General features: G+C 36.5%; 4 protein-coding genes and 1 long non-coding RNA gene across 10 annotated transcripts in view; all 5 read left to right on the plus strand.

Moving 5' to 3' along the window:
- LOC131023137 (uncharacterized) overlaps positions 1-287 on the plus strand; it is a 1164-nt gene extending 877 nt beyond the window's left edge. The window contains exon 1 of the mRNA XM_057952683.1: positions 1-287. This exon is cut by the window's left edge and continues 877 nt beyond it. Coding sequence (XP_057808666.1) covers positions 1-287 — 287 coding nt within the window.
- A 6496-nt stretch (positions 288-6783) lies between these two features.
- Positions 6784-23709, plus strand: LOC131019374 (sterol 3-beta-glucosyltransferase UGT80B1-like). Of its 5 annotated transcripts, none has more exons than XM_057947909.1 (15): positions 6784-6952; positions 7032-7103; positions 9696-9789; positions 9954-10096; positions 11923-11993; positions 13456-13537; positions 13866-13970; positions 14072-14127; positions 14471-14505; positions 16738-16951; positions 17550-17765; positions 20218-20277; positions 20634-20673; positions 22243-22464; positions 23460-23709. In XM_057947909.1, exons 1-15 carry the CDS (start codon positions 6884-6886, stop codon positions 23514-23516), a joined length of 1536 nt encoding a protein of 511 aa, XP_057803892.1. In that variant the 5' UTR covers positions 6784-6883; the 3' UTR covers positions 23517-23709. The 5 variants fall into 5 exon arrangements, with proteins under 5 accessions (XP_057803892.1, XP_057803896.1, XP_057803893.1 ...); XM_057947913.1 differs by having other exon boundaries at positions 16738-16947; positions 17639-17765; XM_057947910.1 differs by having other exon boundaries at positions 13866-13967.
- Positions 23710-27566: 3857 nt separating this feature from the next.
- LOC131019376 (basic blue protein-like) lies at positions 27567-28813 on the plus strand. The gene is made up of 2 exons (XM_057947914.1): positions 27567-27810; positions 28547-28813. Exons 1-2 carry the CDS (start codon positions 27639-27641, stop codon positions 28744-28746), a joined length of 372 nt encoding a protein of 123 aa, XP_057803897.1. The 5' UTR covers positions 27567-27638; the 3' UTR covers positions 28747-28813.
- A 2934-nt stretch (positions 28814-31747) lies between these two features.
- LOC131019377 (uncharacterized) lies at positions 31748-37657 on the plus strand. The gene is made up of 3 exons (XR_009100223.1): positions 31748-32063; positions 32685-32733; positions 35437-37657. It is a non-coding gene; the product is annotated as an uncharacterized LOC131019377 (long non-coding RNA).
- Positions 37658-55164: 17507 nt separating this feature from the next.
- On the plus strand, positions 55165-70642 carry LOC131019378 (separase). 2 transcript variants are annotated; one of them, XM_057947916.1, is made up of 27 exons: positions 55165-55931; positions 56073-56250; positions 56353-56463; positions 57458-57592; positions 57700-58094; positions 58240-58345; positions 58459-58584; positions 59873-60163; positions 60240-60347; positions 60468-60689; positions 60780-60907; positions 60998-61124; positions 61219-61515; positions 61602-61691; positions 62552-62797; positions 62883-63006; positions 63106-63792; positions 64432-64669; positions 64972-65092; positions 66964-67158; positions 68074-68129; positions 68212-68438; positions 68542-68782; positions 69030-69333; positions 69588-69830; positions 69953-70040; positions 70121-70642. In XM_057947916.1, exons 1-27 carry the CDS (start codon positions 55270-55272, stop codon positions 70528-70530), a joined length of 6156 nt encoding a protein of 2051 aa, XP_057803899.1. In that variant the 5' UTR covers positions 55165-55269; the 3' UTR covers positions 70531-70642. The 2 variants fall into 2 exon arrangements, with proteins under 2 accessions (XP_057803899.1, XP_057803898.1); XM_057947915.1 differs by having other exon boundaries at positions 55166-55931; positions 68539-68782.
- The last annotated feature ends 1447 nt before the right edge of the window (positions 70643-72089 follow it).

The following is a 72089-nucleotide window of genomic DNA, read 5'->3' on the forward strand; positions in this document are numbered from 1 at the left end:
AGAGGTATGCTGTTTTGCAGAACCGGGAAATAACCCCTTGGTATTTTCTGGTTACTGAAGTGTTGGATGATTTCGGGATAAAAGAACGTGTGGAGGGATATTTTAAGAACATTGGTTGGGGGAAGATTCTGAAATGGAACGTATTGGCATTCAAGGAGTTCATGAGCACGGTGGAGTTCAAACCAAAGGGAAATTACTCGAATGAAACACCAGGTACCCTGCGTTTCCAATTGCGGGGGAAGATGTTCCCACTTTCCATCAATGACTTGAACATCCACCTGGAGTGATCGAGGACAAGGAGGTGTATGATGATGAGTATAAGCAAGCTGAAATCATGGCTCCACCCGAGTGGCGAAGTCAGGTTGACCTTTACTGGTCTCAACTCTTGACGGGGGCCAAGTATGTGAAAAATATCAGCAAGTCCAACGAACTCCGCGACCCAGCCCTGCAGATATGCCATCGTTGGTTGGCCTACAACATCTACGGCAGGATTGAGGGGTCCAACGTAGTCACGCAGCAAGAGCTCTTCCTGCTCTGGTGCATGGTGGAGAGAAAGAGGGTGAACTTTGGGTTCACCGCGGCAATGCAGTTTCAGTATGGGGTAACTCATACCAACAAGTACCTCTCCCTATGCCCGCTGGTGACCCTCCTGGCGAAGAAGCTTGCAAATTTCAACGATGAGGCCCCAGATGAAGCAGCTGTAGCAGAAACCCGATTCTTTGATATCGGGCGTCTTGTGCGTTGGCGGATTGTCGAGGTGGATGAAAGAAGCGGCTACCGTTTGGTCCAACCGGATGGCAGCTCAGTTAGACCTGAACCGAAAGTTGCAAAGGAACATGGAACTTCTCGTCCAATCAGTGGTGAGATTGTCATGCTGACGGTCGAACTGAAGGAGATCAAGGACGAGCTGCTGATGTTGGGTGCAGAAGTGGCCACTCTGAGGGATACCATGGAGGAAGGATTCAAAGCAATGGAGGCTAGTTTTAAAGAAATCAAGGAGAGGCTGAATGCGGAGGAGAGATCCTCCGACCAAAATGACTAAGTTCTTTTCCCCTGAACTCTTAGATTAGGTTTTATTTTGTCTTTTGATTTTCATGTTTTAGTGTCTTTATAGTCTTTGTTTGAGTCGAGTCTTACTTGCATTGTTTGATGGTGATGAGATTCTGCATGCTGATTTCAGTCTTGGTTTGATTTGGTGGTTGAGTATGATATGCATGATGGTAGTTGTGTTGTTACTGAGAGTACCCCACCAGTGAGATCAGGGCCATATTTTTGAAAAATCGCATGTTTCTGGTAAGAATTTGTTGTGCTAGGGAATCTAGACTTTGTTTGAGGACTTATTTTGCTAGTAATGACTTGTGTGATTTGGGCACGTTTCTTTGATTAGGGCCCCAGATTCTTCTTTGTTGTTTAATGTGAAAAGAATCCCTTGTATGCCAATTTGAGCCGAATTCATTCTTTCTTGAGCCTTTCTATTGCTATATCTAGGAGAAAGAATTTATGAAGTGCATGAAATGGTAAACAAGGAACTAGAGAAAAGAAAGAAAATCTGGGCAAAAAAAAATGATGAATGAAAACTATTGCCAAAAATCAAAGAAAAAATGAACCCCATTGAAAACGGGGGAATAAAGGGTTGGTTGTAGCTTTACTGAACGTGTATACTGAGTAAGGGTGATACTGAATTAGCCACTGAACCATATTTACCCCACCTTAGCTCCGTATACCCCATTACAACCAAACAAAGACCCTCTGACGAGTCATACTAGTGTGTTCCACTTGTAGTTTTCAATCAAACTCTTAGAAGAATTGGCACAGCAAATTAAGAGTGTATACACTTAGCCCGGTACTTGAGCGAAAGAGAGACTACTATCACACTTTATGCATGATCATTACTCTGGTTTGTGGTTTAACTGAACTGAATGATGCATATTAGTATGATCTGATCCTGAAATTTGTGCAAGTTTCGTGTCTCTTAGTTTTATTTCTTTTCTTTCAACCTTTTCGTCCGTGTCTTCTGTGAATCCACCTACATACTTGAGGGCAAGTATGCTTTAAGTGTGTAGGTGTGATGCGTCTTCGACTTTTGGGCCATTTGACCCTATTTTTTCTCTTTATTTGTGTCGGTACAGGTCTGTCCAGGGGAAAAACGAAGTTGTGGAGGAAGGAAGGTCAGTGGAGCGGAAACGGAGAAAATGCGGTCGGAATAGGCATTACCAAGTCCAGATTGCAATGTTATGTTTACCAGCATGGAGCTTCGACCAACAAGTACCTCCCCAGTCTAACTTGGGGCATGGAAACCTGAAGCAACCCACCTGGTATGAATCACACCGAAGAAAGCAATCCGTCTGATCGCTACCATGAAAAACATACAGCCGAAGCCAAGAAAGGAAAGTGAATCTCGGAGATTTTGAGGAAGCAAGCGGAAGAAGTTGGAAGAAGCTGGAAGGATCTGAAGAAGGGGAAAGGTTGACTAAAGCTTGCAGCTGGACACTATCTTCAATCGGATCAATCAAGGATTGAGCTAAAGAAGGAAAGAAGACCCCGGCGAAGATATGAGATTGGCGCAGCTAGGGTTAGACCTCGACCATTCGGCAGTATAAAAACTGATGATGTGCAGCGTGCACAAGCTCTTGGCACTTTTTGAACTCCTGTTTTACTTTAGTTTACTACTTTAATTCGCCGAAGTGTGGCATTCAAAACAATTTACATTCCAGTACTATTTTCCTATTTCCGTGTGTTTTGCATTCGAACAAGATTGAAGGCTCGAAACCTTAGGTATTATTTTATCTATTTAAGCATTTCTTTTTGTTCCATGATGTGTTTAATTCATTTCGTATTTATGAATTCGGCTATGTGTGAGTAATTCCTTAGGTGAGGTTTTAGGGGTGGAAATAATTGTTGTTAACATGTAAATATTCGAGAGGCATTTGTTCTTTCGGTTAAATCTCGTGGTTCCGGAAGAATCTGTTCGAAACCATGGGCAGTAGGGGTCTAACGGGTGATCTCCGTTCGGTAAAACGCTGTCCGTGTCAAGCAAAGGCCAGGGTATACCAGGGCGTGACAACCGGTATACCCAAGACCGAGTAGCTGAGCAGCGTCAACAAAAGGCGTTGTAGATCCGGAAGGTGGGGAAAGGATTGATGGGATACACTGTCCGTCCTCAGTCTTGGGCTTCTCTAGAGATTATCCATCAACTGTGACGAGGCATAAAGCCATGGTTATCAAACGAGGAAAGCAATCTCGGCGCCGTAGCATGTCTATGACTGGTCGGCTGACAAGCCGGAAATGGTTGTGTCCAGGAGGCATGTGTCACTCAAAGTGCGGAGTTGGGGACCTCGGGAGAGAAGGTTGGTGAGGGTCATACTTGGTGAGTAACGGGTATGACTACTATCTAAGGGGAAGTGAAGCACTGCCTTGTGACCGAGGAATGTGTGACCTTCGGACCAAGTGACCACAATGGGATCAACCATCCTAAATGTGAAGTATAACCCCTTGAAACGCCCCAATGTCTTTGGGCCACGCCTTGGGTTTGTATGGATCATGGACGGATTATCAGTATGCCTATGACCGAAATGAATGTTAACAACAGTTATGACCTAACCGAATAACCTCACCTCTTTGTTATTATTGATTTTGTTAATTTCTTGTGCAGAGTATATAGATTGAGAATTGTGACACCTCAGTTTGTCGTTGGAGAACAAAGTGGTTCCTCACTCCTTGCGGGATTCGACCCTATACTTACCACTAAGACTGAGTTCTTGTTGTGGGACGTAGGAGCGTGTATTGTCTATACTGGGCATACACAAGTATTTTGCTCGCACCGCACGACGGGTGTGTGTCAATCTCTGACTGAGATCCCTCTGATTGAGGATTGTTGAAAAATAGCCCATAGGTGTATTCTTCCCCCCCTCATACACCTATTCGAGACCCTCAGGACCTAACACCTTTGATTTTGAGGTACTCGGTTTCGTAGGACTTCCATCCTAATTTCACATTTGTTATCAAAAAGGGATTTGGAATTGTACACCAAATATATTTTGGGACGTCCTACATGTACACCATCAATAATAGTTAGAGCCATTTGCGTTTTAAACGAGAAGTTTGTAAGGATGACCATATTTTTAAGTACAAACTCACAACGTAGAATGGATGCTTGAGATGATGTTTCTTCATTGTCACCTCCCACTTTAGGTCGCCTTCAAAACTAACTAGTGCATTGTCAACAACTTGACGATGTTGGAATGTGGAGTAAGAAAACTCGAATGCTAATTTGTTGTGGACGGATTTCAATTGGATAATTTTGCCTATTAACACAAATATTAATATAAAGGTAAAAAATTACAAACTTGTACATATTGTGGAAAAAAAAAATCTAAAGCAAACCACGTTATTAGCCGTCGAAAAATCGTTAGCTGTCACCGACGGCTAATGACACCAACTAACGATTTTTTGGCGGCTAGTAACATGATTAGCTTTAAAATTTCTTTTCTATTGCACAATATATAATGTTAGATTTTTTTTTCACCTTCGCATTAATGTTTTTATTTAACAAACGTATCCTTATTTTTTAAAAGATTCAAACCTACAGTCTAATAATTGAAGAAAGTGACATGAGCTAAATGCTTCTTTCTCATAGTTTGTACATTTTACAACTAACAATCTTACACAAGTACAATTGTGTAAGAAAAATGTATGATTTTTTATAAAAAACTATGCAAAGCTATCAACATCCAATGATATTCTTGGTACTTCACATTAGTTTGGGTAGATATAGTATGTAAGTTGTAAGGGTGAATATTTTTTATAGAGACTTTATGAAAGTGGGTATTCCACTACATTATCACAATATCTTACATATAAAAAGATCATCTCCCAAAATAATATTACATATAAAAAGATCATCTCTAAAAATAATATTGTTTTACCATTTTCTTCTTAAACATTATATATAATGCTAATTTTCGTTATCAAATAATTTTTAATTATTTAATAACTACAATTATCATTGCATTTTTATACAAAGTTGAAATTTATGTTTGCTTATTGAATAATTGATGTAGATTATTTTATTATATTTTTAAAATAAATTTTGCATTTGCTTGTATTTTGATTCTATTTAATATTTATATTTATTTATTAAAATATTTAATTTAATTTTGATACTCGATGTGCATCGCGTGAACGAACGTATTAGTTTAAGTAGGAATTAAAAGTTTAAAAATTACACTAAATATGTGAATGCACACTCTTTTTTCTCTAATTTAATTCTCTTAAATACCGTGTAAAAAACTTTTGCATCTTAAATAATGTGACGAAGTGCGTGCCGAAAGCTTTTGTGTATTAAATAAAGGGGGATTTTCTTTAATATGCAAGTTTTTAAAAGTGTGTATTATAAATATCCACTTTTTTATTTTGATACACTTCATATCCACCTTGATTTTTTTAGTATTTGTTTGATGAAAAAGATGCATTGATTGTGACATGAGAGACAATTATTGTGATTGAAATAATGATTGGTACTATGATTCTTATTCTTTTGTCATTTAGTATGGCATGTGTATGAGTGTGAGATAGTAATTGCATGCATGTGAATGAAGTTTTCGGCTTTTATTTGTATTGTTTTAAGTCTGCTTCCTTAATTGAAGTTTTCGCCAATTAAACTTTCCACTTCGAGGTTTCATGTTATAATGCGATTAAGCTTTCTGCTTCAAGTAGGGGTATAATCGAACCGAGCCGAATCGAATAGTAGTGTGCTTAAGTTTGGTTTGTTTAGTATCGAGTCGAATCCCGAACTTTGTTTATCGAATACTTTGAGGCTCACGAGCCTATACGAACTTTCTAAATTTATACTTATATTCAAAATATTGATTATTTTCTTTAAAAAATAAATTATTTCATTCATATTAATAAATATATTAATTATTTTATTATAACAAACTGAGTTAATTAGAGATTTAATACAATTATGATTAATTTTAGTAGATAAATATAAGTTGTACTTACTAATATTTTATATTTTTTAAGCTAAGATCACTTAACGAACGTGTTTACGAGCTAACGAGCCGAATACTGTCAAGCATAAGTTTGGTTTGTTTATTTATCAAACTTTTCTAAACGAATTTAAACGAGCTTTTTTCGAGTCGAGCTCAGAATAGTTTGCAAGCGGCTTGGTTTGTTTACAGCCATAGCTTCAAGGATTATGGTTATAATACAAACTTTTCGCCGTTTATTTTAAGTTTCTGTTTTCTCATTTTAAACTTTCCGCTCACTCATTTTATTCCGCTCCATCATTTTAAACTTTTCGCTATTAATTAAGTTTGCGCTCACTATTAATTAATACTCCCTCCATCCCAACTTAAATGGTGCACTTCTTTTCGGCACGGGATTTAAGGAGAATAAGATTGTTGTGTAAAGGTGTGTGAGACCATATTGTTTAAAGTGTAAAATTATTACTAAAAATAAAAACGCATCATTTTAGTTGGAACAGCTCAAAAAGAAATACGCACCATTTAAGTTGGGACGGAGGAAGTACTTCACTGTGGAAACCCTAAGAGAAAGAGCCGCAATTGTATTCAGAAATTTATGGGAATTTATGCTTGTGTTAGTAGGTTGGTGAAATAGATGTTAATGTACAAAATTTGTACTTCAAAATTTTGAACTTACACAAAAATAATATTTTAATATTATTTGGCATATAGTGTAGGAATAAATTAAATTGGCAATGGGGTGTATCAATTCTTATAAGTATTTCCACTTAAATAAATGGGTGGGAGGGACTAATTTTGAGGAAATAAATGAAATGTTTTTAAGTGGCAGCACAATAATAATGAGTAGGATTCACCCACAAACAGAAAAGGTCGGTGCTATGGACTGATGGGAAAGTATGATGAGGACGAACCCAATCGTCGTGTTTATGGCATTTGGTACAAAAGGCGACGTTTATCCCATTGCTGTAACACTCTAATTTCTTCTCCTCTTCCTACCCTTGCTCTAAATATCACCGCCTTCTTTACGATTGTTTCCCTTCTTAGGCTATTGCTGCAGCTTTCGCTTCCGATCAAAAGCAGTATCAGGTCGCATTCGTAACTCATTCCGCGCACCAGGTTGGCCACATTTACTGCTAGTGCTTTTGTTTTGCAGTTAAGTTTGATGAATCTATCGAAATCTGTTGCTTCTGTTTAAACTTGTATAGAAAAAGCATATACACATTTGTTTGGAATTGTTAGTATATAAGGTTTACAATATCAAATCGCCAATTCTAAAAAATTGAAAATACAATGGCCTGTGTTTTTTGAACTAAGAGAATCTGTAACTGACGAATTGATCTTCAAAGCAAGGGATCAAAATGGTATTGTCCTCAGCTGCCAGACTTATCTATGCTGAAATGACATCACTTTGTATGAAATGTGTGTTTCCTAATTATATTTTTATTATTGTAGTAAGTTAGTCTCTCAAACTGTGGTATAGTTGGTGCCTTTTGATCCTGTGATAAGAAGTTGCACTTATAGCCAAGTGATGACTTCCCAATCACCTAGAAAGGCTATTTTAACAAGCCACTAACCACTGAGCTAAGAGTTTGATCCAGAACTAATAGGCTTATAGCTGATTAATCAAATCCAAACTATTGATTTCATCAAAAAAAGAATATAGCCTCATCAACTACAATACTGGACCAGCCAGTATTGGTTTCCCATCTTTTCAGCTGCCAAGGGTGTGTATGCGAGTTTCTTGGCAAACTGAAGGTTTTGAGTGCAACATGCTAAACATTGTGGACCCTGATATATTCATACAAACTAGTTAGCCCTTGTAGTATAGTCAGTTATGCATTCTCCAACTAAGGATCATTTGGAAGCTGTTAACAGAATAATCAGATATCTGAAAGGATCATGTGGAAGGGGATTATTGTTCACCTAAAGGACATATAATTCTATACTGATGCGACTTGGTAGGGTTTGTAACTGACAGGCAGTCCACTTCTGGATATTGTTCTTAACTTCTTATGTATGGGGCAATTTCGTCACATGACAAAGTAAAAGACAGAATATGGTAGGTTGGAGTAGTGCTGAACTTGAATTCCGTCCAATGGTGAATGGAATTTGTAATTGATATGGTAGAGGAAAATATGGTTGAACTTAGACTGCCATTTAAAGGACCTATGACTTGTACAACATGAACAAACTAAACATGTAGAGATAGATCGTAACTTCATCAAGGAAAAACTTGAAGGTGGAGACATATGTACCAACCCCAGCTTGACGAAGGAACACATCAAGCCACACTTTGATTCGTTGATTAGAAAGTCCGCTCTCCATAACTTGTACAACCCAATTTGAGGGGGAGTGTAAGTATTATCATGTCTGTGTATAGTTTAGTTTGTGTCGGAGTATTACAGATTAGGTTTCTTATTTCCTTGGTTACAGGTGGATGTTTTAGGTATATCTTTTCTTGTGCAACAGGTAATCTATGTGTATATATATGGGTTCCTTTACCCTACATTATACACAAATCAGTTTCTACCTACAACACAGGATCAAAGATCGAAGGTCCACTTTGGCATAGTGTGTTTTTATTGGAGATAACATGATTCCATGGAAAAGCATGAAACATAGTGTATTTTCACTTTCAAGCAGAGAGTTGTATATAGAGCTATGAACCAAACATAGTGTGATAACCAAGCTGCCTTTCACATTGCATCTAACTCGGTCAACTATTACTTTGTTTGTGGAAAAATTCAAAAAGGTTTGATTTCTTCAAGACGTATGAGATATCTGGGGATCAATTGGGAAACGTTTTCACAAAGGCAATTAACATAGTTAGTAAGCTAGCCATGAGTAATATCGACGCAGCTTAAGAGGGAGTGTTATAGATTGTATATATTTTAGGTAGTTTACTATGTAATTATGGTTTCTTCCTAGAGTAAATTTGCTGAAATTATACATGTATAATTAGTGGATGCAAAACAAAACTATATTAACTCTTAACTACGAGTCTACATTATTGAAAGCTTTTCAGCAGAAAAACAACTTATGACCATGACATTGAGGAATCAAAGAATGAAAAGTTTGCAATCCTATTCAGTACTAAATCAATAGTAAAAAGAAGAGGCGTCAAATTTCATAACTAAGGATAAAAGCGAATCTTAATTAGAAAAATCAAATTAACAGATAGTTAATGTATTATATTGATAAAGCTGAATTGATGAATTTGTGGTAAAAAAGGAATGAACCAGTTTATGTTCTTGTCAAATGGTGGCTAGGAAGAAGACATGTAATTGACAATAGATTTTTATGCTGTTGTTTAGTTTTATTAGACCCTCTTATTAAGTTTAGGACTTAGGATGATAGCTATGCCAACATTAGGTATTCATGAGTCTAAATTTGTCAGAAAAAATTATTCTTAAGCCTACTCTAGATTGTTGGGTATGGTTAAAACTGTGGGTGGGTAAGGAAGGTATTGTAGATCCCATAGTTCATGAACAGGGAATTCCTTTGGGGATGGGAAGTCCAAAGCCTATTCATGCCAACCATTTGTTGTATACTTAAAAATTGTTCTCCTGAAGTTAAATTAACAGTTTAGTTTAAATATTTTAAAGCATCATTCTCACATCACACTTTTAAGAATTGAATTGAAGTGTTCCATTAGCATTGACAGTTTTGTTTGTTGTTATCATAATTGTTCATTTCTCTGACTTGTAGAACCTGAAAGTTCACTTGGGAGCAAAGCGAATTTCATACTTCCCAATTTCTTCACCACCTGTTTTGTCTTTCCATCAAGACCATGATCCTGGAGGTCTCTTTACCCAGTGTCTTTTTTCTTTGTCGCCACATTCTCCAAAGATATGGCCCTATGTGTTAAAAGGGTGGACATCCATGTTTCACTCTATAAATATGGCAGTCTTCTAAATTGGCGTGCTTTGCTATATGCTCTTGTCTAAAATTTAATCTATTTTACAGGTCCTGTCGATACGTCTTTTCTTCTACAAAAGAAAGAGATTACAAGAAAACACAAACAAGAATGTGTTTCAGTCGTTGAAAGGATATACGGAGAAGACCCAGTAATGGATGGTGATCTTATCGTCATAAATTTCTTTGCCCTGGTAACTTCCGTGAAAAATTCTGAGCATTCTGTATGATATATATATATATATATATATATATATATATATATATAGGTAAAGGATCAAGTGAGAACCACATAATTTCGTGAAAACTAAGAACCATGAATGATAGCGTAAAGGGGGAGGGGGAACCAGAACTGAACGGAAATATTATAAATGATAGAAATTAACGGAAACTCCTCACCGAGGCCTACAGAGTCACCAATAACTGTCCCTAAAAACAATACTATAATCAACATGATCGACTCCAACTATGATACACCTATTAAATAGGGAAAAAGGAAACCCTAACCCTAAAAGTCCATGCAAACGTTACATGCCTTTAGCCCAAACTTCCTGACAAGAAATACTAAGAATAAATAACTGACTCAATTAAAAAAGAAAATAAATACAGAAGTGTCACGGTCTATCAATGAACACACACATAAAATACATGAACATGAGAGTGTCAGATCGTGAACAGTTAAATATAACATGTATAGAAGATCCGACCATCTCTTGTTCATGTATTTTATGTATTATAATTGTTTGCGACTTGACTATCTCTTGTTCATGTATTTTATGAGTTTGTTCATTGGTTCGCAGTTCTCACGAAAAGATGTGGTTCTCACTTGAACCTAACCCTATATATATAGGGATGGGTTATACGGAGAATGCTATCTTTCGTGAAAAATGAGAATGATTGCATAAGCCAGTGTATAGTACTCCCTCCGTCCGCCAAGATTATGTAAAAATTACTATATCGGGCTTCCGCCAAGATTATGTCACTTTCCTTTTAAGGCAATGGTCCCACAATTCTCTTTAATATTTTATCTTTACTAACACTCTTCATTTACAAAAAATCCACCCCAAATTCAATCTCAATCACACATCTCATAAAGTGGTGGGATCCTTTCTCCACTACATCAAAATCATTACCAATTTTATTAAATCTTGTGCCCAAGCAATTTTACATAATCTTGACGGACGGAGGGAGTATTGCATAAGCTGCTGCAGTATAATAGTGCATAAAATTTTTACCCGGGTTTGAATCTTGGAGGGAGCAAAATTTTTATCTAATTGATTAAATTTTGTTATGCAGTCATTATATCTTCTCTCTCTATATATATATGGTGTAGTTCCATTGAGAATTTTATTTTTCGTGAGAAATGAGAATAACGAATAAATCAATATAATTGATGAATAAACGTATCCAGTTAATATGGTGAAAATTGCGCCCCTTCAGGATTTGAACACCAACCAAAATGCCTATTCATAAAAATTATTGATTTTTTCCGCGTGTTCACACGCATTCTCAATTCTCAACACATTTAACATTCTCAACGGTACCTCTGTGTGTGTGTGTGTATCAGGACATCAGTGTTGGGTCTCTTAAGTAAGGAACTTGGTTGTGCTTATGATCGTTTGTGCAAAAAATACACGTAAGAGTTAGGCAAGATCTTAATTTGAAGAAGGCTTCACGTTCTTTAGTTTTGTAATTGTATTATGGCTGATATTCTGATGATTATGCTTTTCCTTAAATTTAGTAATAGAAGTTAATAAGAAGTGAGCAAAATCAATCTAGCTGGCTGAACTTCAAGTTTTGGCAAGCTGTGGACTTGTCAAATCACTAAATTAGTGAGAGGAGATAGTTCTATCAAGTGACTTCTTATAAAACAATAACTATAATGTTGTCAAATGAGTTAGTTCAAGCAAAAGATAAAAAACCAATGTTCAAATTCTTTTTGGTGCTTGAGAATCAATTAGTTGTCTATAGTATGAATGCAGTTATAATTGGAGTTCTCGTATTGTTTGCTTGTTCACAGGAAGGTTGGAGTCTTGCAGAACTTTTTTGTGTCCGATGTGTTGTTGCTGCTCCTTATGTTGTTCCATACAGGTATAATCTTTTTGTCAAAATTTCAACCATTAACTTTTTATGTGCTTGGAGTCAATTAAAGATGTATGTTGGGTTTGAAGGAATATAAAATTCTGTTAGGATTTAAACCTGACATTCGAAATCGTTAGACTATTAAAAATTGTTGTTTGAGCTTCTTAAGGGATGTTATCATCCTAATCAGATATGATAGCCTAATGCAGGTAATCAAGTGTCGTGTAAGAACTGCGGTGACCCAATATACGGTGTCTATTGAGTTATCATTAAGGTTTAAGTTAGGTTCAAGTGTCATGAGAACTGCTATCACCCAAGATACTGCTGTGAACTCTCACCCGTGGTCACCTTATTAAGGTTTGAGTTATGTCGAGTCATCGAGACCTTGGTTCTTCACAACAGTCAGAATAGAAGAACATGTCTCAATTTGATCATTTCAATCGTAAATAGATGTACTAGCATAAACAAGTAACCAAAAATACTTCTTAACCATTTATGCTACAGCCTAAGCCAACAATTCATCCTCAAGTTGTTTCAGCTGCTGTGAAGCAGGTATATATCTCATGAGATTAACCAATCACATGATCTTTTGTGATCTACAACACACCATATGACCTATAACATATTGAGATAAATGGGCTTATGTATGTGAAGTCAGTGTTGTGAAAAGCGCACCACTCAAATTTTACGCTTTTATTGCTAATTTAATAATATACACTTTTTTTGCTTGAGGTGGCGCCTTGAGGCTGTAAGGCGGTAAGGTGGTGCTTGCGGCTGCTATAAGGCGGTGAAGAAAGTCATAGCCGCAATTGTCAAAGCCACTTTATAAAAGTATCTTTTTTTAATTTCAAAAGCCCATGCACACAGCAACAATTTTTATGTTAAAGTGGTCCCATTCAAAATAATTATATTCTAATCCTAACTAACATATTGAAAAAGTTCAAATTTTAAATATTTGACACATTGGAGAATTCGGTATTTTTGAGATATTTCAGCTTTTATTTTAATTATTTTAAGACTTATAAACCCATGATTTATATATTTTTTATTGCTATATGGTGTTATTTATGATTTTTTTTTTGTTCTCGGTGTGAGGCTTACGCCTCAAACCGCCTTAAGCTTTTCACAACATTGTGTGATGGTAAACAATTCAGATATGAGAATAAATTGTCAAATTGAGATCATTGTATATAAGCATAAAAGTTAAAACGTCTTGCTTTCAATATACAAACTCAACACAAAGTGACATACATTTAACCTATGCATAAATGCTTTATTTTTGTATTTTATTTCTTGTTTCTAGAGTCATGCATGTTTCTCTTTTTTGATATATATACACTCGACTCTTCTGCTACTATATAATTGTCTGATGTTAGGTTTCTATATACTTGATTTTTGGCTACTCCTGCATCTTATCAAAGAGAAGAGTTCCAGTAACTTTATGATTGACTTTTCCTTTTATAAACGGCAGTGCACCCACTTCTTTTGAACGCCAGTTTAGGACCGAACTTCCTCTTCTATACAAATATCTTCGAGAAGCTCCGACTGGTAAGGTATGTATCATACTTTTTTCAGCCTCATGGTTTTAGTTTTGTTGTACTGCAATGTGTTTTACAATCTTCACATGTGGATTCCAATTAAAACTAGCTTTTTTAATTTTACAATCTTCATATGTGGATTCCAATTAAAACTAGCTTTTTTAATTTTACCTGAATAATTGATCTTCTGCTCTTATCATTGTCAACTTGGCATAATGTAATCCTTTCACCTTTCAACAGATTATAAGTGGAGCATCGCTACAATTCACCAGAATATGTCTACTTATTTTATTTATTTTATTTTGTGTTTCTTACTTTCTTTTGCCCTACCTTTTTATTGTAGATTGGGTGGGAAGATGTCATGCATTGGATGTGGCCACTTTTCACTGAAGATTGGGGGAAGTGGAGAAGCCTGGATCTGAAGTTAAGCTTCTTGCCTTTTACGGTAGTTAGTAGAGCCATTGAAAACCTCATGTAATAAATGATCTATGTATATGGAATAAGACTAATGTTTTCTAACTAATTTAATTACCATCTGATGTAACCCAGGATCCTGTAACTGACCTACCAACATGGCATGATAGACCTTCATCTCCTCTGCTACTGTAAGAAATTTTGTTCCACCAATGATCTGTGTTGATATGCTCTCAGGGATCATAACACTAACAAATGTTAGATCTTTAGTATTTGATTGCTTTTCTAATTTTCTTTAGTTTTCCAGCTGAGCAGGAATGAGCTCGAGAATATGCTTTTGCAGATATGTCAATGAGAATAAACAGCAACAATTGACTCATTTCGCATTTATTTCTAAATGGGGATGTTTGAAGAGCTGATATGCTCATGTTTCACTATAATTTCTTTGCAAGACTTTGTTATGTTATTTCATAAATACCTATAGTTGGGCTTGGCTCTGGAGATCCCTGACTCTTCCCCATTTTGGATTGACAGGTACGGCTTTAGTCAAGAAGTTGTTGAATGCCCTGGTAATTTTCTAATAAGTTTCTGTTGTTTCATTGTTACAAAAGTAACAGTTTCTCTGCCTTGAAGAATTCTATTGCTGTGTTAGTTTCTGGACATTCTGCTGTGCAAATAACTGTCTTATTAATCATTGATCGCATCTATTATGAAGCACCACCGTGTATGCATTTCCTCCTGTTTAAAAACCACTAAATTGATCGCTTTCATTATAATTATCTTGATGCATGCATTGCCAGCTATCTAGGAGCCATGAGGTAGAAGTCATTAAAAAGTCTTCAAATTCATATGCATGCTTATGATTTCCGCATATATGAATTGACTACATGTGAGAACCTAAATCAATGAAGCTCTACTAGATTATGGTGATGCATGGAATATGACTGATTTGGAGGAAAGAATTCTGGTTAGATCAAACCTGAAACATGCAGTCTGATACGGTCAAGATAGCCAGCAAGACTTCTATTAATGGTTTTGCAGTAGAAGTGATTATTTCCTACTATAACAGTTTCTAACTGCTAAATAGTGACCTTTGTCATGCATTGGAGCAACTAGCAACTAAGCTAAAGAAAATAGAAAACGTTTTTGGACTAATGCATTTTTATAATAAGGAGCGATGCAACATTGTTTCAAGATCCATCTAATCTCTTTAATGAACTGCATAAATAGTGGAGATCAAGGACATTAGGCAGATTTTTTGGCAGACAAATTATTGCATCTCTCTCTCTCAGATTTTCCACGTTCTTCTCTTTGTATCTTATGTTTTCCTAGTTTTCTCTCCAATCTTTCCTTTCCTCTTCAATTTCATTGTATTCGTGTTTTGAGAACGAGCAGACCTTAAAGGGGAATTGGAGCCATCAATTTGCTTCCATCTCTATCGAGCACTTTTCTGGCAATTCTGGACAAAGACACAAAATGATAAAATTAGATTTCTAACTAAAAATTGTGTTTATAGTTTCTTGATTTGTTCCATATCATGTATTAACATATATTATTACATTGTTTAAGAAATTTGTGTTTTATATTTTATGGTGACATTATTGTGTTGTGTCAACTTTGATCACTTTCGTTAACTGATAGAGTAAAGGTGGAGTGAATGTGAACTGAATGGAAATAATAAACGATAGAAACTAATGGAAACTCCTCACCGAGGCCTACAACCATAACTGTCCCTAAAACAATACTATGATCTACATGATCGACTCCAACTATGTTATGCCTATTAAATAGGGAAAAAGGAAACCCTAACCCTAAAAGCGTATGCAAACATACAGGCCTTTAGCCCAAACTACCTGACAAGAAATACTAAGAATAAATAACTGACTCAATTAAAAAAAAGAAAAACAAAAGAAAGCAGAAGCCACGGTCTATCATGTACCAACAGCTCTTACCATGTCAGTTTTTCATCCAGGATTGGGGGTGTAATCCTAGTCGAGTTGAGCCAAGTATTGCAAGCTCAAACTTGTCTCATTTATTGTCGAGTCAAGCTTGAGCTTAATTTACTTAACACATTGGAGGCTCACGAGTTTAACAGAGTTAAAGGGATTTCCAAAATTATTCATTATTTTTCTTTTAAAATAAATTTTCTTCTTAAAAATTTAATTTATTTACTATTATCCTTTATTTTCGTATGTAGAAAAGTTAGTTATATAGTTAATATACTTATCAATAATATAAGTACAAAAATATAAGTTGCATCAAATTAGTAATTTTATGAAGTCAAGCTAGCTTACTTGATGAGCTTGCTTACGAGCTAACGATTTGAGTAATATCAAGCTCAAACTTGACTCATTAAATTAATGAGCTTCACTAAACGAGCTTAAACAATGTTTTGTTGAGTCGAGATCTGAGTAGTTTGATTTATTACGACCCTATCCGGGCTTATGTGTCGTGTTGTTATGATGTCCATATGGAACCATCATGGTCACATGAATTGACTACCCTTCCTCCACCCTGTCGGCCGCCCTCTACACCCCACGCACCCGGCCCCACCCAGTAACAAGATAAGAAATCTGAAGAAATGATCAGGAGAAATTGACAGTAATAATCTTAGTTTAATGACTCAATTTTAGCTTGTATCTTGTTCCCATGTTTTGTCTACTAATTCCAATGTCACATGATATTGTTATTGATCTTACTAAACACTAAGGTGTCCATACTAGACTCCCATTCTAATCTTCCATCTTTATTTTTATTTGTTATTCTTGTTATTGGAGTGACATATTCTTGCACCATCATAGGTTACTGGCCATCTGCAGTTCGGGTTTGTGGCTTTTGGACTCTCCCTGCTGAATGGCAGTTCTCTTGTGCCAGATGTGCAGAAATCTCATCTTTGATTTCCTGTAGGCAATTGAATGATGGAGAAAATTGGTGTCCGAGTCATGCAAAATTAAAGTCTTTCCTGGATTCTTCAGTAGGGCATCTTATTTTCATAAGTCTTAGTTCTGTTGGTAGGTGAGTCTGTAACTTAGATGCTAATTTGTTCATTTCTCGATTATCTATTGGTGGCATTAAGTTACAAATCCCATGCATAGTTCAATCTCTTCTTTATATATCTAGCTGTATCTGTTAGCACTATTAAGTTAGAGAGAAAAGGTTTACATGTTATGTTTAAAAGAAATGATGTATCTCAACTGACATAAAGTTAGGGAGTTATAATTCAGGTACTTATAATGATTTTTGTGGTAAAATCCATGAGCTTGATGTTAATTGTTTATTTAGAATTAAGAAACCGTGTCTTCTGGATTTTTTAGTAACCACTTGACTTATGGTTTGTTTTATCAAGAGTTATAGCTGCTAACTTTTGGAAATAAGAGATGCCTCATCAGTAGAACAACCACACTTGAAATTTATTCCATCATAGGTCTAAACTGCTAAATTCATAACTTGTGAGGTTGAAGGTGTAATCTGACCTTAAGATAATGATTAGTTTTTTTTTTATCATTGAGAGAGGTACTTGGAATGCATTGTACACGCTATTGACTAAGTTGATAGTACACATCTATCATACATTTGGCGATTTATTTCATTCTACGGAGTTTCTTTCCTGCAGCATGGGTTACTTCCGAAGTCCTCAAATTTTCTTACGGGTCCTTAGGAATCTTCTATGTATTTCAAGTCATAGAATCATTTTGTTCTCAGCTGGCTATGGACCTTTAGATATTGCAATCAAATTACTTGCTCAGACACCACCATCAGCCTCAGAGCAAATGCAATCTAGTGAAATCCAGATCAGCCTATTTGACGGCCGACTATTTTGCTTTTCCGGGTGAGTACTCATCAATGCCTCGAAATGACATTCTTGCTTGCCAGAATATTTTTTGTTTTTGTTGCACTTTATAATTCTACTAGCTGAATGGTACAAGTTATTAATTTAATGGTATATATATCATCTCTCTCAAAAATAGATAAAGTTGGCATAATGTTAAGAAATTTTAGGTTTTATCAGTTTATGTCATGTTCCCAAGTCATGATGAAATGGATGGCAGTTTGGACAAATTTTATAGTGAATACACGAATTACTGAATATATTGAAATTGAATATACACCTCACATAAAGTTCCCAAGAAATAATCCGGCCACAGCCAAACTGCTATTCATTAAAAACGATCAACAATAATAATGAAACCCTAACTTACTGAAATCTAATTTAAATAAGCAATAAACTCCTATGGTCCACAGGAAAGCGTATTCCTAATCCTAATCCTAATCCTAATCACTAATAAAAATATCAACTTATAGAATAGCAACTCAAGAAAACTAATCATTCTAATCTTAATCCCACTCTAATTCTTGCTTGTTTCTGTCAGCTACTTGCGCCGAGTATACACCTGCGAAGGTTTACTCAGTTCTCCTCTATCATCATAACATGAAAATAATTAAACTAGCACGCTGCATGCTGCTGCTCTTGCTCTTTGCACGTCCGCAATAAACCCGAACGTTTGGTTATCAATAGTGTTGTCAAATTTCCGTCATGGCGGGGAAATGGCGGATGGCGGTGGCGGTTTCCAAGCAAATAGCCATGAAAATGTTATGACATGGCAGTTTTGCCATGGCGGGTTATGGCGGCCGCCATATCCATGGCGCCATGGCGGTTATGGCGGAATTTTGACCCATGACCTGTTTTATGGGTGGGTCAACCCGTTGACCCGACCCTTTGACCCTTTGACTGAGTTAAATTAGGTTAAAAAATTAGGGTTTCTAACTTAGAAGTAGAAAATATTGCAGCAGCCTCTCAAACCGTGCGCCTCCTCTGAAATTCGCCATAGCACCGGCGACCCACTGCACCGGCGACGTCCGGCAACCTCCGAAGGAGAAGAGGAAGAAGGGTTTGCTCCTTTGAATGATGATGAAGAAGTTGACTATGTGGATGTTGATGAGGAAGACTAACATTTTATTTCTTATTAGTTATTAGACATTATTATCTATCTATGTCTTATGCTTGAAGTTGGCCTTGAACTTATTATTGCATTTTGTTATGTTTGAACTTTGAACTTAGGAATTTGTGTTATGTTTGAACCTAGGATATCAAGTTTTCTACGATATTATGCATTTTGCATCTTTTAATTTCATAATTTGCAAATATATAATTATATATATTATTAATTTATTAATCCACCATGCGTCTGCCATAACCCGCCATGGCACCCGCCATATCCTTATAGCGGTTTTGAGGCCTGACCGCCATGGACCGCCATCCGCCTTCAATAACATTGGTTATCATAAAAGTTCATTAAAAGAATGACAAAATATTCTAAATATACTTGCCTTCTTTAAGTTGTTTGAGACTCTTCTTTTATTTCATATTCTTTTTTATCAAATGCTATCAAGAGCTGTTGAGCTGTAGCCATGTGATGAGGGACTGTTGCCCTTGCAAGGTCTAAACCTTCTTTGAGAATTTCACTGCAGGGGCCGTGACCATCGTCTCTCTTTGCTACTGTGTCTGTGACTATGGTTTTCATCCTTCATTCAACAATGCCTCAACTAGATTAAGACCTATAAAACATGAAAACCATATAAATTTGCTTAGGATCCATCCACACGAAAATTGTAAAGAAAAGTTATATAGGTAGTATGAAATCATATCACCAGTTACTTTGAATTGTGATGGAAATGCAGAGAAGAATGTTACATTTCAGATGGAGTGATAGTGATATCCTTCATGGGATGTCTCCTTCAGACTATCATAATCTCTATAAGAATATATATACTAGATTCTTATATCAACTTGGTTTAATCATTTTCACAAAGCAAGGGAAAATGTTAAAGTCATTGCGAGCAAAGTCTATGGCATGAGAGCCTTGCTTCTCACTCCTAGTCTTTGGCATGACACACGTGAACAGTTTGGGATGCTTGGAATACTTTTCACGTCTTGAATATTTTGTTGACTATAAATCTAGATCAATGTAAGTTCGGATGCTTGACAAAATGTTACATCTAAAATTTTAGCATTATGAAATAATAAGTTTTGCTCTGAGGATAATAATGGACTTGTAGTTTAGATGAAGGAATTCTGTGTTAGGAGTTTGTTTGACTTCTAGACGTCAAATCTGTGTGAGTTTTTGGATTCATAGATTGGTATTGTTGATCTCTTATATCTTTGTTCAGAGAGCTTTATTACGCGACTCTTATACTGCAGACTTTCTTGCTTTCCTTTTTATTCTTTCCTTGGGCTATTTAAATGCTTTATTAAGCTGATGACCATTACTTCTTATGAACAGTGAAATACCATACAACTTGCTATTTCCCAAATGTGCTGCTGTTATCCATCATGGTGGAAGGTGATATTTCTTTGTTGATTTTGCTTCTCTTCCAAGATTATTACTATTGTGCAAATATTGAGGGGGTGTTTAATTTTTATTATTGATAAGATACATGATTTAGTATTTTTTATCCTCATTACTAGGATTTCTCCAATCCTACCCTTTCAATGGGATATTGATCATATGAATCAAGCAAAATTAGCTCAAATGATAGAAACTATCAAGGGTCTTGAGATATTCCAAAGTTTCAATCTATCTTAGTGAACACTGGATTAGCCTATACTATTTTTATCTATCTAGGCTAATCCTCAAAAGTAAATACTTCCTGAGAGTATAATTTGTTTCTAATCTTTTATTGTGACCACTTATGTCAGTGGGACAACCGCTGCTGCTCTGCATGCTGGAGTTCCTCAGGTTTGTGTTTTACAATTGATCTTGGCTTTGTTTTACTTCTTCTTTTATTCTTTGCTTTTATGGTTTTGTAATGCACAGCCTCACTAACATTACTAAATTATAAAAGTCCTTTTAAGTTGATAAATTTCAAATCAACACAATAGTAAGTCATGACTTCTTTCAAAATACAATAAATATACTTGGCCTGGACCTGCAAGTAATGTAACTCCTGATAATGATACAAAATTAATAAAGCACCAAGTTAAGCACCACTAGTTTTTTTACTTCATAAATGTAAAAGCAGCTTAAACTTAATTAATATTTCACTTTATTTAATTGGATAACTTAATATACTATATCCATTATACTCCCTCCGTCCTTGAAAATAGTCCTAATTTTCCTTTTTGGGACGTCCATTAAAATAGTCATATTCCGTTTATGTATATCACCCTCAATTTTTTCTTATTCACTTATTCTACCACATGGTGGACCCTTTTTTTCCTCACAATACCATTAATATCATTGTTACCACCCTTAAGGTAACCACCCTTAAGGTAAGACCCTTTCTCCACTTTCAATATACTCAATCTGTTTTATTAAAACCCATGTCACTCTCTCCTAGGACTATTTTAATCAAATCACACTACATACAATTCTAATCATAACCTTTGTGCTAACAGTTTCAAATATATCTTATTATGTGCTGTGGGACATTCACAAGGGTAACTTTTATGGCTATGGTTGGACCTTTTCATGGTCCAAGACAAAATCATTGTGCACATAATAACTTTTTAAGGCCCCTTTCTATTTATGATCATGGGCATACTTCTACTTTCAAATCAGCAATCGATCACTATTTCAAATCACACAAAAAGCATAAAAAAGAATAGATTTAAATAGCTAGAGTTTGCCATTAATAACACTTTTAACTTTATTTGTTTTTGCTATACTGTAAACTGCAGGAACTTACAGAATGACTTCTTTATGCTGAGCAAGTAGTAATGACAGAATGACTTTTAGAATTTGCTCAAATAATTACTGTAATTAAGTTGCTAACTCCATTAAATATTTTAGCCATGGAGTTTGCTTCGAGTTGCTTATTTCAGAGAGCTCGGACAGCTTATAATACTTAATGTCTTGAGAAGTTATAAGTTGTCAAAGTGAGAGGATTGCGAGTTAGAGAGAGGAAGTCCATGTTAGAGAGAGGAAATTGAAGAAAGATGAAACTGAAAGGGCATTTGTTGAAAATAACAAATTCTAGGACGGTTATTTTTTTAAAGTTTCTTATAAGATTATGAACTTATTTTCTTTGGAGCTTTCACAGCTTATAAGTTGTTTAGAAGCTTATTTTGCCAAGTACTTCTATAGAGCTTATAAGCTCAGAAAAACACCCTCTAAGCTGATCTTATTGTTGTATTTATACATTGTTGATCGTTCTAAGAGGCCTCTGTAGGTAGGTCTTTGTTTTCTGCTGAAGTCTTTTGGTTCTTCATATGCAATGCTTAATCTTCACATATTTGTTGAGTTTAGCTGCTTTGCTCCACAGAAAATCACCTTCTTTTCTGAAAACTCATTGATGTGTTGTAACAGGTTATCTGCCCGTTTATTCTAGATCAATTTTATTGGGCGGAGAGAATGTTTTGGCTTGGTGTTGCCTCGGAGCCCCTGAACGCTACTTGCGTGCTCCCGGATAAAGACGATGATAACTGCATATTAGGAGCTGCGAATGTGCTCGTTCAGGCAATGAACAATGCATTGTCTCCTCAAGTCAAATCGCGCGCAAAAGAGATTGCTGATAGAATTTCCACTGAGGTAATGTGCATTATTTAGCCTACTAGAGCATACTCCCTTCCGTCCCCAAATAAGTGTCCCTTCCAGTAAAAAGCCTTATACTAAGAAAGTGGGTAAATTTACTCTTCATTATCCTCAATGATTGCATGAAAAATTAAACCAACTAAAGAATTTGCATTGAGTACAAGGGTAAAACAGAAAATTTTGACATCATTTTTTTTATTCTAAAATAGGACATCATAAATGATGCGATAAGTTTGTTTGTTGCGGGGGGGAGGGGGGTGAATAGGACACTTATTCGGGGACCAAGAGAGCATGTTGGTTGGTGCAATAGCAAGTGGGGTTGCGGGCATAAACCGATAACGTTCATTGTTTAGCCTCATGCAATGAAGTTTCCCTCATCCACAAAGTGTCATGTGTGGGTCTACCAATCTCTTTCCTTTGCTATATTAATTTGAACATGATTCACTGATAATCTTCACAAAAATCAGATAAATGGTGGAAATTTTGATATTTGTCCCTATAGTATGAGTTACTCTCTCAAGTAAATGGTGGAAATATAGATATCAACCTCATATATCTCTCTATATATATAGTACTCTCTCCGTCCCACGAATCTTGACACATTTTTCTTTTTGGGCCGTCCCACGAATCTTAACACATTTTCAAATAAGGTAACTTCTCTCTCCTACTTTATCACTTTTATTATTTTCTCTCTCCTACTTTATCACTTTTATCACCTTCTCTCCCTACTTTATCACTTTTATACTTTATTAACTACACACTTAAAACACTAATCTACAATTCCTTAATTCTCGTGCCGAAACCAAACGTGTCATGATTCGTGGGACGGAGGGAGTATATTATTTCGCCAAAAATTGTCGAATTTAACTCCCCTTTATTGTCGGGAGTTTTTAATTTTTGCTCTTCTTAAACTATTTTCCTGCGTCTGATCCTGCCTGCAAAAAATTGTGGAAGGATGAGAATTGACTTATTCGATTATTTCAACTACTCAGGATGGTGTTTCGACAGCTTTGCGAATAATTAAAGAAGAAATTATCGGTGCAAAATGATGCCGCCTTTAGTTTTGTAGCTTAATTTCTGTAGATTAAGGTGGGTTTCTGCATATATTGTATGTGACCATATTATAGTGATATGCCGTGTAACTCAATTTCGTTTTAATGTTTTATTTTTGTATTCATGAACCTAACAAAAAAGTTACAAACAGGATGATAATTTATCATGAGACATTTTGGTGGTTGCCTATACTTTTTAGGATGGAAAATAAGTTTAACACACTAATCATACCTCTTATGCTAATGTTATTATATCAATATTTCACAATAATATTAATACAATTGAAGTGAAAGGAAGGGAGAAGGCTTGCCTTAGAAAAAAAAAACCATTGTGATAAAGGAAAAGTGTGTAGTGTATATAATATGTAAAAAAGGCAAAAAAGAGTGAAAGATAATTACTTTTTCGTGAAAGAGAAGACACCTTAATAAAGATGGTTGGTGCTAAAGTTTAATTATGTTTTAGCATGAATTTAAGACTAAATGTTTGGGTAAAAAAGCACGTAGTAGGCAAAAGTCTAGTCTCTCACCGAAAGAGTCAAAAACGCATCCTCACAAGTCCAAAGCTAGTGAAGAAAATGATTAATGTCCTCACTTACCACTCGTAGTGGGTTGGTTCCAAAAATTTATTGCATAATTAAATTACGAAGACACATGGTGGGCAAACTGTACGGTATGTCAGTTCTGGAAAAATATTGACTATAAAACCATGTCACATGGTGCAATTACTTCTAGTTTTCTTGTGATATAAATGGTTGGTTTGCTGCTGGTGACAAGAGTTTATGATATATTTATGATGGTTTAATACTATTATTTTTTTATAAAGCAATATAAGACAATATAGTATACTCCTTTTATCACAAAAAAATTGAGGTTTTATTACTATATCGATATGTTTCTGAATTTCTTATTTGAAAATGGCCATCAAACTTTCCTACTCACTACTTATAACTAAGCGTGAGACTAATCTCCACTCAAAATATAATTATATATTTTTTCTTAAAATTTGTATTATTTCTTTTAGACCATAATTTGTAGGGACAGAGGGAGGGAGTGCTTATTTTGTTTATTTGGAAACACACTGCGCAAGTCCTTTTAGAAGGAACATATAATTCAAAATATATTACTACTATTTTATGAATAGACTAAATCGGTGAGTCTGTTGTGATGAAGAAGCTGAGGCCTCAAACATGGTGGAGCAAATTCATTTGGAACCATCCCACTCCCACCTAAGTTGTCTACGAGCACAAAGGACACGCTCGTCTCTTCTCTCATTGTTCAATTTCCCTTCATAAGTTGGGGGAGGGGGGTTTACTCACAAATTCCTGTCTTAAAATCCCTCCTTGGCTCTTACAGCTATCTTCCCTAGAGTTGTCTTCCTTCGTTCATAAAAAAAAAATTTAGAAGAAAATAATACTACGAGTTTTAAGAAAAAAATTGTTGAATGTATTGGGAGTGAAAAAAATTGTTGATTGTATTGAGAATGGTAAAAATGTGTTTTAATTAGTATTATGAGTGGTGAAAATGTGAAAAGTAAGGATAAACTAGATATTTATAAGTGGTGGGGTATAGCCCAATAATAGGTAGAAATTCTTTTGTGGACGTTCCAAAAAAGAAAAGTATAAAGTTCTTTTCTGGACGAGGTAGTATATCCTTATATTTTCGATCTCTTTCACATTCAATATTTACAAAAAAACTTATCTTACAAAATATTTACTCCCTCCGTCCCATTAAAGATGGTTCGTTTTTTTATTTTGGGTTATTCTACTAAAGATGACTCATTTCTCCCTAAAAAAAAAAGATGACTCATTTCCATAAAAGTCAATATTTTACTCTTGAAATTGTGTGAGCCATACAACTTTACCTAATTTACACATTCTCCTTAATTTTCGTGCCGGAAAAAAGTGGCACGTCTTCAATGGGACGGAGGAAGTATTAATTGTCTAAAAATCAACTTTAGTTAAGGATGAGCAAAATAATCGAAATTCAATAACCGAACCGATTCAAACCGAAATATTGAAATATGATTCAGTTTTTTGGATTTTTCGGTTTGGTTCGATTTTATTTTTCAAAAGAATTGATTTTTCGATTCGATTTGGTTTGGCTCTATAAAAATCAAACAAATCTGAGACTGAATTATATTATATAATATATATATATAACATGTATATATATACATATATATGTATATTTAATATTAAAATATATATATATATATGTATATATATTTAATATTAAATATACATATATATATATGTGTGTATATATATTTAATATTAAATATATATATATATATGTGTGTATATATATATATATAAAACATGTTTTAATTTTGATATTAAAACATGTATATATATATATATATGTATATAATTTTAATATTAAATACAATTTAATTTTTTTTACTTAATATTCAATTTTTTTTTTCAATTTTTTTTCAGTTTTTTCAATTTTTTTCGATTTGGTTCAATTTTAATTCTAAAAATTTTAGTTTATTCGATTCTGTTTATTCAGTTTGATTTGATTTGGTTTGGTTTTAACAAACAATCGAAGCAAAAACCGAATGCTCACCCCTTACTTTAGTGGATTTACTTTATATCTATCTTTCAACCATTTATTAAAACCCATACCGTTCAAACCATCCTACAATTTTGATAGATGGATGGAGTATTATGTTTTATTCGTTTTGTGTTATTTCTTTTACCACAAAAAAAAAATCTACCATCATTTCACCATCTTATTATATATTAATAAATTAATCAATCATAATTTCACCCCCTTGCCATAACTTATATATATAGGTAGAAAGGTAAGGTGAGGACGATATTTTTATGTGCGAAGTGTGAGAATATCGCACAACCCATATATTTCATGAATAAAATTTGATCAGAAAAAACAAATAAATATAACTCATGAACAATCTCATTAGTTGATTTTCAATCATATACATTTATTATATTTATTTGTTCATTTTTATCATCTCTTGTTCATAAATTTTATATGTTTGGTGCACGTACGTGTTCTTTGTTCTCACCAAAGGTACTAAATCTCATTTTTATACTCCATCCGTCCCATGAAGCATGATCCAGTTCTTTTCGACACGAGAATTAAGAAATTGGTATTTTGTATGTTAAGTGTGGTAGGTGAAAAAGTGAAAAGGTGAATAAAGGGTAAATTTTTTGTCATTTTTAGAAACAGGTCAAGCTTTGTGGGACAAACCAAAAAGAAAACTGGGTCATGCTTCGTGGAATGAAAGAAGTACAATATTTGTAAATACCTTGTACGATAGAAGACATTTCAATTAAATATATCATAGCTCTCAAACAAAGATGTGAAGTCTCAATATTTCTAAAAATATTAAGTATTGCTCCCTCCTTTTCATAATGTAAGTTTCTTTTGGACTTTCTCACACCTATTAATAAAAAAATTTATACCCAAATTAATCCTAATTAATAAAAATATAGATGACACAATTATTATTTAGTGGAAAACATAAAAAAAGCCTCATATAGTGATGAAATATAATGAGGACAGCTTTGTTATTATATACCAATACGTCACTTGAAATATAAATAACTAAAAAATGACAAAAACAACTTACATTATGAAAATAAAAAGTAAAAGGAGTAATATATATGATGTTTATATTTATTGATGACACAAAGTTTATATATCATTATGAATAAAAGATGTGAAGTCTCAATATTTCTAACAATGTAATATTACAACTTACATTATGAATAAAAGGAGTAAATAGGGTAAGTTATATTTACATAGGAGTTATTTTTAGTCCTATGTAAGTTATTTTTACATAGGGTAAGTTGTTTCCTTAGACACCAAAGTCAAAGGAGTAATATATTTGATGTTTATATTTATGGATGACACAAAGTTTAAGACTGGGATATGATTTAAAGCAGAAGAAATTAAGTGCGGTATTTACTTAGACTGATTTTATTTTCTTCTCTTTTATCTTTAGAAAAGAAAACGTGGGCCCTCCCTCATCAAAGCGCCAATACCATCATTTCCCTTGTCTATAAATACAAACAATTGGCAGTTTGATTAATGCCACCACACAATTAGTTCACACATCATATATAGCTAGTGAGTAAGAGAGAGAAGAAGATGGCTAAGGGAAGAGGCAGTGCGATAGTTGTTGCTATGGTGATAATGGGTATGCTTATGCTGCCTCATGTGGCGGAAGCCGCCACGTATGTGGTGGGCGGCGCCGGCGGCTGGACCTTCAACGTCGATGCTTGGCCCAAAGGCAAGCGCTTTAAGGCCGGTGATACCCTTGGTACGCGAAACCAACAATATATACACATAATAGTTTCTTGTTAACGTTGAATATTTTGTTACACTATGGTAATTAAAGTTATTCTATCTGCCACACGTCGATTTGATCATGATCCTGCGCTTTCAGTATGTAAATTTGGAGTATCCTTTTCACTTATAAGACCTTTTAAGAAAAGATGCGACTAATTATATAATATGGTACTTGCACGTGAGGCCGTGTTACAACCACTCTATCTGTCTCACATGGACTTAGGTTGAGCTCAATTCTAGTATTCCAATTTTAAGACCTTTTAAAAAAAGATGCGACTAATTCTAATATGATATCAATTTAGTAATGACTTGTCTTTTATATATGAAGAGCCTAAATCTAATGGTCCCCTGATGAGGCCTTTTAAATGTAAGAAATGACCAATATATTTAAAAGAGAATATATTACCAATTTTAATATGATATCAGAATATGCTAAAATTTAATGATGATTTATTCATTTATGTAATAGTTGTCGATGAGTTATACCGACCTACACGTGTGGGGCGTGTTAAAGCTACTCCGTTTGTTTCACATCAACTTAATAATGATCACATCTTTAATACATAAGATGAGTCTAATTCTAAGACGCCACTAACATTCGATTAAACGTTGAATACTTAATTTATACTTAAGTTTTATATTTTTTGGAAGTATTGATGGGAGGGAAAACGTCTTACCAAGTGATGCATGTTTTTGGTTTGTTACAGTATTCAACTACAATTCAGGGATCCACAATATGGTGGCGGTGGACAAGAAGAGTTACGATAGTTGCAGCGCCCCTTCGAGCGCCAAAGTTTATCAGAGTGGGAAGGATCAGATCAAGCTTAAAAAGGGACAGAGTTTCTTCATTTGCAGCATTGCTGGCCACTGCCAATCTGGAATGAAAGTTGCTGTCACTGCTTCCTAATTATACAATTATCCACTACTTGATGCAATAATACTAAATAACTATTAATCGACTTTACTTTTCCTTATGATTTTATGTCGATTCCATGGGATTTGAGGGATAGTTTGCATAATTAGTGGCCACCAAAATCCAAGTAAACCGGAAATATAAAGCAAATCGTGGAATTCGGATTAGTTGGTCAACAAAAAAAGGAAAAGACGATTCGATGATACCATTAAAATAATACTATAAAAATTCGCTTATAGGCATTGGGAATTCCCTATTAGTTTGAAAGAAAATGTGTCTAGTCCCTAGAGGGGCGTTTACACATGATTGATAAGATGTGCATCTTCAATCCCATTATTTCAATAGAATAAAAATCAAATAAAACTAATTTAAATGATAAAAATAATTAAGGATTTTGGGATATTCCAAAATTCAAATCCATCGAAGTAAACATGTAATTAATCTTATTATTTTTATCTATCAAGACTTATCCTGCAAAGTAAACGCCCCCTAAGAATATAATCATAGGAGGCATTCTTCATTGTCTATCTTGTAATAAACAAACGGGGAGTATATGTTATCTATATTGATATTATTGGAATTTTTTTATATTATCTCATGATATTTAGAGAAAAGAATAGTCAAGATATAATTTTGAGTTGTGTGTAGAGATAACAAACATATTAAAGTTAAAATAACTTACTTGTTGCATAGTAAAAAAATCTTGTAGCAAATTCTGCAATTGAATCCACTACTATGATATCCATGCGTATTGCAAATTTGATGCAAGAGCAATTTTTGGTGCACAATTCAATTTTCGAAAGCTTGAAAATCTCTTATTATATTCTATAGTACTCTAAGCATTTTTTTCTCTTGTGTTTCTGTAAATTCACATAACTAACAAAAGAAATATATTCCTATTCTTATAGAAGTAGTAGCCGCCTCTTTACCCTAAGTAAATCAGGCCGTGTCTTTCTTTTGTTTCCCATTAATTAATCCAATAGTCCAACTATTTATTAATTAACTAAAGCCCAAAATAATATTATCAAATATATCCGAATGTAGTCCATATATTTTTAAATTTCCCACTTAGACTAGCATTAGATCAAACATCATGCACTATCTTTGCACCCTTGAGCGGATGAACAATACACATAAAGTGTGACCTTATAGGTCTCCATTAACGACGATAATCTAATTAAACTTTACACAAAATTCTAGACTGCGTTGTGTAGCAAACTCGATATATGAAGAATGTTTATGTGGACTATGTAAACAAAAACATTTATGTGAGGATATAGTAACATACTTTTATTCACAAACCACTCGATTGAGCCTAAAATTTGCCATTGTTTCTTTCCAATAACTCAATCAATTTATTTCATCTTTATTAAATGACCTATATTGATCATGTTCAACTTTTTTAAGTTCAAACATATTAATTGCATTGGCCAGTGACTTAATGGTAAAATGATATAGAGAAAATGAGTGTTCTTCTCGAAATGTCAATCGAGGAATGAATTCTAATCTTAGCACAACTATCATATTCTCTTATATCCTTATATACCCAACACAACTTGTATCTACCCCTTCGGTTGGAGTGCAAGCAGTGTACTTGGTCAAAGTATATCATTTAATAAGTAAGATAAGTATTTTCCTCATGTCAAAGGACTGTCACAATCTCAGCACACCAATAATCATAGACACTAAAATAAATACTCCCTCCGTCCGCCAAGATTATGGCAATTTGCTTGGACACGAGATTTAATAAAATTGGTGATGATTTTGATGTAGTGAAGAAAGGGTCCCACTACTTTATGAGATGAGTGGTTGAGATTGAATTTTGAGTGATTTTTTTGTAAATAAAGAGTGTTAGTAAGGATAAAATATTAAAGAGGATGGTGGGACCATTGCCTTAAAAGGAAAGTGACATAATCTTGGCGGACGCCCGATATAGTAATTGTGACATAATCTTGGCGGGCGGAGGGAGTAATATATTGGTAGGGTATGCCAGAACTCTCTAAAGTATCCATGTATTTATCACGAGTATCAAATATCTCATAGTCATGATAACAACTACATTCTCTAAGAATGTGATACATATCGCTTGCCAATTTATAACATATCATCAATATATCAATCTTGATGATCCTTAGTTGGAGCGCTTCAAGAGTTATACTCTATTGCTAACCTCTCACTAAATTAGCAATAATATTAACTCATGGAAACATTTAAGTGAATGAAAACAAACAATCAAAGTAATCAATCAAATAAATGCATAATGTCATTACTGAAATCAAATGACTTAAATGTGATCAAGTAATATGTTTCAATACATATTATTTCTAGACATTATACTTTTACTCCTACTAAATAAAGTCAATCTCCAAGATATCCAATGCCCAAACACTCAAAGCGTCTGTTATGATTCACAATACATAACAGCTGATCAAAAGGAATAGTTATATCCTCTTATGTGGGAACTTGCTTTAACATAATCTCTTTTTCTAATATCGCTTAAAAATCTGTCAATGATGCTAAGCACACAAGACACACCCTGCGTAGTGAAAATCATGACATTTACGATCTATGTTGTTGTCATAGCGTAAGGATCATCTTTTGTGCGTTATATCTCATTGTTATTAGAGGAAAAATCTTCCTTGACAAATAGATGTCATATTCCATCGACAAATGTCCATTTCGGACTTCTCCATGGAGTAGCGTCTTACCATATTGTCTATGTAAGTGGATTGTGATAACTTAACAATCCATTAGCTCAAACTCACTAGATCTTAATCCTAAGTATATAATGAGCTTCACTCAAATCCTTCACCATAAAGGAACTTGACTAGTCTTTTACAGATTACATCATGGTTACAATATTTTTATTTTCAATGTCATTCATATATATATATAAAGTTGGTATCAAGTGAGAATTTAGGATTCTGTGACACCTAAGAACAATTATAGACCATTGATTATTGTTAATCCAATAGTTCTCATTAATAGATGATAATTAAAAATTATATTGCCTACCAAAATATAAGTTGTGATATTTATATATAAGGGTTAATAAGTAATTACATTTGTGAATAAAAAATGATAGATCTTAGAGATTTAATGAAATCCCTAAATTACCGCGTTGACTAAAGGGGAAGAATTGTTTGGGTAAATATTGTGTCTTTTCACCACACGTTTACCCTTTCATCTTCTTCTTTTTCCGTCTGCCATTATTGAGGAAGAAGAAGTTGTTCAAGCTCCAAGCTCCGGCGATTCATCCTCAGAGTACCGCTATTCATCTAAATTGGTCCAAGCTCCGACGATTGAACAAGGTTTGAGAAATTTCCGTCACTTTCGTCTGCCATTGCTTTGTTTTTTTTTTTGTTTTTTTTTTCCACAATCTATGTTTGGATGAACAAATGATTTGAACAAAACTTGCAAATCCGGTGATGTGGAGGTAGAATTGTTCATCTGCGTCGATTGTTTTGATTTTTTTTTTCAGTGGATTGTATGGAGATTTGGTAATATGAACATTATATCTCTATTTTTTGAAATCTTCGATGAATATATGTATTTGAAACCTGAGAAAGGGGGGTGATTTTTTGATTTGGTAATATGAACATTATATCTCTATTTTTTAATTTATTTACGGCAAGAAAATTTCATATTTTTTTTAGGATTGCGAAAAGGGTTTTCCAGACGATTTTTTTTCCGAAAATTTTGTGGTTTCCCACGAACTCTGGGATTTTGTTGGGAATGTTGTTGTCGTTACCATTTTAAGTTATACAAGAAGATTCGGCTGACATTTTCATCCTTGCAACTTATAATAATACTTTATAGCTCTTTAAGGGACATTCTATAATGTTGGTGGTCCCATAGGAATTTGTATGATTCAATGTAATGTATCTAGTTTTCAATAATTTTAATACTTTCATGTTTAATTAATTGTGCAGATGAGGATGGTGTCGGGTTTCACCGGGAAGAGAGCAGAAGGCCATTGTCGTAAGCGCAAATCTTGTTCATATGTTTATATTTGTTGTTCATATGTGTTTATGATACCGCTTGTTCATATCTCAATTCAAGTGTTGAATATAAAATAATTTACAAAATAAAAATGAAAACTGAGAACTACGTATATAATTAAGCAGCAAATGACAATGGAATTAACACATAATAATTCGATTACTAACCATCGTTAGACATTGTTCAATTGAGAAGAATATAATTGAAGCTCTACGGATGATTGTTATGCCAAAAACTAGGCGTGGGTTACAGAATGTTAATGGCTTCGGAAATTTTGGCAAACTGATTATTGATGAATAAAAGATAAAATCACAAAGATATGTTTGTTTGACCAAAATCTAAAATACCATAATTATGGGATATTATCTTGCATGAAATAAGGAAAGTAACGGGTTGTGAGAATTGAGGAAATACAACAATGCCCTTTAATGCCAAATTTAGAGGCTGATCGTGTATTCATCTGCCAGCCCCCATTGGATTCACAAAATCAATAGCTAGGATTAGTTTTTAGGTGTCACAAAAATATGACATTCTCACAGGATCCTCTCTCTCTCTCTCTCTCTCTCTATATATATATATATATATATATATATATATATATATATATATATATATATGGAAGGGCTACCGTGAGAGCACCTCTTAAATTAAGAAATAAGAACTAGGAAAAATGTATGAAATTTATGTAGAACATGTATGAATTTGCTGTATAAAGGTATGAATTGCGAAACATAAATTTTTGCTACCTTTAGGATTCGAACTCAGGACCACGAATTCATCCAACATGATGATGAATCAACCGTAGATCTTGATGATCTAAGGGCTAAAAATGATTCTTATTTTATATCTGAAGAAGTGTACTTATTTTAGCCCTCCCCTATATATATATAGGGGTGGACTAAAATAAAAACACATTTTACATCATGGTTACATCAAGGAACTATTTTTAGCCCTTAGGTCATCAACATTTACAGTTGATTCATCACCTTGTTGGATGAATTTATGGTCTCGAATCTCATAGGTAACAAAAAAATTAGTTTTCGCAATTCATATATTTACACATAGCATTCATACGTGTTCTGCACAGAATTCATACACTTTAGGTAGTTCGTATTTTATATGTTAAGAAGTGTTTATACCGTAGCCCTCCCCTATATATATATAACCATTCCCTTAGGTAGTATATAGAACCAAATAAGGACCACACATTTTCTTCATGTGGAGCACTAAGGGAGTGACACGTGGCAAGAAGTTTCCAATGCCTTCTAATGCAAAATCTGCGCAGGGATAAAAACGGATTATAATTTTTGAATAATTAAAAAAAAACTTTATTTTTTATTTTTTATTATATATATATAGTTTAAAAACTAACATATTTTTCATGCATATTATTATATAGAAACATGCATAACTTTACACAAAAAATGGCATTTTTACCGCCCCCACCCCACGAACCACCCCCAACCCTCCCCCCACCCCCCACTAATTTTTTTTTTTTTGAAATTTTTATTTTTTTTGCACGCTTCATTAACACCAAATACATGGTTCTGTTTTATAATATGCATTTTTCAATTTTGAAATATGTAGGGTTTAGTGACACAATATGTATGGCATTTCTTCCCCCCCCAACCCCCCCACCCCTCCCCTCCCCCCCCCCCCCCCCACCCACCACCCATTTTATTAAAAAAATTAATTTTTTTTATTGTCGAAAATTCATTTTTTTGCAGGCTTCATTAACACAAGATGCATGGTTCAGTTTTATGATTTGCATTTTTCTGTTTTGTACTCCCTCCGTCCGCCAAGATTATGTCACAATTACTATATTGGGCGTCCGCCAAGATTATGCCACTTTCCTTTTATGGCAATGGTCCCACCATCCTCTTTAATATTTTATCCTTACTAACACTCTTTATTTACAAAAAAACCACTCAAAATTCAATCTCAACCACTCATCTCATAAAGTGGTGGGACCCTTTCTCTACTACATCAAAATCATCATCAATTTTATTAAATCTCGTGCCCAAGCAAATTGTCATAATCTTGGCGGACGGAGGGAGTAATATGCAAGGTCGTTGATAAAATAAGCATGATATTTTTCACCACCGAACATGCATATTGTAAATCAGAACAATGCGTATTATTAAAACTGAACCATGCATCTCGTGTCAATGAATCCTGCAAAAAAATAAATTTTCGATAAAAAATAAAATAAAAAAGAAATTAAAAAAAATGGTGTGTGGGTGGGGGTGACAAGAAATACCATGCATATTGTATCAGGAAACCATGCACATTGCAAAACAGAACACTGCATCTCATGTTAATGTAGTCTACAAAAAAATAAATTTTTGACAAAAAAAATTTAAAAAATTTAATTTTTTTTTTGGGAGGGCGGTTGAGGGGAGTGGTGCGAGGGGGAGGGGATGGGGGGCTGGGGTGGACGGGGGCAAAAAAATCCGATTTATCACATTTTTGTGTGTAAAATAATGCAAGGATATGTGTAATAATATGTATGAAAATATGTAAGTTTTTTTTTTAAAGTCAAAAATTAAAAAAATACTCCCTCCGTCCCATTAAAGTCGGCTACATTCATTTCGGCACGGAGATTAAGAAATGTATTGTTATGAGTTAATTAAGTGGTCCATATTTTTAAATGACTTTTGTTTATCTTAATGGTTTAATTAGTAAATCTGCCAACAACCACCACAAATCTGCCAGCAACTCGCCGCCGCCGACGACCGGCGACCGGAGCACCACCACCACCGACCGCAAGCACCACCACCACCACAAATCTTCTGACCGGAGCGCAACCACCACCACAAATCTTGCAAAAATCTTGATGATTCTGCCATCCTCCACCATCACTAGCACCACCAAAAATCTTCTGATCGGTGCACCACCAGTGTTAGGTCTGGAGGGTCTCGAATAGGTGTATTGGGGGGGGTGACACGCACCCGTCGTGCGGTGCGGACAAAATACTTGTGTATGCCCGATACAGACAATACACGCTCCTACTTCTCACAACAAGAATCAAGTCTTAGTGGCAAGTGTAGGGTCGAATCCCACAGGGAGTGAGGAACTACTTTGTTCTCCAACGACAAACTGAGGTGTCACAGGTCTCAATCTGTATACTCTGCACAAGAAAATAACAAGATCAATAATAACAAATGGGTGAGGTTATTCGGTTAGGTTATAACTGTTGTCAACATTCGTTTCGGTCATAGGCATACTGATGATCCGTCCATGGTCCATATAAACCCGAGGCGCGGCCCAAAGACATTGGGGCGTTTCAAGGGTCTATACTTCACACTTGGGATGGTTGAGCTCATTGTAGTCACTTGGTCCGAAGATCACACATTTCCCGGTCACAAGGCAGTGCTCCACTCCTCCTTAGATAGTAGTCATACCCGTTACTCACCAAGTATGACCCTCACCAACCTTCTCTCCCGAAGTCCCCAACTCTGCACTTTGAGTGACACATGCCTCCTGGACACAACCATTTCCGGCTTGTTAGCCGACCAGTCATAGACATGCTACGGCGCAGAAGTTGCCTTCCTCGTTTGATAACCATGGCTTGATGCCTCGTCACAGTTGATGGATAGTCTCTAGAGAAGCTCAAGACTGAGGAAAGTCAGTGTATCCCATCAATCCTTTCCCCACCTTCCGGATCTACAACGCCTTTTATTGACGCTGTTCAGCTACTCGGTCTTGGGTATACCGGTTGTCACGCCCTGGTATACCCTGGCCTTTGCTTGACACGGACAGCGTTTTATCGAACGGAGATCACCCGTCAGGCCCCTATTGTCCATGGTTTGGCACAGATCCATCCGGAACCACGAGACTCAACCGAAAGAACAAATGCCTCACGAATATTTACATGTTGACAACAATTATTTCCACCCCTAAAACCTCACCTAGGGAACTACTCACACATAACAGAATTCATAAATGCGAAATGAATAAAACACATCATGTAACAAAAGGAAAATACTTGATTAATAGAAATGATACCTACGGCCTCGAGCCTTGAATCTTGTTCGAATGAAAACACAACGGAAACATGAAACAGTGCTGGAATATAAATTATTTTGGATGCCACACGCGGCGGAATTGGAATAGTAAAACTAAATAAAACAAGAGTTTAAAAGTGCCAAGAAGTTCTTTCACGCTGCACATCCTCCTCCTTTTATACTGTCGAATGGTGAAGGTCTAACCCGCCCTAGCTGCGCCAGCTTCATATCTTCATCAAGATCTTCTTTCCTTCTTTAGCTCAATCCTTGATTGATCCGATTGAAGATAGCTTCCAGCTGCTTGCTGTGGTCAACCTTTCCCTTTCTTCAGATTCTTCTAGCTTCTTCTTCCTTCTTCCATTCGCTTCCTCCAATTCCCGAGATTTACTTTCCTTTCCTGGCTTTGGCTGTCTGCTTCTCATTGTAGTGGTCAGACGAATTGCTTCATTTGGTTTGATTCATACCAGGTGGGTTGCTTCAGGTTCCCATGCCCCAAGTTAGACTGGAGAGGTACTGCAGTCGAAGCTCCATGCTGGTAAACATGACATTGCAATCTGGGCCTGATAATGCCCACTCTACTGGACCTTCCTTCTGTTTCCACTCTACTGGACCTTCCTTCCTCAACAACTTCATTCTCCACTGGACAGACCTGAACTGACACGAATAAAGAGAAAAAAGAGGGCCAAATGGCCTAAAAGTCGAAGACGCATCAGGGGGAAAATACACCTATAGGCTATTTTTAAGAAAACAGAGGGATCTCAAGATAGAGATCAAAACGAAACTTTACACGCAAACTTAGACGCCTGTTTACTGAAAAGAGTTTTGACCAAACAGGGTTGACGACTGATACTGAAATACTCTTCAGTAATGAGTTATCAGTTAAGTTATTAGAACTTAGCTGATGCACGTTAAGGCTTCAGTCGAGTTTGCTGAAATAGAGATGTTACAAGTCTTCCTGACTATCAGAGGATAGATCAGTTAGACTGATAACATACGCATCGGAAATACTTTTGTTTCGTAATAGCCTGTGTTGAGCACGTTGTTAGTCTTAGGTTTCTCTTTGCATTTAATCAGTATTCAGTTTATCAAATGTAAGAACACAAGTAGGAATGTAAAACTAAAAGCTGTAAATAACACAAAGATTTTTACGTGGTTCGGAAAACACTTCCTACATCCATGGTCGATTGATCAGACCAAAAACTTTACTCTGCAAGTGCTTACGGGTGCACTGTAAACCTATCCGTGTGCTTAGCCGGGTGCACACAACCGAATCAACTGAAGATCCAATCTTTAGTACCAACACTTCACTTGCGTTGGATTTCTCACTCCTAGCACGAACTGGCACTAGGATCTCACGGAGTCAGAGTACCTTCCTGAACTCCTTTTCAACTCAAACACTCGATTCTATCGGTCGAATGGAGGTTTGAAATCTTGCCAACTAAACTTCAAAGAACAAGTTCTTTGGAGTTAGTTTTGACCTAGGCTCTGGGTAAACAGAGGTTTGCCTAAGGTCTAAGAGAATGTATGTAATCAGCAGTGACTGATTTTTGGCTTTGGTATTCTCTTCTTCGATTCAAGCTTTGGAGAGGTTAAGCTTTGGCTGAGAAATAATTTTGGCAGAGTTTCAGCTTATGTCGTTGAATCGGTGAAGATTGAAGTGATCCTCGAGCGCTATTTATAGGAGAGGTCTTGAATAGATCCATTGGCGGAGAACGTCTTCAAGATTTCTTCCGTTGGAGAGCTTTTTGAATTTGGGCTGAGGTTTCAATCTTTGAGGTTCCTTGTTTGGTGAGAATGGCTATGTTGAAGAGCAGGAGATGCGATGTCTCTGATAAAGTAGCCACCAAATAGGAATGACCTCTGCAGAGAAAGGAGGATTCTGAGATCTCTGCATTTAATGCGGCTGTACTTTTGGAGTACGTGGCTTCCTTTGAACGTTGGAGGTTCAGTCTGAGAAAGAATGTTTAACTGATACTTGATAGTATCAGTCCGTCCGCTAAATCCACGTGGCACGCATTAAGTAATCAGTTCCAGACTAATTCTTCAACTGATACTTTAGTTGGTAACTTCAGTCTTCAGTCCTTCGTCCTTCAGTTTTCAGTCTTCAGAACTGCAAACTAAACTAGAAAAGAACTCTAACACTTGAGTTCGAACAGTTCTAGTCTATTACAATTAAGGCTTATGGATTTTGGTATCATCAAAACATGGATTAGGATATTCCATTAAGTTCCCAACAACCACCACTACCACCACAAATCTTGCAAAAATCTTCAAGAAATGAAAAGGAGAAGAGGAGATCTAAAACCAGAATCAACGATCGGCGAGCTTCGAACTCGACGATTCCACCATCCTCCGCCTTCTTCCTCACCGTCGGATCGCATACTCGAACAACCACCACCACCATCGACGCCAACAACCACCACCACCACCACCATCGCCAACAACTCGCCGTCGCCGACGACCGGAGAACCACCACCACCATCGACACCAACAACCACCACCCTCAATCTCCAAACCCTAAAAATTCAAAATTTCCCCTCAATCTCCAAATCCGAAGGAAGCGGCGCTGCCTAGAGAGGTAAATCGGCGGCGGTGGCAAAGCCTTAGCCACAAATCGAAGAGGCAGGCGATTGGAGAGGCGGAGCGGCGGAGAGGCAAACCCAGAACGGCCAAACTAGAGCAAACCCGCGCTGCCGACGAGGTGGGCGGCGGAGCCTTCAGAGAGAGGGAGATAGAGATCTGCTTCAGTGAGGGTGTTGTGTTTTTGGAGGGAGAAGAGGTGAGAGACGAGAGACGGAGTTGAAAGGGTGGCCGGCGGTCGTTGCAGATGGCGGTGTTCTCCGCTGGGGAATAAGGGGGCGGCGTCAGTGGTGCTGTTGTGCGCGTGTGTGCGTGCAACGAGAGAGACAGAGGGAGAGAGCGAAGACGAGGGAGAGGGAGGTGAAGGGAAGGGACGGCGGCCGGCCGTCGGTGCTGTTGTCGGCCGTCGGAGAAAAAGAGATAAGGGAGATTTAAAGAGGCGGTGCTGTTGTGTGTGTGTGTGTGTTTTTATTTATTGAGGATTTAGATTTAAGTAGTAGAAGTTTTAATTAAATTAATTAATTGAGCTTAATTAAATTAAATGTTTCTATATTTAGAAAGTGGCCAACTTTAATGGGACAACCAAAATGGAAATGTGGCCAACTTTAATGGGACGGAGGGAGTATATATTTTTTTAATATTCGATTTTTTATTTCCAATTTTACCCATGCACGAATTTTGCATTGGAAGGCCTTGGGCCTTGGGCCTTCTGCCACGTGTCATTCCCTTAGTGCTCCACATGAAAAAAAAAATGTGTGGTCCTTATTTGGATCTATATATATATATATATATATGGAATGGATCATGTAAATACACCCCCTTATAATAGTATATAGTATCTAGCGGATTAGCCATACAATGGGCGCCACGTGGAAGCAACGTCCCAAAACCTTCCAAGGCAAAAAACATGGAGGGGTAAAATAGTATGCTCGGAATTTAATTTTTAATTTTTATTTTTTAAAAATTTTATTATTATTATTATATATTATTTTTACTAAAAAATTATTTTTTTCCTATGACCGTCGTCAAAATTAAGCATGTATTAAACACTAATATGCATAAAGTTAAACACAAATATGCATGACGCTGAATAGAAATATAGATGAGAAAGTATCAGTATATGACCCATCTGAAAAAAGTATGATCCGTCATATGACCAGTAGCGAGAGCTACCTGACGGTGTCGCATAGTACTATGGATATAATTCAACACGAATATGCATATAGAAAAATATAGATATGCATAACGTTACACACAAATATGCATAACATTATTCGACAGTGACACACCAGAGGGTTTGCATACGATACTTTCTCATGCATATTTCTATTCAACCTTATGCATATTTGAGTTTATGTTTATGCATATTGGTGTACAATTATATGCATAATTTTGACGACGCCCGTGAGAAAAAAATGGATTTTCGGTATAATTTTTTTTTAATTTTCAAAATGACTATTTTAACCCTTTGTGTTTTTTGCCTTATAAGACTTTGGATGGTCTTGTGAGGCTGATGCCACGTGGCACACTTCTAGTGCACCACGTGACCTCATTATGTGGTTCAGATTTGGACATATATACTATGAGGGGAGTGGATACAACAAAATTCCACCCCTATATATATGGGTTAATTCACTCTAAATCCTTAAACTATAGTCATCTTCCGTTTTTTCCCTCAATCTTTGAACTTCCCATAAAAAACCCCCAACTTTCAAATTTTCCTAATTTTCTCATGACGGATTTTCTGGCCAAATCCGGAGTCGAAATTTTCCTATGTGGCGCCAACTCTTAATATGTGGCAATACCCTCAGATCTAGACGGCGCCAACATGTTCTATTAATGCCAAATCAGCCTATACCACCACCCAACCACCACCTCCCAACTCATTTGGCGGACATCCCCTCAAATCTAGACGGCGGAGGGCGCTCAGCAAGAGATCCCCTCAGATCCAGATCTAGGGTTTCTATCTCGCCAAGCCGCCATCACTCCAACTCACCGCAGCGTCGTCACGGTGCGTCGCCGTCGCACGAACACCATAGAACTCAGATTGGGTTTTCCACTGCAAATCAGAATTCCCGTCATCCGCCTCCTTTCCTGGCGCACCAAATCCATCCACCACTGAACAAATTCACGCCACCATGATGAGCCTGCTAAATTCACGCCACCGCCCTGGACTCCAAAAGCCGAAGGAGGAGACGTTGTACGACTGCGCTATCTTCGAGCTTTGGTAGAGAGAGAGAACAGATAGACAAATGTGACCATGGTGGCTAACGACCGTCAGCATCACTAGAGAAGCCGCAGCGACGGATTGTGGTGGGGAAAGATGAGAGAGTGACCTTGTAGAGAGAGAAAGAGGGGAAAATATGAGAGAGAATGCTTTGCTTAATTAATGTAATTAGTTGGCGCCACGTATTGCCACGTATAGGGTGATTTGGCATTAATAGAACACGTTGGCGCCACATAGGAAAATTCCGACTCCGGATTTGGCCGGAAAACCCGTCATGGGAAAATTAGGAAAAATTGAAAGTTAGGGATTTTTTGTAGGAAGTTCAAAGATTGAGGGAAAAAATGGAAAATGACTATAGTTTAAGGATTTAGAGTGAATTAACCATATATATATATATATATATATATATATATATATATATATATATATATATATATAGGGGTGCATTCAACAAGAAAAACCCTTAGCTTTAGAATAAAGAAACAATCTAGAGCATTCATTTAATCTCATCCAACGGTTCTGATGTTTTTCGAACCAGAATTTTAGTAATTAAGAATAACTTAGAAAATTAATTTTATACGTGTTAGGGCTACAAGAGTCAATTTCATTTCTTCATGTATATGAGATTCTAATCAAATCCCGATATTCTCTCACATTGTATATGATGATCCACAGCGATTTCTACGAATTTTATCCATAATTTTGTTCAATGGGAATTGTTTTATTATATTTGTTTCATCTTCCAATTTTTGTTCGACAGATATGATCACTATTTTATTAGCAACAAAAATACCGCAACTAACACGGTGTAATCGTAGCACAGAAATAGCAAGCAGAGTATCGTATCCACAGAGACTGTAAAACGAAATTACTTTCTCTATCTCCTAAACAGACTCTCACAGTATGCAGGTAAACGAAAGCAGGAAGGTTTAATTAACTTAAACTAAAACGCAAATAACAATAATTAAAAACACGTAGGAAAATTCGAATATTAAAAGACAACTGATCCTAGGGTAGTAAATTCATTAACTAAATCCACATAATAAATCTATTAATCCTATGTACCAGTTTAATCCAGTTATGATGAGAGATCACTTAATTAATCAATCACTCTCGCTAGAGCAGCAACGATCGTAGATTAGTAAATTATCTATCTCCGTTAGGTCACAAGAAAATCTACTAACTCCCAATAGCTCCTAAGAATAGCTCCCTATGATCCACCTATCTCCGCTAGGTCTCAAGGTTAAAATCATATCATACATTCCTAAATCCGCTAAACAGTTATCTCCGCTAGGTCTCAAACCGAATAGCTAAACATGCAAACTATTGATCAGATAATTCACAAGAAATTAAGCACCAGGAATTATGAATCATAAACTGGAAGGCACAAAGGTATTAACAAATAAATCACATAAATTCAATCAACTATTTACAAACCCTAGAATCAGCTAAAGGGAACTAGCCATACATAGCAAAAGAAAGCATAAACATAATTAAAAAGAAAGCAATAATAAAAACTAAATTGTATAAAAACCGAATGAGAACGATTGTAGCGGCTTGAATCTTCAATCTTGATCCAAGCCTTTAAAACTAGAAAGCAATAAAATTCTAAAAGCTAGAAAACTGAAAAATAAAGTTTGGGAACCCTGAATAGGTGCAAGGAAGACCTATATATAGTACCAGGGTAAACTACAGAGTTTGAGCTCGAAAAGACTTTGAAAAACGAATAAAAAATGCAAAATAACGGACTGACGGCGACCCCGCGGCGGGCAGGCGACGGTCGCCGCCTTCTTCACAATTTTTCCACTGCGCGCGGCGGGCGCCGCCTGATCGCCAGCCACGCCGATTTCTCGGCGGGCTGAGCGGCGGGCGCCGGCTGCTTCCTTAAATTCCTCCATCAGCCGGCGGTCGCCGGCTGGGTCGCCGGTTGATCGCCGGCAGCTCCGTTTCTTCATTTTTCTCGAGCTCTTCAAGCTCGTTTCGTCGATTTTTGCATCCGAAACACTAGTAACTTGATATTTGGATCTTCAACATCCATATGTAGCTTTCAAAACACTCAAACCTAAAGCAAAATAACCAAAACCATACCCAAAAGTAATATCACAAAAGAATATGAAACTTAAACCAAATGATATCACAACCAAGCATAATTCTAGCACTTTAAACTCTTAAACACTCCTAAAAATAATGCAAAATGAGTGTTTATCAACTCCCCCAAACTTACATCATTGTTCATCCTCGAATAATGGAAAGAATAAACTCAATAAACACGAATGGGCAGAAATCTAGCTCATCGATGCCTCCGAATAATAAAGAATGATAGAATTCTCAAATCCTCAATAATTAAGCACAAAATTCACCAATAAACACAACCTATAGCAAAATCAACCTTGACATTCCAAACAATTGAATCTCACAAGGTATGTGTATCACTCAACTCTCAATTTGATGGAATATATAGGACGTGTATGCTCTCATCAAATTCAATGCAATGCAGATCTCTTACCATAGGCTTGCCAATCGTCTACAATCTCCATCGCTAAAAGTGTGCCAGGACTAAGATCAAAAAGGTCTTTTTCTTCGGGTTATAATGTAGGGACATTGGTTAAGGTAGGGAAATATAGTCTAAGTGACTCAAATAAATCAAGAACACCAACCTTATGACTTCACTAATCAAGCATGGAATAAATTCCATCTTCCACCCAACTATATCACCATAAACAACACAACTCAAGGGATTTAATCATCACAATACAGAACTAAACACTCTTTTATGCTCTCAATTTATTTCCAACACACAAAGTCGATTTTCTAACAAATTTCTCAATGTACACTCGACTTCACTTTTTTTTTTCTTTTTCTTTTTTTTTCTCAACAACTTTTTTTTTTATTTCCACAACTTTTCTAGAGCTTATAAGAGTAAATAGTAACACAAATGCATCCCTTCTTTTTCACAACCCACTATGAATATTCACCACACAAAGATCCCCATATACTTCATCACCCCCTATCATCCGGCTAAAGAATAAAAGCTAAATAGGCTCAAAGTGGATAACAAAGGATATTTTTTTTTCAAGGATAGTGTTTGGGAAAAATTGTAGGTAACAAAAGATGGCCTAAAATCATCTCCTAATCCTGGGCACAACAGCAACCTCAACACAGAAACCATGGCAAGTTCTAGAAGATCACCACATGCATGACAAAACTCACAACAAAGAATAAACTGTGTATGACAAACAGTTATGGCTCAAAATCTCACAGGTTTATTCAACGTCCAAAAGTCAAGGTCAAAATCACTCTAGAATTATGCAAATTAGTTCCAATTATGCTCAAATCATCAAAGAAAATCAAATTCCAATTTTTTTTTCCACAGAAATCATCATTGGCATCTCACCAGAAATCTAAAGGAGTAATAATCATCTCAAAAACAAAACAAACACACACCACCAACCAAGCAGGATAAAACAATAAAGCTAACAAAAAGATAAAAGTGATACACATATCTACTCTCACCCCCCTCCCCCAAACTTATTACAGAACATAAGTTCGAAAATAAGTTTGGAGGGATGATGATATGTGTGTCACTACTCACAGAAACACATGCTCCACGGTGGTGATATGAACAAGGCGCGAGTTCCCGCATCTTCCAAGCTCAACACTGCACTAAAACCCCAAAACGAAGAAACAAAGAAACAAAAGAAAACAAAAAGAAACTAAACGAAAGGAAAACAAAATAAAGAAAAACAGTTGGGTTACCTCCCAACAAGTGCTTAATTTAACGTCTAGAGCTCGACGATACCTTACGGTCTCAATGAACATCAAACGCCGCGGGCGTGACAGATTGCCTAACACGAATAGAGACAGAGGACTCATGTGCATCAGCTGCGTGAAAGACGACGCTTCCATTGGGCACATCTATCATAGCCTTCCCCGTAGCTAAGAATGATCGACCAAGAATCAACGACGGATTTGCATCTTCAGGAATATCGAGGACCAAGAAATCCGTAGGGAAGACGAGCTTGTTAACCTTCACAAGGATGTCTTCAAGCTTTCCTCTCGGCTTCACTCTTGATCTATCCGCCATTTGAATCTCCATCGAGGTCGGCTTGAGATCTCCAATTCCCAACTGCTTGAAAACAGAGATGGGCATCACATTGACACTAGCCCCTAAATCGCAAAGAGCCTTGGGAAAGAGCTCTCCTCCAATCTCGCACTCAATGGTGAAGCTACCCGGATCTTTCTTCTTCGAAAGTAGCTTCATTGGCAGCTCAGTGCCCACAGCTGTCGCCTGCGAGATTTTTCTATCCTCATGACCCATCTTCTTGGTGTGAACAATTGTCTTTTCTTCTTTATCCTTGGGATCCTGCAATTGTGAGAGAATTTGAGGATGTGCACGTCGGTCCGATTCTTCAAGTAGTCTCTCTAGTTCATCCACTATACATCTATGCTCTGTCTCCTCGGGATTGACAATTTTTTTCTCATTCTTGCAATAGGAGATCTCCAGCTTGATTTCCTTGGCATCCTTGCTGTCCCGCTGTTCTGGATGATCCTGCTGCTCTGTCCCGCTTCTCAATTGAATTGCGTTACACTTTTTGCTCGGCTTCACAGGACATTGCTCTTCAAGCACCTCCCTCTTCATCAGACTACGGGGGAATGGAGCTTTTGGGATGTACTCCCTAAGTGGAATAGGAGATTTGTATGGTTCCTCACTTGGTTGTTCGTTCTCCTTGCTCATCCTCCTGTCTTTTGGAGACAGAGTGCCATCGAAAATAGTATTGCATTGGCCCTTTGGATTGACAGTAGTGTTGCTCGGGAATTGGCTCGACTTGTGCTGCGCAGCTGCTTGGTTGGCCATCTGACCAACTTGAGTCTCCAACATCTACACTTTCTTGGAGAGTGCTGAAAAATTATTTCCAATATGACCCACTTGAGACTCCAAATTGGTCATCTTTGTATTAACAGTTGTCTTCATACTAGACATCTCTGTTAACATCTGCTGCATCATATCCTCCAGTGATACTTTCTTCGGCTCATTGATAACTCCTCCACTAGACACAGAAAACCCAGGTGGAGGCTGCAAAGCATTGTTTGGGTTGCCATAAGAAAGATTCGGTTGCGGTCGTCCTCCTGGCTGGAACTGCTGCTGGTCCTGCTGATATTGCTGACCTCTGCCATACATTCCTGACTGACCTCGATTCAACTCACTGATCTTAGTAGTCAGCTCTGCCAGCTGCGTAGCCATCGCTGCCTGTTGAGTGACCATTGCTGCCATAGGATCAGAACTGGAAGCAGCTGCCACCCTTTTCAATTGTACTCTTTCTACTGGCCATTGATAGCTTGTAGCAGCCATACTTTCTATGATGTTCCAAGCCTCTGAACTGCCTTTCTGAAGCAAAGAACCTCCTGCAGCTGTGTCCAAATGCATTCTTGTACGCTCTCCACAAGCATTGTAGAACATGATAATGAGCGTGCCTTCATCAAATCCATGGCTCGGACACTTTCTCAACTTCTCTTGATGCCTCTCCCATGTATCTACCAGCTTTTCTCCCTCAAACTGCTGGAACTGCACAATGTCCATCTTTAATTTTAGGGTCAGGCCAGGAGGATGGAACTTGCGTAGGAATGCATGAGCCAAATCCTCCCATACGATATTCTCTCCCAGCTGCAGCGTATGATACCACGACTTCGCCTTATCCCGTAGTGAGAAGGGAAAAAGACGAAGACGGATAATGTCATCTGGGACACCATTCATCTTTACCGTGCTACACAGCTCCAGGAAATGCGCCAGGTGCGCATTAGGGTCTTCATTCGCTTGTCCACCATATTGGCTCTGTTGGACCATCGTGATCAAACCCGTTTTCAGCTCAAAGTTGTTAACGTTCACTCGTGGAGGCTCCAGATACACATACTGCGGAATGAACGCTTCATTGATGGCTGGTTGTTTCTGAGCCTCGCTCGTCTCCTGTTTATCAATCAGCTTGTTCAATTGCTCTTGCAGAGCTCGCATTTGAATTTGGATTTGCTCAGGAGTAGCCATCGTATCTGTCTCAAATAAAAAAAAAACAAATAACTGCAACTAAAAATAAAACCTATAGTACTGTAGAATCCTATCGAAAATATTAAAGCAACTTCTTAACAGTCCCCGGCAACGGCGCCAAAAAGTTGATCACTATTTTATTAGCAACAAAAATACAGCAACTAACACGGTGTAATCGTAGCACAGAAATAGCAAGCAGAGTATCGTATCCACAGAGACTGTAAAACGAAATTACTTTCTCTATCTCCTAAACAGACTCTCACAGTATGCAGGTAAACGAAAGCAGGAAGGTTTAATTAACTTAAACTAAAACGCAAATAACAATAATTAAAAACACGTAGGAAAATTCGAATATTAAAAGACAACTGATCCTAGGGTAGTAAATTCATTAACTAAATCCACATAATAAATCTATTAATCCTATGTACCAGTTTAATCCAGTTATGATGAGAGATCACTTAATTAATCAATCACTCTCGCTAGAGCAGCAACGATCGTAGATTAGTAAATTATCTATCTCCGTTAGGTCTCAAGAAAATCTACTAACTCCCAATAGCTCCTAAGAATAGCTCCCTATGATCCACCTATCTCCGCTAGGTCTCAAGGTTAAAATCATATCATACATTCCTGAATCCGCTAAACAGTTATCTCCGCTAGGTCTCAAACCGAATAGCTAAACATGCAAACTATTGATCAGATAATTCACAAGAAATTAAGCACCAGGAATTATGAATCATAAACTGGAAGGCACAAAGGTATTAACAAATAAATCACATAAATTCAATCAACTATTTACAAACGCTAGAATCAGCTAAAGGGAACTAGCCAGACATAGCAAAAGAAAGCATAAACATAATTAAAAAGAAAGCAATAATAAAAACTAAATTGTATAAAAACCGAATGAGAACGATTGTAGCGGCTTGAATCTTCAATCTTGATCCAAGCCTTTAAAACTAGAAAGCAATAAAATTCTAAAAGCTAGAAAACTGAAAAATAAAGTTTGGGAACCCTGAATAGGTGCAAGGAAGACCTATATATAGTACCAGGGTAAACTACAGAGTTTGAGCTCGAAAAGACTTTGAAAAACGAATAAAAAACGCAAAATAACGGACTGACGGCGAGCCCGCGGCGGGCAGGCGGCGGTCGCCGCCTTCTTCACAATTTTTCCACTGCGCGCGGCGGGCGCCCGGCGGGCGGGCGCCGCCTGATCGCCAGCCACGCCGATTTCTCGGCGGGCTGAGCGGCGGGCGCCGGCTGGGTCGCCGGCTGCTTCCTTAAATTCCTCCATCAGCCGGCGGTCGCCGGCTGGGTCGCCGGCAGCTCCGTTTCTTCCTTTTTCTCGAGCTCTTCAAGCTCGTTTCGTCGATTTTTGCATCCGAAACACTAGTAACTTGATATTTGGATCTTCAACATCCATATGTAGCTTTCAAAACACTCAAACCTAAAGCAAAATAACCAAAACCATACCCAAAAGTAATATGACAAAAGAATATGAAACTTAAACCAAATGATATCACAACCAAGCATAATTCTAGCACTTTAAACTCTTAAACACTCCTAAAAACAATGCAAAATGAGTGTTTATCAAGATATCAAGGTCATGTTCAAAACAAATATAACGCTGAACAAAAACATGTTGTTCAAAACTAATTACAAAAATATGTTGTTCAAAACGTTCAATACGTTCAAAAACATATTGTTCAAAACGTTCAGTACGTTCATAAAAATATGAACTGTTGCATTATGTTCTATATTTATTCATAAAAGATGTAAACTCAATAAATTATCTGATGAATCCATAGCAGCCATACTGTCTTCAATGAGTGCCGGTAGTATGAAGAAACGCATAATCGTAATGTTTATCGGATTAATGCTGAAACGTATCTTACCCAAAACCATTCTATAATTAAGAGGATATCATTGCTATAATTAAGGGATATGATAAATACAAAATTACACTGATAACCTTGATGTGTAATTGATAGCAAATTTTAATAATTAATCACAACCATTCGATGAAGCATTTTAAATGGGTGAGATTCTTTCTCACTTATCTCAGAATATATATATATATATATATATATATATATATATATATATATATATATATATATATAGGGGAGAGCTACGGTATATAAACACTTCTTAACATATAAAATAAGAATTAACTAAAATATATGAATTCTATGGTAGAACACATATTAATTCGCTATGTAAATGTATGAATTGCGAAAAATAAATTTTTGCTACATATGGGATTCGAACTCGGAACCATGAATCCATCTAACAAGGTGATGAATCAACCGTAAATCTTGATGATCTAAGGGCTAAAATAGCTCCACTGATATGGAGACACAGTGACAGAGAGAGCATGAAGGTGCAGGGAAAACAAAATCCAGGTAATATAAACTATTTTGCTGATGTCCTCCACCAATTGTCTTCTTCGTCTACAGGTCCTGAAAGATACTATAGGAATGATAAAAAGTGACAAAACAATTGTGAGTTTTGGTTTGTTGGCTAATAGATAGCAAACTAACAGTAAACTTAGGAGCAAACATGACATCATCAAGAGTGATAGTAGTGGTAGGTTTGATAACATCAATCCCCGTTACCGAAAAATAAGTGTCATCGACAAGATGGACAGATGGTAGAAATGAGGAAGAAAAAGATGTTAAGAGTGACTTAGTACCAGTAATATGGGTAGAAGCACTGAAATCCAACATCCAAGACTTACCCTCGGGGGACAGAGACCATGTCAGTAGCGGACGACAAAGTTTGTGCAAGAGAAGCAGTCTGGCAGTAGAAGTCTTGTTCTTGGTTGCCCATTCTGGTTTGCCAAACTTTGCCCAACACTTTTCAGACACATGATTGGTGCGACCACAATGAGAGCATCTACGAGCATCTATGTCAATATCAGTTCCACGACCACCACCACCACAGCCATGACCACGACCTCGACCATCACCACGACCCCGACCTCGAGCAAACATAGTAGAAGTATTGGAAGAAGTGGTCTCAGTACGGCTTGTGGTGACACGCATAACACGAAAGAAGCATTAGATAACATGAGAATATTATCACTTGCCAATAAGCTGTCGCGAACCGGCCAAAAATTAGCATCGAAATCAGACATGAAGTTTGCAACCATAAATTCTTCCCACCGAGTCGCTCGTGTCACAACATCATAAAATAAGGGATCATAGATGAGGATTTCATCAACAATCCCCTTAAGAGTAGAAAAATAGTCGTTGACAAACTGGCTATCTTGTGTATGAGAAAAGAGTTTCTCATACAACTCGAACACACGAGATACATTCTTATCATTAGAATACATCTCGTTTAAAGTATCAGTGCAAATTCTTACAGGAGATAATGCAAACAAAAAAAAATTGATTCCAAGAATGTCACTGACTCCTGCTGATCTAAGATTGTCATTTAAGTTTGAATGTCGGCAATCCCCCCTGATTGTCTCTTGTGCAATGACGATCAACAAAAGTCAAGGTCAATCGCTTTCTCATGTTGGTTTATTTTTGCCAAGATCAGTTTTTACATATGACCAATTGTATGTTGCAGTATGAAGAGTACGGAGTTGAGGATGACTTAAAATATTGCTTTTTGAGGATGGTAGAAATGATGATACTACTACTACAAATATTATATGTAGGGAAGTTTTTCAAAATGTATGACATTATGTGTGATTCTTTTTTTTGCATTTAATTATAACTTAATTTTATTTATATGAATACAATGCCTTTTTTATATTTATTTATTTGATATATTATTTAAAAATAACGTTCATCGTGCAACGCACGGGTGAGTGTACTAGTAATAGTATAAAAATTATACTCCCTTTGTCCACGAGAAAGAGTCCCATTTGGGGTTCGGCACATGTTTTAAGAAAGTTGCTAAAGTAGGGGTAAGTGAAGGAAAAGTAAATTTATAGGGGTAGTGCTAATATGACTTTTAAAGTTCCTTAATCTTCAATTAACTTTTGATGACAATAATTTTAACTTTAATTATTGAACACTTTAATTTTTGAAATTAATTCAATATACATTTTGAACTTCATTTTAATTAAGAATTCAATTCAGAATTCAAATTCGTTTCCGGTTCAATTTAATGATGGAATTCAGGGTAATTTTAGATTGTAAATTTAACATTGGAATTTAAAGTGTAACTAATTTAAACCTCAAAGTTTAATTCAATTGAATTCAAGACTGTTAGCCAAAAAAAAAAAAAAAACCTCAACCTCTGGACACAAATTTCGAAACTTGTAAGAGACTGAATTTGAAATTCTAAAGTAAATGCACAATGACGGAAAAGGTGAAAATTTCATTTTCCTCTAAAATTTCATATTTCATTTCCCACATTTGGAGCCAAATTCAAATTGTTTTTGCTCCACTTACATCAATAAATACATGAGCATTTAAGGCTAAATGCTCCATTTACATCAAAATCTGAAACTAAGACAAAAGAAAGAGAATATGGCAGACAAAAGAAAAAAAAAAGCCAACTTGTCTGAATTTGAAAGGAACAACATTGCACAGTAGCTACTCTAGAACAACAAGGACTTCAAGCTTCGGTACGATGCGAAGAAAGAGGCAGCAACTCTGTTCAACATCGATGTGAGGACTATTTGGAGACTGTGGACAGCAGCACGCACACAAAAGATGATGGGAAAGCCAGTACAACTCGTGTCAATGAAAAATGGATCAAACCACAGCGATAAAAAGGTACTCGATGTAGAAAAAGTTAAGCAATTATTTGTTATAGAGAGGTGTCAACTATAAGGAAAATGGCAAGCAAGCTTGAAGTGAGCAAAAGCTTGCTTGGAGTGTGGATAAAGGAAAAAAAGGTGAGAGCACATACCAATGCCGTTAAGCCTACTCTAACACTTCAAAATCAGTTAAGTAGACTCACTTGGAGCCTTAGTCAATTAAGTGCAATTAGTGCAAATGGGAAAATCAAATTTCAACCTATGTATAACACAATACACATAGATGCAAAATGATTTTATTTAATCAAAACATTGGATAAGTACTATCTCTTGCCTAATGAGATAGACCCTTATAGAGCATACAAATCTAAAAGATTAATTACGAAAATCATGTTCATGTGCGCGGTTTCAAGACCACAAACTGACCATGAAGGTAAAATCATTTTTTATGGTAAGTTTGAGATATTCCCATTCACTACTGTTGAGCCAGCTATTAGGAACAACAAAAACAGGTTGAAAGGCATTATGAAAACAAGGCCAATTCAAGTAATCACAAAGGAAGTCATCAAGAATTGCATAATCAACCAAGTGAGTTATTAGACTTTCATTTTACCTATCATAATGCATTATATGCTTCATCATTTAGATTAGTTTCATATTCATCATTGAATTTTCAGATTATTCCAACAATTAAGGCCAAGTGGCCTCAGAGTGCAAGCAAGCATATAATGTTACAACAGGACAATGCGAAGCCCCACATTAAAAAATCCAGACCCTGAATTCATAGCAGCTGCCACATCAAATGGATTTAATATCCAACTGATCTGCCAACCATCGAACTCGCTGGGTACCAATGTGAATGATCTAGGATTTTTCAGGGTAATTCAGTCACTACAAGATGACAAGTTGGCTAATGGTGTGGAAGATTTGCTTAAGAACGTTAAAGATGCATTTGAAGAGCTTGGTCCAGTGAAGTTAAACTATGTTTTCCTTACACTACAAGGATGCTATAATGGGAACCATCAAATGCAGGGGCAACAACAACTACAAAATTCCACACATCAATAAGGAAAGACTCTCAAGACTTGGGATTCTCCCAAAATGTTTGGAGGTGAAAAAACAACTTGTAAGAGACTGCTTGGAAGAGTTAAGGCAGCAACAGATTGAACAAGGCTCAATCTACAACCTTGATCCACTAGTTAACGGACTACATCATGCTGTTTTGATGGATTAGCTAGTAATTTAGTTAATTTTTTGTGCTAGAATGTTTACAAACTCAAACACTGCCATAATGTTTGTAATGTAAACTTCTTTTAATGTCTCAGCTTAATGACACACTTGTTTTGTATCATTGACATTAGATTAGACCCTGAATTCAACCTCCTAAACTAGGGAATATCTAGTGGTGTGGCTAGAATTACACGAATCTGTACCCTCAAACACTATGAAATTGTTGACATCACAGGGTAATGTATTTTAGCCAACATATAACCAACATAACAAACAAATTGAACCTCATAAACTAGGGAAACCTAGTGGTGGCTACAACTTGAATTGGGATTAACCCTCAGACACTATGAAATTGTTGACATCACAGGGTAATGTATTTTAGAGCAATTTAGTCACATAAGGCAGACAAGGCATCAAAAGCCACCAAACACCAACAAATAAGGAATGCAAGGCATCACCAACCATCAAACACCAACAGATAAGGATTACAAGGCATCACCAGCCACCACCAACCCATAAGAAAATTAAGAACACAATCACCTTATTAGATTAGGGCTAAGGCACCCGGGCACCAAATGGCAAGCAATTTAAGGTAGTGAATCCTCCTATCGTTGCTGCAGCTATTCCAGTTGTCCGGCCGGCCTTCTTCATCCTCGATGAAGCCATCCACTGCCAAATCTTGGGGTGTTTCCGGCACCAGTGTGTTAGGCACATAAAGAGAAGAACATGCCACCGAAGATTCACCAAGGAGGAATCGGGGAGTCCAACAACGCCTCCATTAGTTGAGTTTCTAGAACCACAGTTTCTGGCTCGGAAGCCCACGGCAGAAAGGATATATCTTTAGTGTGGGTCGCCATCAAAACATCTGAACACGTCGAAAAAGACTCCATCAAAGGCGCTGTATCATCAAAAATCGAAGCGACGAACAACAAACCGGATGATTCATCGGTAGAATCACCGGTGGTGCCGAGATCCATTAGAGATGGCAATGGATCCAGTGATTCTTCAGTAGAATTATCGATTTTACAGAGAGAAGTGAGATATGGTTCAAGATCCATCAATCAGGGGTGAGAGGCGATGCGAAATCGGAGGCAGAAGGGGTAATCGCCGACGAAAGCTTCACCGAGTGAGGCGGCGGGATTTAGGGGTTTCAGAGAGAAATGAAGCGGCGCAATACTCAAAGAGTTATGGTTTTAATTTCAAATGGAATATATATGCTAAGTGGAAGAAGTAATGTGTGGGGGATTTAATTTCAGACATTAAATAGGGTAATTAATTACGCCAATTAATTAGGACAGACACAGTTAATTAAGGAATAGTTAGAGTGTTTAAATTAGAGTCGTGGTAGGCCCAATAAAGGCAACTAAAGTAAATAGTAAAACAAAATAAGGGTAAATTTGTCAAAAAAGTGAAACAGGATTATTTTTCGTGGACAAAAAAAAGAGGAGGGGAATGAGAACTCTTTTTCGTGGATCAGAGCGTAAAATGATATGCGTCTTATTTCGTTGGGTGACACGTTAGTAAAATAATAATAATAATAATAATAATAATAAAAATCGTCCAAAATTCAAACTGGAGAGTATCGACATTCCTGGCAAAATCCAATTTGCGTTCTGTCTGTTTCCCGCCCACGCAAAACATTTCACTCTTCTCTCACACACTTGAGTTGACAATCACACCATCCTTTCTCTCCCCAAACACCACCGCCGCCGACGCCATGGAATCGGACACATCTATCCTCTCCAAACTCCAATCTCCATCGCCAACCGGCATCCACGCCCTCTTCACATCCCATCTCCACCCTTTCACTCCTTTCTTCGCCGCCACCGTCAAAAAGCCGCTCAAATCTTCCAAATCTAAACCCCCAGTTGATCTCCCTGCTATCCGCCCCCTCGCCAAACAGTTCTTATCGTTCATACACAACTCCCTCTCTCTCATCCCCAAGCGTCTCTCCGAGTCTCCTAAAATGCCCCGAACTTCCGCCCTGGAATTGTTCGACAGCTATCGCCTCTGCCTCGACTGCCTCCAAGTCATCGCGCCGGAGCTCTCCGGAAAACCGCATTCGGTTCAAGTTCAGAGGATTCGGTATGTTCATTGCTTGGAGCATTGGGATTTGTTCAAAGAAGCGGAGGCCGAGGGTTTGGTGGTACTGGAGAGGTTAAATGCGAATGCAGGAGGTGGATTGAAAGGTAGGTCGGGGAAATTGAAGGCGCGTTTGGTTCCTGAATTGAGTGGGGAGGGCGCTGATCGAGAACTTGCCGCTATAGTTTTGGAGGTCGTTGTGACCTTAGTAAAATGTGCCTCTAAGAGGAAGAGCAAAGTGGAAGCTGATTACTGGAGAGTAATTTCCTTGGTGAATGAATCCGAGCCGTGTTTCAAGTAAGATTTAAGCATGCATGCATACACGAGGTCTTGCTTATAAAATAACATATCTAATTGCACATTTAGCTCTTAAATGGCTTTAGTTGTATGTTTGCCTCAGTTGGTTTGAAGCTGATTAGATTTGTCTGTGCGATTTAGGATATTGGATGCAAAGGACTACGCGAAATTCCACCATTTCTTGGAGACAAATCTTCATATAATTGCTGTATTTTTAGTAGCAGAAATAAAATCATTCAGTGTGGATTTGATACGTGAGTTCTCCGCAGTCACCGTGAAAGAGTACAAGAAATCATGTGCTCAAGATCAAATATACAAGGTAGGAATTGTCCAGAACATAAGATCATTAAACTCGATGACTTCTGGTTGATCTTGTTCTATTATTAATGCTTTCTTTTGTTTTTGCTTTCTTTCGACGCAGGTTGCACTTAAGATTTGTTCTTCTCTATTCTCTCAGAGAGACGAGCTGTCCGCTGACATCATACTTGATGTGTTAAAACATGTCCTAGATTTTATGGCTGCTGAATGCAAGGTAGTTTGACTGTGACATGCTAGGTGCATTTACATTAAATAAAATACTGTGTGATGGAATAATATTTATGTGCTTTTCCTGGACATGCTTTAAATTAGTTTCTGAAGTATGAGGATTCTGTTTTATTGCTAGTTTATATTATGGTCATGGGGGTTGTCTTCAAACATATCACCAAAAATATTGATGGTACATAAGTGACATCTCTCAATATTGAAAATGCAGAGTCTCTATCTTTGGTACCATGGAAATGGAATATGCGAGATGATACTGACCTTTATGGGTTACAAGTTTTTCTTTTTACTATAAAATCACCAATCTTTGGGCCCCCATTAGTTTAGATTTAGCTCAAATAAATATACATACTTCATTAATCTGACTTGATTGTATCTTTTGCACCTGCAAGGACCAATTTCTTTGTGCTGGACTAAAAGAGGTATACTGTGTGCAGAAATTCTGGCCATATGCATGTTAAAAATAAAAGTGATTTGTGCCACAAACAAATAGGTCAAGCTTTCCAGAGTGAACACTAGTGCTCTGTATAGGCAATTTTGTCAATGTAATCTTCAAAAATAATTGTTATTGACTTGAGCCTTTTTATTTAATACTCCGTGATGAAGTCAAGACACTATCTCACTCTGATTATATAAAAGCGTAGAAGTGTTCAGAGAGATTGAGGGCACGACTGAATTCTGTGTATAATAATTGGTTTAAGTATTGACACTATCTGTGCCCATGAATATACTGCCAGATGTATATATTGAAGGACTTGACTGCCAATTCCGGTAGTCCTCACCCTGAATTTTGTTCTGTGCCTATTACTCTGCTCAATTTTCCTTTTTTCACTGGGGAATAGCATTGCAGTAGAAATCCTTTTGATAAAGTTTGTGACCTTATTCTCTCTTTTGCTTCCCGCACAATTACGGTTAGCCATTTTGGTTATGCGTGATGCTAGTATCAGTATAGTAACTAAATGTTCCAAAGTTTGAATATGCAGGATGGAGCCGAAAAAACAGCTTTGGGTTTTCTGGAACTTGTGTGTTATTGTGCAAATAAATGCCAAAGTGCAACTGTTGTTTTATGTGATCCAGTTGCTCTATATCTGTATAGATTAGCAGAATCTTTTAGTCAGGTACTTACCAGCTCTCAAAAATTTGGTGCTTGTCATTTATTGGCCTGCATCAAATCTCAACTTTGTTCTGCAAAATTTGATAAAAGCAATTTATTCTCTTTCTGAAGGATTTCATCTTCATCAGTTCTATTCTCAATCTGTACGCAAGTGGATTATTAGGAAGCTCATCAAATCAGTTGAAAGAGGAAGACACTGAAAAAGGTGGAACTTCTCTTCAGGTGTTGCTCAATAACACGAGGCTTCAACAAGTGGCTCTTTCTATCAATTGGTTGAACGAGCAGTTTGATAGTGCTGGCAAAGAGAAGAGTTCCTATGAACAAGGAATTTCACATTTACCATACTGGGAAGCACTCAAATTTTTTTGTTTGAAATTAGCAGAGTTTATTTATTTTAATAGGAAGGAAATATTCTCTGAGGCAGAGACTGCTTCCTGTTGGAAAAATTTAAGTGGGATCCATGACGCATTTCGTCAATATTGCCATATCTTCCTTGATCTTCTCAGGTACTTTACTCTATGTTATAGGCTGCATGGCAATGCTTGCCCTTCTACAGACAACACAATTCTTAACTGATGTAGCATTTTTGTGCTTCACTGTATTCTTAACTTTCTGAGATAAATGTAATGACATTTTTCTTTATGGATGCAGTGCTACTGAGAGAGAGAAAGTGACATCTGGGGACAATCACAAAGTGATATCTGTTGTAGTTGTGGCTGCTCTTATGCTCTCATTTGAAATAAACCAAAACATAAAGGTCCTGATTCTATCAAAAAGTTAACAGAGGGTGGTTATTGTCAACACAAGTTTTATGCTAATAATTGTTTTACGGTCAAAATTTTGAACTTTCGCACAATCTGATGTTTGCAGGAGAGTACTCTATCAGTAAAGCATGTTATTTCTGCGCAGTGGATCCCAATTAAGAGGCTTAAGTATCTATATGTTTCTCTTAATAACATAGCAGTGATATTGAAGAGTAAAAAGCGCCTGAAAGAGGTATCTAAGTAGTTTTTTTTTATCACTTCTGACTTCTCATGCTTTTGATTCTTCTACTTTTTTCAAATTTTGTTTCATAGTTTGCTGAGGTAAAGTACTTCATCTATACACTATAAGGAAAATCCTGCCAATTAGTAAATGACTTGAATGATTGCTCTCAGATATCATTCTTTTGAATATTAATTCTTATTTAGTCATTCAACTATTGCTTTGTGAGAGAGTTACCGATTTATGTTTGGATTTCTCAGAATTTGTTTGCAAAATTGATTAAATTTTAAGGTTAATCATGCTGTTCCTTTGAGATCAAATAAATAGGTCATTGTCGTAAAAATCATGATCTTCAGTTGATTTCCCAATCACATGTGGCAATTACAGAACTACATTCAAATTTTGAACTTAAGACATTGACTTCTGGTAATACGAATATACCATGTCCATCAAACTTGCCCAAAATAATTTCGTCTTACTGTGATGAACTTAGCCAAAATAATTTCGCCAAAAGGCAACAACTTTATTTTGCCACACACATCAGCTCCATTTTGCGATAAACTCGATTGATAATTTAAAAATCACATCCGCCATAACCTTATGACTGTTTTCCGGTAAACTGTCATATCCAGCAATAAAATAAGATGAACTGCTACCATTGCAGGTTGGTTGCTAACTTGCTTGCACATGTTTCAATGTGTTAGCTGCATTTTTTTGCCTCCTTATTTTGCGACATGACATTATGTGGTAGAAGAAATTGCTCATCTCTCTCTCGCCCTCCCCACCTTTCTATGATCTTTGACCTGTCTAGGAAGTAGGAATTAGTAAAATTGTTCTCTGGAAGTTACTCTTACATCTCAAAGAATAGTAACAGTGGCATATAAGGTGGAGGTAACCCATTTCAACTAGACATTTGGATAGGGAATTCAATATAAGAAAGAGTGAAATGATTGTGAAGTCTGGCATATCTAGAAGTTCATTTCAGAAGTCAAAAGAGTAGCCTTTAATATTTTTGTTCACACACTCATTGGATGATCACTAGAGTGCATCCATTAATGACTTTACCAATATCAGGAATCTTTTCTTGAAACTCTCCTAGAAAAATTTCTTGCACATCAACATATCACTCTTGTACTTACCAGGACACTAGTTTTGTTTTATTCTTGTCAGGAAAGATATTTATATGGCCTGCTGAATCATATATCACTTATCTTGTGTTATTAGATATAAAGATCTCGGAACATGCAGTTTTCTTATATATCCCACATATTGGCTAACAACATGACATGACCTTTTGCAGGCTTTTAAAGCTTTAAAAATGTGCTGTAAAGCTTTATGGAATTATGTTGTAGATCTTTGTAAAGTAGAGACGACCAAATCACATGTGGCTCAAGATGACATGTCAGAAAAGTCTATTGCAGATTTTGTCATGGAGGCATCTGATAAAGTTGCTTTTCTTATGCAACTTAATCAAGAAGGTGATTTCAAGGTGAATGGGATCATTAGAGAAAGTATTATATGCTGGTCAAATTCAGAGAATTTGATTGCAACACTACCAACTCCTGCGTCTTTGATAAAGGAATGGGTAAAGGTAACATTTTACGGTTATTGCCTGCTTTTGAATTATTTGGAAGACTGCTTGATCTGATTTTTGACATGATTCACAGATACAATATAAAATGTCGGATGACACAGAGCATGAAGTAATGCTGTATTCATTGCTTTCATCTTCTAAAGAAATATCTAAAAGGGCACTTGGAAAAATATTGGAAGAGGTTTCTTTCTACTCTCCTACCTCCAGACTTACATGTCCTAGTTCTTTGTGCACCGTTATCTGTACCTTGAAATCTATCTCTTCTATCCACAATTCCACATCTCTTTTGTGGAATTTATAGGAGCTTTGTGCATACGATGAAAAGAGCTACTTGAATCCAAGATACAGTCTCAGAATGAAAATGAAAGTAATCAATGTCCTATTGGAAGAAATTTATGTCACAAAGGACAGTATTGTGAAGAAATGCAGAGTTCTTATACAAAAGGCAAAGTCACTAAGAGCTCTAGGATTAGAGCGACTGGATGAGTGCATTCAGTGTCTGTCAGATGCAGTTTCAACATTGGTGAGCTATATGCTAGTACAATCTTGTTGTTCATTGTCCATTTGATTCCTTATAATGTTTATTTGTTAACAAGAACTTCTTCAATAACAGAAGTTGATATATGGCTCAAGAAGAAGCTGCAGTTCTCAGACTCATCATCTCCTCGTACATGCTTACCTTTTACGTGCACTTTATACCCAGGAGGCAGCACCGCAATCAATGGTTTTATTACCTGGAAGGCTAGTCTAATTTATCAAAAAAATACCCACTAGTAGTTGATCGGGAAAAGTTGTCCTGTTATTGATTGTTTACTGCCTTTGGTTTGACAGTGGTTTTCTTGATGACATTCGTGATGCATTGAATCTCTGCTTGCACCCAGATCATTGCCATGATGATGAACAATATGAAGACATGCTATACTTATGGTATCGACTCATTGATTTCCTATCGATAAAGGTGAAATTTACTTTATATGCTTATGCGCTCATGTAGATGAGGTTCTTGATCTGTTTGCTGTATTGTGACTCTCTTTTATGTTTTCCTGCTCCAGGGTTATTTGGAAATTCATCCCAGGTTGTATGATGTCGTGATCAAGTTGTTTAACAAGAAGAACATTCACTTTGCAAAAACACTGGCTGAACTCTGGAAAAACAAGAGGCTTAGTCATGCTCTCTGTGCTTCACCTGTAAATCATATGTTTATTGGGACATTCTCTAAGCATGAGAGTCAACTTTGTAACTCTTCCATATTTTGGAGCAAGTGTATGGAGGAGCTGCAGCCTCTTGTTGTTGGTTTCCATCACATCAATAATGAGATTAAACAAGCAGCTTCTGATCTCATTTCCAGTGTAAGCTCCTTTAGTAAATTAATGAGCATCTACTTCACATATGATTTTGAAACATATTTTCCGTTTTTGTCCTTTGATTTCCTTAGGTTCAAATGACCAGTTGTACAAGCTTTCTTTCATCAAATCTATACTACGACTTGTCTGCAAGACTGATATCAAGTGGACAAATGATTGAGGTAACTCAAAATTAAGTTACTTCGTCCATTGTGTGCGTGTGTTGGCCTAGCGGTAGGAGGTTAATGCCCAAGACCTAAGGTCCTGGGTTCGAGTCCTCCGTTGCGCAATCTTTGAATTTTTTTATTTACTTATGTAATTTATCAAAGAAGAAAAAAAGTTACTTCGTCCATTACATTTGTTCTGGCTTTTTGCGAGTGAAAATAACTTCTAAGTGTATGTTCTGTTCGGGGGAATCTGCAAAAGCTTAAAATTTTATGCAACTTCTATGAGAACACCTCCTTGCCAATTTTTTAAAACCAGTTATGCTTGCTGATTGCTTGCAAATAGTTTTCACTATTCATAATAATAAAAAGTTAAGTCATGTCAAGTTTATTGTTAGAGAAGTACATTTCAAGTTGTTTTCCTGCTTCATTTGTCAATCCACTGGTGGAGTTGCACCAATTATCTTTTCCATTTTACTTTGTGTACTTGGTATGATGAATGTTCAATTATAGGTTTTGTTTGAGAGAAAATTAGGTGCACTAAGAGTCCATCATACCCAATAACTTAATTTGCTCTGCTTTTTAGTTCCTGCTTTGCATTGCCTGAGGATACACTAGGCACAATCTCAAGTTTTGCATATGCAATGTCATAGCTTTAAACCAAAAAAAAGGAAAAAACATTGTAGGTTTCTAAGAAGACCATTTGTAATTGTGAACCACTCAACCAAGTGGGATAATGAGGAGTTGCAGATTTGTAGATTATATGAATTCCATAATTTTTCAGTGGCTGTGCTTGTTGATGAACATGTTAGTTTTACTGAACTACACATCGTTCAGCATACATATTCTCCTTTAACAAAGCGTGTACGATACTATAGGCTCTTGCATATGCAAAAGAGGCCCATCGCTTACGTAGTAAACTCTTACAACAAAAATTTGAATACTCAGTGGAGAAAGTGGCGGAGACATTTGAGGTGAAAGGGGAGCTCATTGAAAAGAGTTACTATGGTGTGCAGACCTTCAAAGTTAATGATTTTGTGGTGACAAAAGGTTCTTGTGATTATGAGGGCTGCGTCCTTACTCCTTGGAATGTGCTTAGTTGTTATCTCGAAAGCATACTACAGGTATCCACATATACAGCACATTTGAAGCTTCCTTATGAAGTCACTTTGTATAATTGATTATTCTGTGTATTATCTTTTTGTGTAGGTTGGATTTGTTCAAGAGATTCTTGGAAACGTATCTGAGGCTGAAATGCTTTTACAGTGGGGTAGAAATGTGGCCCAGTTTCAGAATTTGCCACTTTTTGAAATTTCTTTTTCTTGTCTATTGGGTATGTCCTTTAATGTGCCATATTCCCTGTTCTTTCACTTATCTAAAATGTCGCGCATGATTGTATGGACATCTTACTCTATGCTTATATTCTGATCAGGAAAGCTATACCGCAAACAAAAGCTTTGGAGCCTATCTGAAAAAGAATTGTCCAGTGCTAAGAAAGGACTAGCAGACAATCTTGATAACATCTCCTGCAAAAAATGTTTATGGATGTGGGAAATATCCATTAATCAACAACTTGGGGATTTATTCTTGAGCGGTTCTTGCTGTAATGAAGAGCCTCCTTCTCCAAAGACGTTGTCTAGTGCCAAAGGATTGTACAAATTAGTACTAGACAAGCTAAATCTTTCTGACTGGGGGACTTTGTACTCTACTTCTGAAGAATCTCTTGCAAATGATAAATCTGAAAGTAAAGTTGAACCAAGAAGATCTAGAAGGACAAAAAAAGAAATGAAACCTGCTTCTCAGAAACAGGACTATGTATGTGGTCATAATCGTAGGGTTACTCGGTCTGTCCATCGCTCTGTAGTAGAAACCCATGAGATTGAACCAGGTGACAAAGAAACCGGTCCCTCTTCTAGTTTAGCCACTGAGCATCTGAGGAGTTTTGATTCAAAAAACTTTTCTGCTGATCTTCAAAGTGAAATCAGATCTCTTTGCAACAAAATGAAATGTTGGCAGTGTCTTCATGGAGCTGGTGAATGCAGCAATTTAAGCATATTCATATGCATGAACTGGGAGCTTGTTCACAGAAAGCTTTCTTTAAGATTACTTATAAGCATAGGTATGGTCTGATCCTTGACAGTCTCTTTTATAATATGTTCCTATACTCTCATATTTAATAAAGTTCTGTAATTTAAAGTTGGAATTGTTTTGATAAAAATTGCAGCCAAACATGTCGTAGCATAAAGAAGTTAATCAAACTTAATGACTAACCACTGCAGGAACAGAAACCTGTGTAAATGTCATAATGTAGAAGCAACTATGAAACACCTATTCTCTATTATATTGGTGGATGAACTGCAGCTTAAATTGTGGAGTATCTTTCTTTACTTCAGAGTATGTCCTTGAAATAGATGTAATCTACTATGTGGCTAATATACCAAGTACAGTAGAGTTACTCTTATCACACAAGCAGGCACAAGATTGCAATTGCTTAGTTAATTGTTGGTTCAATAGATATATGCCAAGTTATTTGTCTTAAGTGACAAAAGATTGTACTGTGACTGCTGCCATTTACATTCCTACAAGATGCTCTTGACAATTGGTTCTGTTCTATGAAATTTTCATGTTTTCAATATGCTGATGTTATACATGTTATAGAGAACACATATTAAATCTATATTGTGTCCACAGGTCTTGCCTGCAATGTTTTATCAACATTTATTCTAAATTTTTCTTCCTCGACCTCATGTATGTGCAGGAAAATTTTCTGGCACTTTTGGCCATGTTCATGAAGCACATGAAACTCTGTTACAAAGTTTATCAATTTTCGTCAGTAGAAATTCATATTGTTCGAAGCATTCTTCAGATTCCCTTCTTTTCCTAATTGAGTCGGTTGGGAAGTATTATCCTGGAGATGCATTGGCTGTTGAACGTGCAACACTCCTTTACTTTATTTGCTGGTTCATTGTAAAAAATAATTGTTACCAGGCTACCAGGTATTTATCAACTGCTGTTCTTCTCATTTCATACGTTCTTAGGCACACACTTTGAACTTATCTACAGTGCCTGTAATGCCAAGCTGACAATAAAATGCATTGCATATATCTCTGTTACTTCGGTTTTGTTCAATTACAACAAGTTTTTGAAATGGTAACTTGCTCGAACACTTGGAGCAATCTAGGATGATGCCTGAAATATATTTCCTTTTTGGCTTATCCTAAATTTATTTTAGGATGATTTTTCCATCTGAAATGATGACCTATTTTGGTTCTAATGCTCTTTGGCTCGACTGTTTCAGCATTCCCTCATCAAACAGAAACTTCTGCTGTGAGCTTTCTAGCATTGGGACAGTAAGGGTGCTTTCCTTGCTGAAGGTGTCCTTTATACTATGTCGTGATGTTCCTTTACTTCTCCAAAAAGTAAGTCATTGCACACTTTTTGTTTTCCATTTAATCTCTTAAGAAATACCTCACGTCTTAGAGCCTCTCATTTAGCTTGATTTTATAGTATTTTTTTGGGAAAAGGTGCAGATTGGCCCCCGAAGTAGTAGCCCTTATAGCGTATAACCCCTCTTACTCACTGTGTGTGCAACTAAACCCCTGAACTCCGAGAAAAGGGTGCAAATTCCCCCTCTTACCTAACGCCGTTAAGTGTCCGTTAACGTTTGGGTTTAATTGCACCCTCTACTTCAGGGGTGGATCTGCACCATAATTTTTTTTTATTTTATTTATAATTTCAGCAACCCACCTCCGGCATCAACTTAACCACCCCCATACTCATCGATTCTGACTTGCACATTGTCAGCTCGCACGCGCCCAATCTCTTGGTTGTCGACTGCCCACCGCTTACATGCAGCAACGCCACCAGCTTCTTCACCGCCCCGCACAACAGCATCTCCTCCAACACCTTAACCTTTTAGGCTTATCTTATGATATTACTTGTGTATATATTTATCTATATAATATATATTTAAATTTTATTTATTTATTTTTGAATAATTATTAAAACTCTAGATAATAATTATGATTTTATTTTTGGTTAATTTAATATTTGTAAATTTATTTTATAAAAGAAAAAAGAATGGATCCGAGTCAGGACTCGAGACCCTGTGAATCTAATGGATGTGGACACGAATCTCGTTTTTTTAGACCTAATGGATTTGGACAGGATCCTGACCTAAGTAAAAAAATACGGATATGGATTTGGACCAAGCAGGATTCGATCCAGGTCCACATCTGGAGTTGGTGATGCTGCTGCATGTCGGCGGTAAGCAGTCGACGATCAAGAGATTGAGCGTGTGCGAGCTGACAAAGTGTAAGTTGGAGCCGATGAGTACGGGGGGCGGTTAAGTTGATGCCGGAGGTGGGTTGTTGAAATTAAAAAAAAATTAAAAAAAATTAAGGTGCAGATCCACCCCTGAAGTAGAGGGTGCAATTAAACCCAAACGTTAACGGACACTTAACGGCGTTAGGTCAGAGGGGGGAATTTGCACCATTTTCTCGGAGTTCAGGGGTTTAGTTGCACACACAGTGAGTAAGAGGGGTTATACGCTATAGGGGCTACTACTTCGGGGGCCAATCTGCACCTTTTCCCTATTTTTTTCGATATATTTCCTATAAAATGATGTTGCCTTGGATGCAAACAAGTCATTTAAAAGGAAGAGATGGAGGCCTTTTCGTGGTCTGTTCTTTTTCTGAAACTTCTAGATAGATTTATATGTTTCACTACCCAACCTTGGGATCGAAAAATTTCCCTTATGAGCTATATATTCTTTATGCTGAAGCACAGATTAACTAACTGTAAGAAAGGTAAATAGTTGGTTAAGTGAAGGTAAGGACATAACTGATTTGCACAATGTATGGGATTTTTTTTTTATTTTTGATGTGGGAGAAAAACACTAAATTTTATATCTTACGAGAATAATGAGAGCAAGCAATTCAGTGTTCTATGTGATATATGCTAAGATAAAGACAATGATGAAATATTTAACTTTTCCAAATAGATCTCCTGGTGAAACTTTTATTCTATCTTCCCTTGTGCTGACATGGTATGTTCCAAACAATGCCTTTCACGTGATCATGCAGCTAAGTAAACATTGTTGACAGTTGGTTTTTTCCATGGATGGAAAGATTCTAATTTTACATTTGGTCCCAGTGTAGAAGGGTCCTTGCTAATTTGTTGCCAAATGACAAGGCAGTATATTTCGTTCTGCTGTCTAACCTCTTCTTCCCCACTTGGATAGTGATCTGATTGGTGATTACTGATGACTGACACCTGATACATGCTACAGGTCTCCAGGTTGCTTACAGCCATATATGTGCTTTCGACATCATTGGAGCAATTTTCTTTATCTTCAAATGAGCAAGGTTCTGAAAGTCAGTGGGCTTCTTTCTTCCATCAAGCTTCACTTGGCACTCAACTTAACCAGCAATTCTTATCTGGGATAATGCAAAAGAAACAAAGTCAAAGTGCTACAGATTCTGAGGTACTCGATCTTGTCCTCTAATAGAACAGGTTTTCGGCATATGTATTTGTTTGTTATGATTTATGTGTGTCAAGGGGTTGTTATGGGTTACACCACATTTTTCCATTGATTTGTTCACAAACCCTGGAAACTTCGCTAGCAAAAGGATTCGAATGTTCTGAGGAATAATTACCTCAATGTTGTGTTGGTCTATCTTGTTAGAAAGGACTAAGGGGATTTTTGAAAATTTGTAGGACTCCGTTGATGAGGTCTCGAGAGGATGAAATTTAGGTTTGCCTCCAGTCCACAAAGATTTCAAATTTTCAATGCCTTCTGTGTACCTGATACTGTTATTGATTGGGGCAACTTATTTAGTTAGTTTCTAAGTTTTGTATGGGATTCCTCATCTCCTTTGTATCTAGATTTTTCTTAATTTATAATGTAAAAGATAAAATAAATTCCTAGATGCACATTGTATTACCAGTCTAGTAGTTTAAGCACTTTATAGTTTTGAATTTTTATCGGATCACAATCTACTAAAATTGTCAATTACTTGCAGACTCATTACACTTAAGAGATTCTTATCAAATACTTCTTGTAGATGGACTGCCTTTCCATGCTGCTAATGTTTAAATGTAGTAGTACTAGTTCCTGCTGTATGTATCCTGTACAGATGGCTAGGACTTTATTAGTAGGCCAGGAGTTCTGCATGATTCTTTTTCATTCGTTTTGGCTGTATACTAACGTAACTGTTCATTTTGGCCTTCTATATTCGTGCATTTGCAGATAGCCGTTAGTCATGTTTCTTGGCATTATGCTGGTCTCTTTTGTCATATATCTTGGCTCGATTAGGATAATGTAAATAATGTCTTCTGCACATGTTTTTATTGATTAACAATGTCTTGCTCAGTAATTTCTTCTTTGACTTGTGGTCAGGATTCCTCTCTTCCAGACTCTGTTTTAGACATTCACGGTTTACCTCACTCCCTCAGGTAGTGTAATTAATTAAGCATGACAAATTTTGTGCCTTAAAATACTTGGTATATTTCTTCTTTGACCGGATACCTTTTCCAGGCCTGCACCTGAGTCTTGCAAGGACCTGGAAGAATTTGTGTTAGATTTTTTTCAGGGCCTGCCATCAACTCCGATCATCTGCATTAGCTTGGTGTCAGGTGCTGATGCTAGTTTGCTTAAAGAACTCCTGCATTGTTCTCCAAAAGTTCAAGCATGGATTCTGTTATCCCATTTGAGTTCGGATAACCAACATGTTGTACTTCTTCCTGTGCATGAAATTTTGAAAGGTATTTTAATTTAGAAGATACTGCAAGCATGAAGTCTCCTGTAAGAAATTTACAGCCATCTTTATTCTTCCGTTGAGCTTACCCTTTTTCATTATTTTAGAAGAAGCTTCAGATGAAGATGCCAGTTCCAGCTCAGTTATCTTCAACTGCAAAGATTTTGTGAAGCAATGGCAGTGTCCTTGGGTCTCCTCTGTGATCGATGACATAGCCCCAGTATTTAGACATGTACTGGAAGGAAATTACTATTCATCCTCAGAGTATTTCCTAGAATATATTAAAGAAAACACATCTCTGTGGTGGACGCAGAGGAACAAACTTAATGAATGCCTCTGCAAATTTTTGCAGTAAGTTCTTTCAAGTTTATATTAAGAATTCATCTTCAGTCTATCACTAAGAAAATCTTTTTTACTGCAAAACAATATTCTCAACTTATAAACAGTTGAGTTAAGCTAAAGGAAAGCTGCTGCCGAAACGGATTTTGTCCCCTCTTCCCTTAATTGTCAATAAGTTATATTGGATTACTATAACATAATCATATTTTATCCTTAGAAAACCAATAATTAAGTGACATGCCAAATTTATGTGTATCAGAGATATGGAGGACTTGTGGCTTGGTACTTGGAAATATTTGCTTTTGGGGATTTGGCCAAGCTTCAACTCTCTGGACTCTATACAGAAAAGCCTTTCCCAAGATGAGATGGATCTTTTGCAGCTTGTTGTAACAAAAAAATGCTATGTTGGCCTCAGGTCAGAGGCAACTTCTGGATCATCTAGTCAATTTGAAAATATGATGGAGTTATTGTTCAGTAGAATGCTTGAAATGTCCGATAACGTAGACCAGGTTGAATGCATCAATGGAAAGCCAATCATCTTGGTTTTGGATATTGAGGTGCAGGTGCGTCCTTGGTTAACCAGTTTCATATGTGTTAGCTTATTTAAGAGGACTGTGTCGTTGTTTCAAAAATGTCACGATGATCATCTTGAGTTCCAAATCGATGATTAACCAGTCCTCTTCTAAATGCTTCATATTTATATTCATCAACTTGTTTTCTGCTCTGCTAATTGACGATCTAAAACTGTTGAATTCCCATGCTTTCTTCTTACACATAATGTTTCCATCTGACAAGGTAAATATGACATTATCTGCAGATGCTTCCATGGGAGTGTCTACCAATATTGAGAAATCAGGAGGTTTACCGAATGCCTTCCATTGGTAGCATTTTTGCAACACTTGACAGGCACTGCGAAAACCAAAATCGATTAGAGACAAGCGTTCCGGTCTTTCCTCTTATAGATCCCCTGGATTCATATTATTTATTGAACCCAGATGGTGATCTTAGTAGAACACAGGTTGAATTTGAGAATTGGTTCAAAAATCAAGACATAATAGAGGTAACATGCTATTCAAAGTTTTGGGTAAAATTGGTCGTTGAATTCTGTTTTACCTCTCTCATTACTTTTTCACGTGGACATAATTTTCTACTAAGTGCATTTTCAACAAACTTGGTGTACAGGGAAGAATTGGAACTGTGCCCACAGTTGAGGAACTCTCTCTTGCCTTAAAAGGCCACGACCTCTTCATCTATTTTGGTCATGGAAGTGGTATGCCCAAGAAAATGAATGTATTCTATTCTCAAATCTGTAAATTTTCTCACATATGATTTTGATCATGGCCTTTTTAGGTACACAATACATCCCCGGGCACGAGATTCAGAAATTGGACGGTTGCGCTGCCACTCTACTTCTGGGATGCAGCAGCGGATCCCTTTACCTCAAAGGATCCTACATGCCTCAAGGGGCTCCACTCTCTTACATACTGGCAGGCTCTCCTGTTATTGTTGCCAATCTGTGGGAGGTTACGGATAAAGACATCGACAGGTTTGGGAAGGCGATGCTCAACGCGTGGTTGAGAGAGCGATCAGCAGCTTCATCCGAGTGTGCACAATGTATGCCCACAAAATGTATTCATAGACCAAGGATTGCTTCATTTATGGCTCAAGCTCGAGATGCTTGCACTCTTGGTTTTCTCATTGGAGCATCACCAGTTTGTTATGGTGTTCCAACAGGGATAATAAAAAGAAAAGCCTTATAGAATATTATTAATATTGGTCATGAAATCATCTTCTGTTGCTCTTTTCCTTAACCAAAGGAATCTCAATTTTTGAAATGGCCCAACACAATAAATTTGTATTTAATTTATGCTACTTTAGGAGGCTCAAATAGGGATGAGTTCATGTAGGAACCTATCTTAGTGGAGGAGCTAGAAATTAATTTGGATCATAGGTCGTTTCTTGATCTAATACTGTAAAGAAAAGAAGTATGATTCTAACGCACAAAAAGCATTGTCTTTTAAAATTGAGATACATGTGAACATTCATTTTGAGCAAGAACAAAGAGCTAATGTGGTCTTTCAGTTTTTTTATAATCTCAGTCAAGATCAATAGTAACTGTTTTTCACCCTATAATCAAGATTTAGCTATTTAAAATTTTAAAGATTTGAAATGCACAAAGAAAATAATTTCATGAACAATGACATGAATCGCATGAATTGATAAATACTTATTATCATGAATTGTTTGAAGAATAAGATTAAACGAGAAATATATCAAATGCACAACTACGATTTCATAAACAACAATATGAATTTACATGAACCAAGAATGAAACGTGAAAGATTTCGGGACAGGGATCTTTGAATGGAATGTGAGATTTTCGGGATAAGATATCCAAATAGCGAAAAAATCGAGAAGTTTGTTTGTTTTTTTTAATTAATCAATTATGAGGAATGTCTTATTCAATCTAAATTTGTAGTTAGTTCTTAGTTCTCATTTATAGGGTCCTTATCTTTTACTATTTTCTTTATATAATACAATAAGGTTTCTTTCCATAACATAGATTATAGGAAGATAACTGGTTCAAATTGGTTCCTAATTCCTACATTAAAAAATATATTATCACGGTCCAAAATAGTATATAACTTTTGATTCGGCATAAATTTTAATAAAATAGTTGTTAGATGTGTGTTTAATTGATAAAGGATCTTACCATGTAAAAATGAGTGATTGTAGTTGAATTGAGTGTGAGCCATGGTGATTTTTGAGTAAATAAAGAGTATTTGTAAAAATGTAATATGAAAAGAGAAAGGGAGATCATGTTCAAAAAAAGAAAGATAGTATACTCATCGTGGATGCCAAATAAAGTAATTATTGTATACTCTTTTTGGACGAAGGTAGTATATGTATGAAGTTCAATCCCAGTAGTGGACAAATTTCACATAAGTTCAATTGGCCAAATTATTAGATTCAACGGGTCAAGCCAACCAAGCGGGTCAAATTAGTTTCATATCGAAAAGCCCATAATCGGGCCCAATATGGATGACTTGCAGATAGGGTTATAATCAAATCTTGATTCGATATTTGATTCGTTTTCCATTCTATTCGATTCAATTTGATTCGAAATTGTAAAGGAAAAAATTATGTAAAAAGTTTTCTAAATAATATAGGGATATATTTCAATACATTTACCTAATAAAAACACACAACAATAAATGCTCATTTTGATGCAGTCCAAGGTTAGTAGTTGAAGAAGCAAGAGTTGGCGAAGAAGCTTTTTGGAGATGGTGGAGTTGGCGCGTTAGATAGCCCAGGTTTA

Source organism: Salvia miltiorrhiza, chromosome 4 (assembly GCF_028751815.1).
Source record: "Salvia miltiorrhiza cultivar Shanhuang (shh) chromosome 4, IMPLAD_Smil_shh, whole genome shotgun sequence".
Lineage (NCBI taxonomy): Eukaryota > Viridiplantae > Streptophyta > Magnoliopsida > Lamiales > Lamiaceae > Salvia > Salvia miltiorrhiza.

Excerpts from the sequence above, each read along its gene's own strand:
- LOC131019374 (XM_057947909.1), top strand. The coding sequence starts at position 6,884 with ATGATGAGGACGAACCCAATCGTCGTGTTTATGGCATTTGGTACAAAA. Across the intron at positions 7,104-9,695 it reads TAACTCATTCCGCGCACCAG|AACCTGAAAGTTCACTTGGG; the intron begins GTTGGCCACATT and ends TCTGACTTGTAG. Across the intron at positions 16,952-17,549 it reads AGTCTTAGTTCTGTTGGTAG|CATGGGTTACTTCCGAAGTC; the intron begins GTGAGTCTGTAA and ends TCTTTCCTGCAG.
- LOC131019376 (XM_057947914.1), top strand. The coding sequence starts at position 27,639 with ATGGCTAAGGGAAGAGGCAGTGCGATAGTTGTTGCTATGGTGATAATG. Across the intron at positions 27,811-28,546 it reads TAAGGCCGGTGATACCCTTG|TATTCAACTACAATTCAGGG; the intron begins GTACGCGAAACC and ends GGTTTGTTACAG.
- LOC131019378 (XM_057947915.1), top strand. The coding sequence starts at position 55,270 with ATGGAATCGGACACATCTATCCTCTCCAAACTCCAATCTCCATCGCCA. Across the intron at positions 58,346-58,458 it reads AAATAAACCAAAACATAAAG|GAGAGTACTCTATCAGTAAA; the intron begins GTCCTGATTCTA and ends TGATGTTTGCAG. Across the intron at positions 68,130-68,211 it reads GGTTTACCTCACTCCCTCAG|GCCTGCACCTGAGTCTTGCA; the intron begins GTAGTGTAATTA and ends TACCTTTTCCAG.